This window comes from Chanos chanos, chromosome 1 (assembly GCF_902362185.1).
Source record: "Chanos chanos chromosome 1, fChaCha1.1, whole genome shotgun sequence".
NCBI lineage: Eukaryota > Metazoa > Chordata > Actinopteri > Gonorynchiformes > Chanidae > Chanos > Chanos chanos.
Window position 1 is genome coordinate 58870430 of NC_044495.1, and position 72089 is coordinate 58942518.

General features: G+C 43.8%; 1 protein-coding gene across 1 annotated transcript; it reads left to right on the forward strand.

Moving 5' to 3' along the window:
* Positions 1 to 2249: 2249 nt before the first annotated feature.
* On the forward strand, positions 2250 to 51813 carry antxr2a (ANTXR cell adhesion molecule 2a). The gene is made up of 17 exons (XM_030779878.1): positions 2250 to 2283; positions 5203 to 5274; positions 7581 to 7652; positions 8199 to 8280; positions 9124 to 9228; positions 9372 to 9440; positions 10208 to 10288; positions 12957 to 13017; positions 13110 to 13205; positions 15103 to 15172; positions 19626 to 19704; positions 20188 to 20283; positions 24300 to 24350; positions 24720 to 24809; positions 26553 to 26720; positions 27269 to 27349; positions 51746 to 51813. The coding sequence occupies exons 3-17, from the start codon at positions 7588 to 7590 to the stop codon at positions 51782 to 51784; spliced, it is 1233 nt and encodes a 410-aa protein (XP_030635738.1). The 5' UTR covers positions 2250 to 2283; positions 5203 to 5274; positions 7581 to 7587; the 3' UTR covers positions 51785 to 51813.
* The last annotated feature ends 20276 nt before the right edge of the window (positions 51814 to 72089 follow it).

Below are 72089 nucleotides of genomic sequence, written 5' to 3' on the forward strand. Positions count from 1 at the left end.
GTCATAATAGCGCCAGTGTCTGTGTCCCTGCTCAGGGTGTTTCCCTGCCTTTCGCCCTATGAGCTCCAGCACCCCCAGAACCCTGATTAGTGTCTTCGATAATGAGTGAGTGATGCAGGCGTAAGGACACAGAAGAGCAGAACGGCTGTGGTCCGGGCATAGGTGCCAGCCGTGTGGCATTATGACAGATTATAACATCCTTACGACGGCGTAATGAATGAGGACCCGCTAGTAATTTTGGGTAATATGAAAACTGAAGACACTGCCCCCCCCCTCCAAAGCAAACATTCTGAAGCAGTTGAGAGGTTAAATGAATTAAATCTCAGTCATTTCTGGGGGGGGAGGGGGTCGTTTCAGCCAGCAGTGGATTAAACCGTGGCTCTGACTCCAGCCAAGGCTGTGAGGTAAGTGAAGCCGCGGCTGAGAGTGAGCCCTATGGCCTGTAAGAGGGGAAGGTTATTCGTTAGCCACCATAACATCTGGACGCCTCGTACCTGCCCTAGAGGAATGCACTCAGCCCCTTACACAAACAGGTCAATTAAATACAAACCAATTTCTCTGCCCGCAATGCGTCCTGTCAGCCCTCCATCTCCACCTGTTCGCACACCATCTTTCTTCATCCACGTCCCTGAGGAGGTCAATGCTCTCACATCCTCTACTCTCCTTTCAGACCGTCTCAGCGGCTTTTGTCTGGATGCATTATGTGACCAGTACGTTATGGGTCCAGCAGGCTTGGATTGGAACACGATGTAAGAATCACAGATGAGACGCAACATAAAATGCACAGACGTGATGGAATGAAATGGAGGGGTGTTTCAGAAATGGGATGACGTCTAAACAGGACATCTGTCATGACGCTACAGTCGCACACGGTGACCAACAGGTGACTCGACATATCGTGATGTAGGAATTGCGGATGTGTGATGTGTGGAAATTCAGGAATTCCCCCCAACTAAACACTTCATATTGCAACACTCTGATGTCTGATGTCTGCTTTGCTGTTTGCCTCGAGATGAATCAGTTGATCCTGCAGAGGCTTGGTCTTATTTACAACAGTCAATGTCCCTCTGTGAATAGATGAATTGCTATTGTTTACACAGTTTACCCATTGTTTACACTACAATACAGCTGATAAGTTAGATCACGTGGAGGTGTTTGGTCAGTGATTACCCCATGGTTCATAAAAAGTCTCTCTCTCTCTCTCTCTCTCTCTCTCTCTCTCTCTGTTTATTTATTTATTTACAAAGTGCTGTACTTTGAGATTTTGGTACTTTATTCTTTGTAAACAAGGCCGCAAATTATTCCTGTTTGAGATTACTGGATGGAGAAAAACTGTGGCCTCGGGACATAGTAAGTGTCTAGTTTCAACATCTTTGGTTTCAACATGTGATTATGTACCTGGGTGATGTAACACGTGGCTTTACGGATTTGAGTCATATGTAAAACTGAAGTCACTGGGTGTAGTTGCGGTATTTTTATGGTGTGTCGGTTAACGTGTCTTGTTTTCTAAATGAGCATAATTTCTGTGTTTGAAATATGCTCAGATTTCAAACGAAATTGTGTGACAAGGCAAACGTTTATGTATGATTATCATAGTATAACTAACAAGGAAAACAACTTTTATCTCAAATTCTGCGGAACAGTTGTTTTAGGAGCACAAATAACGGTTTTAAAAACAGCTGTTGGGTGTGTGCTTTTCACCACATCGCGACCCCAGTATCTCTCAACATCTGTATGCGCATGCTCAGTGGAAACGGGGTTAAATTTCGTGAGTGAAACCATTTGGGAAAATAACGACTAGTTTTCTCACCGCCTTCTTGTGTTTTCCCCTGGAACAAAACTACATGCTACAGTCAAGAGGACTTGGGACACAGGATAGGTGATCGCATTTAATGGATGACGTAGGCTTCCTTTGATTTCCTCTGGGTGGCAGGAAGAGGCATAATAATTTCAGTCATAGTCTCTATAAATTTGACATGTTGCGCGAGACCGGGAGATGTAGAAGTGCCCTCAGTTTAACAATAACACTCTGCAAACTCCTTTGACGTTGAAATCTTAGTTGAACTCTGTTACAACTTTTTTTTTTTTTTATGTATGCGATATTTTTCTTTGCGCTGCAACAGTTGTTTTCCGTCCTACCATGACAAAGAAAAGTTTTAACCTAGAAAAGCTTTGTTGGAGATGCGCAGCCACTGCGATTGTTTTCCTTAGTTTGATCGGATCTATTAAGGCAGAAACCCCCTCGTGTCATGGAGCTTACGATCTCTACTTTGTTTTAGATAGGTGAGTATTCTTTGGACTTTTATAAACTTTGCATGCAGTCTCTCTATACAACAAAAAATACGGTTATAATGTGATCGTGCTGTGCTACTCTAAGCACCCAGGTGTCTTGCTTGAAAAAGACAAGACTTCTGCGTTTTCAGCAAAACGTGTTATATCTCCGTGGTTCGTAACAATGGATAGTTGAGTTCAAGTTCAGAAAGTTCAGACTGCCTCTGGTAGCAGCCGCACGCTATCCGTACATCACGGCCAGTGACCGGCCTTGCTGGTCACACTCAAATTTTAGAAGAGTAGTTTGATAATAAGATGAAGGGTCCTACATGTTAAACCACTGCTTCGATAGGCCGTTTGTTCTTGATCTTTCATAGGCCTTCTGTTCAAAGACATGACAGCTCAGTTCATCGTCATGCTTGAGAGGAAACTAAGTTCACAATCTTTTTTTTTTTTTTTTTGCACAGCTAAGCAGTTGTGTTGTTGAGTGCATCCTGTACGGATATACTGATTTAAGGGAGTACTCCCACACTTTCTTAATCGGTAATAATTGCAATGACGTTGTACTCGGAACACTGACCTAAATATCCGAACAGCTGTGCATTAATTCCGTAGTGTTTACAAACGGGATGTGGTAAGCAGTCATAAGTTGTACTAGCGGGAATTATTAATGAGCACCGCACGGTTTTTTTTTTTTGTTTTTTTATTCGTGCTGCTTAAGGTCACACCTGTAACTTGTGAGTTTGAGTTTTGACCTCAGTGTTACACATCTTCTTGCACAGTGGGTACCAGCCACGCGGGCACTGTTGCCAAATCATGCAGTTTGTAGTAATAAGTTCTGCAAATTTATTTCTGATTTGCCTGCACCAGAAACATTGTCTTTGGTTAAGGAACTGAATCTAATATATCCCAGGCAGTAACAGAGTTTTTTTTTTTTGTTTTTTTTTGTTGCTGTTGATGTTGCTAAGTGAGTGTAATGACCCATTTGGAGAATTTCTGGGCCTGACTGAAGCCCATCTTCCCAAACAGACTTTTTTTTGGAAATGACCGGATGATCTGATAGCTGAGATATCGTCCTCGTTGTGTAGATGAGCTGAGGGCCTCTTTTTGAAAGCCAAACTTCCTCTGTTGAGCACAAAACCTCAGCGTTTCTGTGCCAGCCCGAAAACAAATGCATCCCTGAACAAGGAAAGAAACTGTTTCCCCATCTCAGACTTTCAGAAGAGGAAAGAGATTCATCATCGGTGTCCTAAGGGCAGCTGTGGACACACATATCTCCAGTAAACTGTGCCAGAAACATCCCTTCATGTCCTTATTTGGTCAGGCTTTTTTTTTTTTTTTTTTTTTTTTTTTGAGTGAAATCAGTGTAAGAAATGCAGTCACAAACAGGACCAGTTTTAAAATGGTGTCAGTGTAACATGCATTTCCACACATGATAGAACACACATAGCCAAAGCCAGATGTTAGCTGACCGGAATGTTTTTTTTTTTTTCTTTCTTCTTCTTGTTCTTTCTTCTTCTTCTTCTTCTTCTTCTTTTTTTTGTTTGTTTTTGTTGTTGTGATCTGCACCGGGCACAACTTGTGTTCTTGCTCTGCCTGTTTACGAATCTGTTTTGTAAGATTTGGAAACACAGGACTTGGTTAAAAACAGACAGGAGTGTGGAACCCTGAGGAAAGATGGAAGAAAAGTCTATTTTTAAGCCACCCGTTCCATAGCTGTTGCTCTTGGTCTAATGACCTCGGCCTCTGATCACACTCATTGACCTTGGCACGCGACGAGGGGAGAATGAAATACATAAAAGATGATTTTTCCTACTCTTGTGTTTTATGTTTTCAGCACACACTGGACTGTAATTATTCGGCCAGTTCAATTACCTTCTGACGTTGTATCAAGGGCACGTTTAGATTTTTTCTTTTTTTTTTCCTTTTTTTTTTTTCTTTTTTTTTTCGTAACGCAATAAAGAGTCATTGACCTACAGAGGTTGATGTATGTTATGGGTCCAGGTGCTCTTTTTTTCACTATCGGCTTTCAGAGAATCTTCTGGAAGTTTATGCAGATGTTTCTAATTTGTTGACATTTCCCAGCCTGACTTGTGCTGTGTGTGTGTGTGTGTGTGTGTGTGTGTGTTGAGGGGGGGGGTGGGGGGGGTTATTTGGTAATAACACTCAAATCATCCTAGCCTACTTCTGAAATTCATACGTAACTGACTCACAGGAATCTATGAGAAATAACTGTTTTGGACTATATGTTTTGAGGTTGTTTTAAATTGTGTCGTATTTCTTTTTATTCAGGTCTTGATACAATGATGAGCTAGTGTCATGGTGACTGCTAGAGCTGTCACTCAAAATTGTGAACTGTCACATGAAAAAATGACATTTACCAACTCCATCATCATTTCTTTTTCTAAAGCAAGTGGCCAATGTGACAGGTAGCTTAAATCTAAGCAATGTAAACGTATTTTGTTTCCTTTTCATATAATATCACTCTCCAGTCACACCACGCCTATTCTGTAGCTCACAGATAAACCTTTTCTGGTCGGTTACTCAATATAGAAGACATAACGCTTTGGTGCTATGTGTCTGAGGTTGTTTTAAGTTCATCTTTGAGGGGGTTGTTTTTTAGGTTCTGATAATGACAAAAGGCAGATAAGTGACGGATTTGTTTACTTTGCAGGCATGTTCTGACTCAGCTTGTGTTTTCATGTCTTGCCTTCTCGACAAAGCCCGCGTCTGGGTTCAGCATTAGCTGACTCAACAAAGCATGCTGGGATAACTCTCTAATCGACGGCGTAACTTCTAAGGCGACCGCGTCAAGATCGCCGCATTGCTAGCGCAGCTTTTAACTTGGGCCCCGCGTCCGAGTAATCGCGTCAAGCTGTATGCAGCTCCGGTCCTGCACTGATTGTTGCGTGTTTATGTTTTTCGTTCCAGGTCCGGAAGTGTCGCGAGCGACTGGGGACAGATATTTGACTTTGTGAAGAACCTCACAGAACGTTTTGTAAGGTAACACCAACCTCCCCTCTTCCTCCTCCTCCTCCTCCAAAAAAAAAACAACAAAAGAACCCCGACAAAATATGTAGAACTGCCGCTGATACCCTCATGTCTTTCTGTGACAATGCAAAAAAAGACAGGTTGATGTTTTGATGTATATGTGTTTATCTTTGCAAGTATTGCAACCGCGTCAATCGTTTTGCTTTGCACGGAGTCGCTTTCCGTTGTTTTGGGACAGGCCACTAAGCGGCTTCCTGTGCATCTGCATTAACCCAGAGGCCACATGAAACCAAACGCCCCGATATTTCATCCGAAGTCCGCCGACCCGTTCACCCCGGAAACTGTCCTGGGGAGATGAAAAAAAGAGAGAGAGGGAGAGAGAGAGAGAGAGAGAAAGAGAGAGAGAGAGAGAGAGAGAAAATGTGCCTGATGAATTTGAACTTATGTAACGTTGACTCAATGTATGTGCCAGTCCAGACGGCTGTGTCCCAGCCAGAAGAAAGCAGTCTGTTAGAGAAAATAGCAAAGCGACCAGGTGGGAGTGGGTGGCTTGAAGGCTTGGTCTTCTGTGCTGTGAGAGTAGCCATTTGCACTGGAGGCTTCCAGCACCACACACACACACACACACACACACACACAAACACACACACGCGCGCGCACACACACACACACACACACACACGCGCACATATCACTCAGATAGCAGAGTGTGTGTGTGTGTGTGTGTGTGTGTGTGTGCTTTAAGACTCAGAGACAGGGAGGAAAAATCTCAGTCTGCCACACAATTCCCGTTTACACAGTGCTCTTCTGTTGCGCCATGTGGAATGTTCTGGCCCTCGTCCTGCTCTCTCCCTCTCTCCCTCCATCTCTCTATCTCTCTCAGTCATTATCTCTCACTCTCTCGCTCTTTATCTCTCTCTCTCTCTCTCCCTCCCATTTCATGGCTCTTTGTTGAATCGTGGAAGGACCAGCTGTAGAGAAGTTAATTAAATCATTGTATGGAGAGAACAAATAAGGAGATTCTAGGTTCTTGCCTATGCTGAGATGGGGAATCAAACTATGGACAGCTGTGAACGATCCACTTTTCCCGCTCAAGTTCAGACGGATTTGGATGCGAGTTCACGCTTTGGTGCAACGCGCCAGAGCGATTGGTTGAAACCGTCGGATCAAAAGTCAAGCCGACTTTGTATTTAACGTGTGGCATAAAGCAATGCGATGTAAATGCCTTTTTAAAAAAAAAAAAAAAAAAAAAATTTTCCATAAACTGCCTGCTCCCCTCGTGTGAAACGAGTGTCGTTTGTCCTCCGAGTGGGAGAAAAAACAGCCCTTTCCCTTATGCTGTGTGTCCTGAGACCTCCCATCTCTAAACGGCCTCGGATCCAGAAATTCCCATACATTCACCATATTTGTCTTCCCGAGTCCCATGCCAGCTCTCTGGACTTGACAGAAGGTTGCAAAAAAAATGACCAACTGGTTACATGACACGGGCTTGTCCTGAGGAGTAACCTTTTAAGTCTGCCTCTCTCCAGTTCCGTTCAAAATAGCACATCGAGAGTCGACTAATCCAGGACGCTCAAGGTGTCAGGCCAGGGTTTTGGGGTTCTCTTTTTAATTTTTTCTCTTTCTTTCTTTCTTTCTTTCTTTCTTTCTTTCTTTCTTAAGATTTTTCTGAGCAATTGCAGTGTCTCAACAAGATCTTGCAGAGGTTTGGAAGCATCACAACTTAAGATAGTGTCTTTTTTTTTCTTTTTAGCTGTAGGAAAAAGGTTTAAGTCATGTTCAGCGTTTACTTAGATCCTTTTAAGGGGACAGGTAATGAAACATGACGAGAGAGAGGAAGTGTCTTTGTACACGGGCGAATCACACATTTGACAACCTGTTTCCTGTATGGATGTGACTTCATCGTTTCCTCTGTCATGTTCTGTTGGAAGTCTTTACAGGAGGCAGACTATAATTAGCTGGTTAGAAACGCTGGTTAGATATTAGTCCAAAAAGAAAAAAAAAAAAAAAGAAGTTGTTGGCTTTGAATCTGTCGTCGGGAAATCAGACGGTGACAGTTCTCTGCGTCATCGCGAATGTTCAGTCTACTCGTGTTCAGCCAAAGGCCGCGCGCTGTCTTATATCACCTGATGTTCGGTCAGGCGAGGGTGTCTCAGTCTGAACGCCAAAGCGAAATCGTGCAGTCGTGAAGCGTTCGTTAAAGAGAGAAAATGTGCCTGGACTTATGCTGCAATGCCTGATTAGTATAAATTTTCATGTAGTAATTATGTTATTAAAACACTATTGTCTTTTTTTTTGTTGTCCCCTGCCAATTTTAGCCCGAGCATGAGAGTGTCCTTCATAGTATTTTCATCCAGTGCTGAAATCATGTTGCCCCTGACTGGAAACAGGTACAGGTTTACACCCACTTGCCTTCAATTTATTACTCTGTTAAACTTTTCTGATAACCTGCTTCAACCAACAGTGTTTGTACATACGTTAGGTTTGTTTTCTATTCTATGCATGAACTTCAATGATAGCACGTTTTAATGATTGGTTGTGGGATGTACTGTAACAGTACAGTATATGCTTAAAGAGGAGTTTGTTGCACACTTTACGGGTAGTTGTTAGGTTAATACTTCTGAGGGGCTGAAAACTCGGGCATTTTTCAAAAGGCTTTTCCCTGGCCCGTGTGAGTGTAGTTAGGTACAGCTGTCCTGAGACCAACTGTTACAGGTTTCCATGAACTTTCCTCCAAAAATGCAGCTCGCTTCTGACTTTTCTGGTGTTCATTTCTCTGTCCCACAAACTTTCTCTGCTCTCCTCTCTCTCTCTCTCTCTCTCTCTCTGTCTCTCCTTCTCTCTCTCTCTCTCTCTCTCTCTCTCTCTCTCTCTCTCCTTCTCTCTATGTCTCTCTCTCTCTCTCTGCCTGTCTGTCTGTCTGTCTGTGTGTTTAGAGCAGAGATTGACGAGGGCCTTAAGAAACTGAGCGAGGTGAGGCCAGCGGGAGAAACATACATGCACGAGGGCTTTAAAAAGGTAAGTTTGGTGGACCCCCCCCCCGAGTGTCAGAGCCTGGAACAGGCCTCAGCCTGTTTACATACCAGAGAAAAAAAAACGGTTCTGAGAAAACCAGAGTACAAGATTTCGTAACGCTGGAATCGATTTAGGAGCTGTTAAGATGATTGTTTTATAACAGAATAACTAATGTTTTTGTCTCTTAACGGTGCAACTGAGGTCAGAACAAGAGTTACAACTGTACGGGAAATGGAGAAAGCTATTTTGGTTTTCCCCCATGCGCTGAAACAGTTCCTTTCTGAATCCAAGTCGAACCCAGTGTTTAAAGAGGACAAGACCACAGAAGGGATTTGACCTCCTTAAAGACACCTTGCTCATCAGCTGCCAGACGTAGTCCAATAAAATGATGCAATAATGGAATCTTAACATCAAAGGGATGTGGTTTAAAATGGAGGAAGTTTTTTTTTAAATATATGTATACGGAGGTCAGAGTCTACAGTGCACACATTCATAGTGCCACACCTAACTATACAACTTCCTTGTGGTTTCTGTACCCAGACAGAGGCTGATAGCTTTAGCTCCTCCACCTTGTGTCTCTGTTAGCGTTTTGCTGGGTAGGTTCCCCCGCTGCGGTTTGGCAGAGCCCTCGGTCTAGATAAGCAGTAATTAAACGGCTATCTCGTTTGTAAGAATGTTTCAGACTGACCTACATTCCACTTCCTGGCTTTGAAGGGTTTTCCTGGACAACTGAACAGAGTTTCCTCTTATGGCATAATGAGTTTGTCCTAAACTAATACCCTCTTTCTTTCTTTCTTTCTTTCTTTCTTTCTTTCTTTCTTTTGCTTTCCTTGACTTTGTTCTCAGGCCTCAGAGCAAATGAAAGCCCAAGCTAAAAAGTCGTCGTGCATAATCATCACCCTGACCGACGGAGAACTCACTCCCTACACCCTCGAACTCACGAAGAACGAGGTGCGAGCAGACCCGGCCCTGCACGTTTTTTGCACGGCACACGACACGACAATATCACTTTGAGGAAATTCTAAAGACCTTTACCATGGAACCAAAAAAAAAAAATGACCATGTCTCATATTCGGTTTTGTTTTTCAACCAAGGCCGACACCGCCAGGCAACACGGTGCGAGAGTCTACTGCGTTGGAGTGAAGGATTTTAACGAGCAGCAGGTAAAAAAAAAAAAAACGCTTTTCCTTTCAGCCCTTTTCGATTCCCATTCCAAACGCCATCTCATGAACCATCTGACCGCTGAGTGACTTCACAAACGCTGTATACTGTTGACACGCGCTGTAATGAGGTTTAGATTATTTCGGCGACGGTAATGCGATGTTTGCGTAGCTAACAATGCCAGTTGGCAGATTTCTCCTCGCAGCGCGAAACATGGTCGGAGCTGTGCGTGTGTGTGTGTGTGTGTGTGTGTCGAAGCTAAGGCTTTGCAAATACACTGACGGATCCGTCCCTTTGTCGAATGTTTCGGTCCGAGCGTTGAGCTGTTTTAGTCACTCATCGCCGTAACTGGATTCCTCTCAGCTCTAAACTCAGTTACTGTAATGAAGTGATTAGCAGAGGGTCAGTCGGGGAGAATCAGGTGACCCCGTGGCAAGACAACGCAGTTTTATGTGAGAACTGGCCACAAAAGTCCTTTTCTGCAGAGAAAAAATTCCACTCAGCCTGCTGTTTGCCTCGGTCCGGCGGGGGCAGAGCCAGATTAGGGTGTAATTACTGAGTCCTGGTCTGACTTCCTGTGTTTGATATGATGACTGTGAGATATATTGGAGAAAAAAAAAAACTGGAATCAGCAGGATTTTTGAAGGTCCTTGCCCCTGTTTTATCTCTCTTTTCCTGTCTCTCTCACTCACGCTCTTTCCCTCTCTCTCTCTCTCCCTCTCTGCATGCGTGTGTGTGTGTGTGTGTGTGTGTGTATTCCTGGCAACAGTTGGTTGAGGTGGCTGACAACAAAGATCAGGTGTTCCCAGTCAAAGGAGGTTTCCAGGCTCTCAAAGGCATTGTGAATTCAGTAAGTTTCTCTCTCTCTCTCTCTCTCTCTCTCTCTCTCATGCACGCGTACACACACACACACACAAACACACACACTCACATGCACATAGACAAACACACACACACACTGCTCATTTTCAGCTTATTCTTTTGGCCTTGTGGATAACCAGGATAAGTTCAGTCAGTTCCTCAAAATGCAATTGCCCTCAACTTCTGCCAACTACCAACCATGTCAGACATGACTAAACTACACCCCTAGCAGCTTATGTACCGTGTTTTTGTGCCAGTTTACTGTTTATTCGACGATGAAGCTTAAATGACCTACTGAAGGTTTGACAGGGCTGTTTTTGTGTTTTGTTTTTTTTTTTTTTTTTGTTTTGGTTTGTTTTTTTTCCTTCTTTGGCCAGTTTCGTATGTAACAGCTTCATCCAACGAATAATTAGATTATGAGGGGCCGAGTCCTGACATGTTGTTTACACGCCGTTGCCAAAGCAGCCGCTTCCCACACAAGCGTCCCGCCAATTTGTTTGTGATACTTTCCATTTGCTTCTCTACGCTGAAACCTACCTCTGCTACAGCCCTCGCAAGATTCTCGCAAACTCCTCAAGAATAAACGTCACAGTATCTAGCAAGTTTGAGTGTGCTACATTTTGTGCGGAGTTTGGTTGTCCGTATCAATGGGCCGGGATGAAATTTATCTGTTTGACTGCTTTTCCGCAGCAATTGCACAATACACTAGACAATACTTTTTTATTGACTTAGCCGAATTATGCCAAATGTCCTCTCCTTTCTCCTAAACCCACCCAAAAGCGTAATATCTCACCAGAGTATTGTTGAATAAACATATTTGGCCCTGGCTTTCTCTGCAGGCTTAGCAACATTCAGGCATTCTCCAGTCATTACTAATTCTGGAGACCGGACCAGTTGGCCTCGTGTCCTACTGGGCTCTGATTTCCAGGATTTGACATCATCTGTCATGCAGAGACTGAAAAGTTAAAAAAAAAAAAAAAAAGAGAAAGAAACATAGAATGAATTTCACCCATTTCTCTCATTTTTTGTTTTAATTTGGGGGGGGGGGGGTAGTGCACAGACACGTGCTCGGATATTGATTTGGGACAGACACAGAGTGCTTGCATATTGTTCAATACAAGGTTTGATTCTCTTCAAGCCGGAGAGCGTTCAGCTGAAAACCATCAAGAGATCCAAAGACTCCTGCTCTGGTCCTTCTTTCAGCCTGCGCCTGATTAGATCACACAAACAAAGAGAACTCGCATGTTTGGGCTTATTGAGCCCATGAGAACGGTTTGGTGGGGTGGGGGGGGGGGGGGGGGCGGGGGGTGGGAATGATGGGAAGACGTCAGTACCTGTGGACATCCAGATGTCATAATTCACATCCAGAACGCTGTTTTCCGTGCCTCCTTCCAGACCACAGCTACTTAACCCTGTAAGTGTCCCCCTGCCGCAACCCCCCCCCCCCCAGTAAGACGGTTTCTAACTATTTTGTTTATAGCATTGCTGCCGTTGCATTTCCTCTTGCTTTGTGCCTTGTGCTTTGTTCTGGTTGGATGCTCCGTGTGGCAGTGGTTTGCTTAGGAAAGTCCCCCGGATCCCTTCACACAGATGTCCAATTTTTTTATTTATTTATTTATTTATTTTTTTTGCAAACTCAACTTTTAATTGTTCGCAGACCAGATAAAAAACATTCTTTTGCCTTTTCGTGGCAATCGTCTTCTCTTGTCCCGCAGATTGCGAAAGCCTGTTAGAATGATGTCCTCGCTGCAAACAGATGTCGTTTTCGTGCCAGTCCCTCGGCCCGGGCGCTTCCGCCGTCGCGGTGACCGCCCCCCCCCCCCCGCCGACGCGCTCGGGACGTTAAAGCGCCTATCGTTGTCGCGATCATCAGCTGTCTGTTATTTTCCACGATTTATCTGAAGCTCCGTTTTTTGGGGTTTTTTTTTTTTTTTTTGGCCCGCCGCGTGTGTTGGGGACGCAGCCAAATCAAAGTGAGCAAAACGAAGCAAGCTCACCCCGCTGAACTAAGTCAGTTAAGAACAACGTCGTTAACTTCGGGCAAACACCCCACCCCCACCTCCCACCCCCTCCTTTGCCCAACTCCTCCACCCCCATCCCCCTATCCATCCCCCAAAAAAACTCTACTGGCCACAGTCTCCCTCTCTCTCTTGTCACTGACGTGCCTTGTTTATCCAACATCATATTTAATCAACCTGTTTTATGGTCCTGTGTGCAGCCTTCACATTGAGGGCTCTGACCAGCGATGTGCCGGGGTTCATATATTGTTGTTAATATTGTCTCTTTGCTGGTTGTGTACACGGATTTGCATAGTTTGTCCTTTGTTGATTTATGGGATGATAAGAAAGATGACTGTAAGTTCACACAGACCTCTTTATATGGTAATACCTGGCTCAAGTCTGTAATGGAACTGAAGAATGTAATGGTCTCGCATAATTTTCCCATAAAGCCTGACATAGTTCTCTTCTCCCCGGTTACTGCCTGTGTGTGTGCGTGTGTGTGTGTGTGACAGCTTTCTCACTGAGCAGAGGCAGGAGAAAATACTAAACACCCTTCAGGTGTGACGTGCCTAAAAAAAAAAGAGACGCGGAAATGGATTTGATGTATTTATTTGCGGCGATTGCCGGATAACGTTTCGAATAAATTCCTCTCCGCAGATCCTGAAGAAATCGTGCACGGAGATTTTAACGGTGGAGCCCTCGAGTGTCTGTGCCAACGGTGAGTGTTTTTGAAACCATCCCTCCCAATGCAAGTGTGTGTGTGTGTGTGTGCGCTTCTGATCATGACTTCATCTGGTTCTTATATGCCAGACACATTTGACGTCGTTTTGAGAGGCAATGGGTTGATGCTGGGGAGTACCAAAGACCAAGTCCTCTGCAGTTTTATCGTCGACGGTAACACATACAGTAAGTCCACACTCACACTCATCTCTCTAACAGACATAACACATACAGTAAGTCCATACTCACTCATCTCTCTAACAGACATAACACGTACAGTAAGTCCATACTCACTCATCTCTCTAACAGACGTAACACATACAGTAAGTCCATACTCACTCATCTCTCTAACAGACATAACACATACAGTAAGTCCACACTCACACTCATCTCTCTAACAGACATAACACATACAGTAAGTCCATACTCACTCATCTCTCTAACAGACATAACACATACAGTAAGTCCATACTCATCTCCCTAACAGACATAACACATACAGTAAGTCCATTCACACTCATCTCTCTAACAGACATAACACATACAGTAAGTCCACACTCACACTCATCTCTCTAACAGACATAACACATACAGTAAGTCCATACTCATCTCTCTAACAGACATAACACATACAGTAAGTCCATACTCACTCATCTCTCTAACAGACATAACACATACAGTAAGTCCATACTCATCTCCCTAACAGACATAACACATACAGTAAGTCCATTCACACTCATCTCCCTAACAGACATAACACATACAGTAAGTCCATTCACACTCATCTCTCTAACAGACATAACACATACAGTAAGTGTATTCTCACTTACAGACAGAACAGTGCTCACTGCTCTGAGATCAGCTGCTCTACGGCACATGTGTACAGTACGCAACACAATGTCCAAATGCTATAGGAGAATTAATTCGATAGATAGATAGATAGATAGATAGATAGATAGATAGATAGATAGATAGATAGATGGATGGAAACATACATACATACTTGCCCACACATGCAAACACTCACACAAATTTTTGTACAGGATGTGAGTTAAAGTTGTGTGAGTTTATGTATTTTTCAATGTAATTTTGTATAATTTTCACACAGCTTTAGACAACTAAATGCGATGTATCCATCTGATTCAAAGAGAGAGAGAAAGAAAGAGAGAGATAATATGTTGTATGCAGCCCAGTGCCCCCCCCCCCCCCCCCAAAACCCCTCCCGGCCAGATTTCAAGGGGCCAGTCTATTTCGAGATCTGGAACGTAACCAAGCGCGTTGGGACAAGAAAAGACGCATTGTGACATGCGAGATCTTCTGCCCCATTATTCGTCCTAAGCAGTTTAAAAATAGTCCATTTCTATCGTTCTGACAAGCCAACAGCCACGTGTCCATAATGACTTTTATCGCTTCTCTCTCTGTTGCCAAAATCTGCCTCCTTACAGTCGGCGGCTCAGCGTGTGACCACCAGACTAAGCTGAAGGCTATATCCTTGTGACTGTATGACTAGCCATATATTTAACGGAGAAAAGACCTGCATATGGGACGCATATGCCTCCTCCTTGGTTTGAAACTGTAGAGAGCAAAGCAGACAGGAGGCAGACAAGAAAGGAAGAGTTTATTTCTGGACACTTCTGTGAGCGACATCAAGAGAACGAATCCTATGTACATTAGCGTAAACGAGAGGCCTCTTTGTAAGCATCTTTTAAACACAGCGGCCCCCATCTTCTGCTTAAGATTAAGAGAAGAAGAGCAGAGAGGGGAGACACTGTAAGTTTCTTTTGGAACTTGCTTTTCCCTTTTTTTTTTGTTACGGCCCACTAGCCAATAAATAGTCAAGTAGCTTGAACTGAATATATTTCAAATCTAGCTCAACATTCCATTTTTGCGTTCCATTCCGAAGATTCCGTTCCACTATGACATCGCTGCGTCCGGTGGCCTTTTTATTCTGCGCGCGAACGTCGGCAGGGATCCTGGTGTTCTTTTCTGTGATAAATGTCAGCAAATTATTACATCTGGTGATAAAGTCGATTCTGTGGCTTACTGGGAGAGCACAGCTCAAAGAGGTCTTTTTATTTTCCAGATCAGAAACCAACCACAGTGATGGACAGTTACGTGCTGTGTCCAGCACCCGTACCATTGGACGCAGGACAGTAAGTATTCTGCTGGTGCTACTGCCGGTGGTTTTGGGAAATGCCATTGGGTCGGAGCGGAGTATCCATGGGTCTAAACTGTGGCCTTACACTAACGTCTCCATCGTGGTTAAATGTGGTTTAGTTTAGAAGGAAGTGCCTCTTGGAGCGCGTGTTGAGAGGAGCATCCTAAAATAGCTTACCGTAAGAGGAATTGGCTAACTGTTGCATCAAATTTCTTTAGAAGTGTTATTTTGGGCTTTTTTTTTTTTGTGGCTAGCTCTCAGCGATTTCTTCAGCTACCAGACTTCAGCTATAGATAAAAGTTAGGTTCTCGTCTATGTTCCGGTTTCAGAAATCCTGTGCAACCTTATTGCTCTAGAAAGAACAGCACTCCCTCTCGCCTTTAGTTCCCCTAACTATACAGGGTTCCATTTGTGTGTGTGTGTGTATTTTTACTGTTTTGCCGTGGCTTCATCATATGCACACAATACACATAGTGCACCGCACGCCTTAGTCTAATAGCACTGTTTGTTTAAATCCTTTTTATGTTATTGTTTTTTTTTTTTTTTTAAACCATCCCCTGATTTGCATGTGTTCTGGAGAAAAGGTGGGGTGGGGGGGAGGCGTTGTTGGGGAGCGGAAAGAGCTGATAACAGAATGGAGGGGTGATCCGCTCGACGCGGCTGCCATTTGAAAGGCTTGCTTAATTAACTCTTGGCTGGTGATTCTGACCCATTAAGTAGTTAGCAGCTATGAGCGCAAAGTAAACACATCTGGTCGGGGGGTTTTTAAAAGGATGCGCGACAGATGCAGTGATTCCCTTTTTCCACACTCCCCATTTAAATAATTCAGCACGTGCCGACAAACCCCCGTACCGCACACACACACGCACTCACACACGCACTCACACACACACTCACACACACGCCACCTGCATCGCGTCTGAACGCTCTGCCTCTCTTTCTCTCTCTCTTTCTCTCTCTCTCTCTCTGCCTCTCTATCCATCTGCCTGTTGTTTGTGAAAACAACCGCCATGTTCAATCATTGTGCTGGTCAGAGAATGCTTATCTTTACCTGACAGAAAAAAAACCCCAAAACCCGACAACCTAACCCTCAGTGCTGGCCACATCCTCCTTTCATTCGCCTAAACGCGTACGGCTCGAAGTGAGCAAAGCCTGCGTCGGCCGCTTTAATCCGCCTGCGCTGGAGTGCTCAGCTGGGACGGACCTCTGGGGAGGGTGGGACTGGGTCGCGCGGTCGGCGTGTCCAGGATTCGGAAAGGCTCTTTTTCGTGGAGCGTCTTACAGAGGCCTCATCTGTGGAGGCAGCTGTCGTGGAGGTCAAGGGTTTCAGACATCTGTCACCCCACTCCCACCGACCCGCCCCCCATTAGCGATGCCCCCCCCCCCCCCCCCCCCCCCCCGTCCAGCCTCCTCGTCGTGTGCCGAGAGGGGTGGGGTTAACTAGCCCGGGTCTGGCTGTCTCATGTCCTCACTTCTGTTTTCACGGCATTGGTGGAGGGAGAAAAAATAACAGAAGGGGGGGGGCTAGCCGACACCTGGCCGCGGTAGCAGGTAGCGGAGCGCGGCTCATTCGCGGTCGATCTCAATCCACGACCAATCTGGCTCCATCTGGCTCCAGGTGTGGGAGGAAAAATAAATAAATAAGTAAACAAACAGACAAAAAAAAAAAAAAAACCTGATGATGAGTCTTTGGCTCCGTCAACGTGGCGTTAGCTGTCCTGATCTCATGGTGCGATAGAGGCTTTGTCGGTGTTCTTTCTCCCCTCTACCAAAACCAGGCCGAAACTCAGTGCTTTGTTTGGATGATTCTGAATTATATTCATTCACTCATAAAAAGTGAGGTACCGTCAAAACGGAATTCACTGTCAAAACAGATTTCAAAGTGGGTCACAGAAAATCATTTGAATTCCTGGATCTTAGCTTTAGCCCGTTTTAAGTCTCAACTTTACTCTTTTTTTTTTTTTTTTTTTAACCCCATTGTCCTCAGTCTCAGTGGCGCTTTCTTCCGGAATGTTCCCTGAAGTCTGTCATATGTGAGCATGGCTCAGTGTCATGTGATGTTTGTCTGTCAGGGCCATCTGATGCATATGTGCAGGTGTGAATAATTGAACGCGTTCGTTTTCACATGTTTAAAGAAATTTCTGAAATCCATTAACGACACCAGCACCACCCAGCCCAGCTGCCCGATGTCGGTAGGACTTCGCGTCAAGACCGGCTTTCCGACAGAGAACACAAATGAAACGCGCTTCCTTCAAAATCTCCCGTGAGGTTTTGAGTGGTCTCCTGCTCCATGTTTGGGAAGCTTGAGTGGTTCTCTGTCCTCAAGTCCTGGTTTTCTTTCACTAACCCCCCCCCCCCCCCCCCCCCCCCCCCCCCCAACAGGACAGAAATAGTGATTTTCTTTTACTTCTCATTTTTCTCAAAAAACAAGACAGAAGTAGTGATTTAAACTGGAAACTGGTCAACAGAACAATCATACGTTGTCCAGCTGTTTAGGAGGTTACTCACATCGGCGGATTTACGGAGAAGTACACAAACCGTATGTGCTTTTCCATAGTTAGTTCAGTTCAACTGAGTGTGTTATGAATTTGAACCTCTCTGATACGAGAACAGATATATGATCTAATGTATCAGGAAGCGTCAGGATGATTTCTACACTGATCTCAAATAACTGGAATTGTTTTGTTGTTTCTTTGGAACGTTGGATCTTTCTCCCAGGCTTTAGCCTCTCAATAGATTTATTCACCTGGCTTATATCAGAACTGTTTTAGCTGGAGAGAGTTGGAGCAGGGTTTTGTTTTTTTTTTGGGCGAGACCACAAACGCTCCACTTTTGAAGTTTGCCTTTGACCCAGTATAAGGGCTCTGTTTGTCTGCCAGCGCGTTGTCTGCCAAAGCTCGGGAAAAAATAAACAGATCCACACTTACAGATTGTAAGAGTTTGTTTGGCAAGGGCAATCTCTGTGTGTTTTGACAGATGTGACAGTCATAGATCTGTATTTGAAACAAGATAATGCCGCAGATTATATTTTGAGTGAAAACAGTGACTTCGGTGTCAGAGTTTTTCGGTGAGTTCACTTTTCGTCCTGCTCCGTTCTGGAAAAGGTTTCGACGCTCAGCTCGTTAAACAAAGACCAGTCAAAAATTCCACCAACTTTTTTTTTTTACAGATTAATGAATCAAATCGTTGTATCGTTGTCCTTTTTTTTATTGTTGAGTGATTTGACTTAGCTTGGCCTGCACCGATTCTTTGTTCGGTGTTTCTGGTCTTATCCAGAGAGACGGAATCATTTGGCAGAAAATTTCCGAGCCTCGAGCTTTCCTCTCGCGCATTGTCCGCGTTTTCGGGCATGATTAGAAACCTGCCCGGCGTTTACACGTATCGCGGATGTCAGCTAAATTAGCCTCTCCTCTCATCCATTCAACGGACGCACCTCATTAACATGCAAGATCTTTTAACAGGCCCCTGTAACCACTACACTGCACCACAGAATGAGCGCGGCCCTACTTGGCCGCCGAATGACAGTTTAACGCAGCTCAAAATCCAAAATGTTCATCAGTCAGCTGCAATTAAAATACACATTCAAGGATTTTAGTCCGTTTTCGCTCAACACGTTTTCTGGGAAACGTCTCATGAATATGATCTGTATTCTGTGTTCACCGTGTATACTTGCAGGTCGATGTAAGGCGTAGATTATTCGAAACATCATTTTTTGTTGTTTTTTTTTGTTTTTGTTTTTTTTGTGTAATACTCACTTGAGAATGCTGTAGCTCTGGGCAGAGTTCATCGCTACAGCGAAAACCAACAGCGCGGTATTCCCGCGTTTCAGCAGCGTTCCCCTCACGGCACTGCTTCGTGTGCAAACAATAGGCATCTCCTAACACCCCCCCCCCCATATTTCTTCATTTTGAAGGGGATCTCAGGCGTTCAGTCAGTCCATTTCCTGCGTGGCCTTTCTCATTAGAGCCATGGTAATTGTACCCTTTGTAACAGACATATGGAAATTACAATGCCTTTCATCATTAGGGCTTTAATTGCAACTCCTCTTGGCTCCTTCCTCCAGTAAATAACTGATAGTGTTCTGTCTTTTTTTTTTTTCTCTCCCTTCTGATTTATAGCGAGACGCAGAGTACCGGTGACATTTTTAATCCAACAGGCTGCATTGATTTCTCATCTGCTTCGTCCTGTCCCGTCTCTTATTTTTAATCTCCATCTTTAGTGACGGAACATTCAGTTGCATTTATCGTTTTACTTAACAATATTTATTGTATAAATATTTGCTTATTCCATACAGCTAATTCTGTTTGAAAATCTTGACTTGATCATGCACTTAACACGAACATTAATACCGATCATTCGTATGTATGTCTGGTTTTTAAACATTTAACACACGTTTAATCAGCTCTGTGGTGATTGTAACAATGGTTGCTCTGTGCTCCTTGCTTTAGGTCAATGGAAGTTCTGATCAGCTTGAACAATGGCAGGTCTTTCATCAGCAGTGCCTTTACCATCTACGGCTCCACCTGTGTAAGTACTGGAGTTAGTAACTGGTTCAGCCTGACCATCATGACTTTGGTCTCTTTACTGGTTTAATACTGTGACACAAATGTAATGTAGCTGATAATATCAGAGATTATGTTAATGGTGCCATAATATCATGCCTGTATAGACACAGGTAGGACATTATGTCTTAGAACCACGTAAGACCTTTCTTTTCCAATCCCAACAGCTAGCATTGGAAAGAAAACACATTTAAGTTCTATTTTTTTTTAAGAAGAATTACAAGTTCAAACTGCGTTTGAATGACATTTTCCAGTGCAGCCTGGGTGTGCTTTGAAACATGCACTGGAATACATCAGAAAAGAGTAGAACATCAGAATACACACACACACAGAATATAACAGACTATGACACCTTTCTGAAAACATGTCTCCACATAGCAATTACATGTTCAAACAGTGCTAACTCTCTCTCTCTCTGTGTGTGTGTGTGCCTCTCCCTCTCTTTAAGTCTGACGGTATGGCAGTGGCCATTACGTTTCTGGTGCTGTTTATTCTGGTGGCATTGGCTCTGATGTGGTGGTTTTGGCCTCTCTGCTGTACTGTGGTAAGTGCAGAAAAAATCCACCCCCACCCCCCACCCCTCCACCTTTTTTTTCCTCTAAGTTGTCCTCAATAAATGTTTATTTTTCCAGAAAAAAAAAAAAAAAGTAGTACCTTGAAATTATTGTGCAGTCAAAAAAAAAAAGTTGTGTATAGACATTTGTGCCGTGTATGTCGAAGCAGCCGTAATTTGTAAAATGTTGTTTAGAAGTGCAGCGTTTCAATGTATGTGTTCCCTGATGCGACATTATAATGTCAAGGAAGGTTTTTATTAATTGGGTTCTAAAATATGGTGGTCTTTTTTTTTTTTTTTTTAAACCGTTCCTCTCCCTCCGTCGCATCCTGTCTTTTCTCTGCGAAATCTTTATCTCACATCTCACAGCCCATTCTCATTACCCATCCACCCCCTGTTGTCTTTTTCATTGTAAATTCTCTTTTGAGGCTCCTTTTAAGCTGAAGCATCAGTGGTAAATGGCCCCTTGATCCTGGCACCTTTCCAAGCGGAGGATGTGTCAATTTAAGACCAAGCTCCTAAATGTAAAATGTAATTGAATATAATGACTTGTCTTCCTCCTCGGTGCAGGAGTGTGGAGCAGGTATAAGTCATCTGCCCCGAGGGTGTGTGGTCGCGTTTATAGTGGGGCTTTCGCACAGATCAGAAACTAGAGTGTGGAGAGGGATGTGGTCACAGATAGATTTGCGCAGCTGACTTTTCTAACCCACGTTGAGGTTGGCATGAAGTGCTTATTGAAATTTCTCTGTCACTGCTTGCTTAGAGAGAGAGAGAAGGGGGAGGGGAGAGACAGAGCGAGAGAGAAAGACATAGAGGGGGGGGGGGGGGGGGGTTGCAGTTTCCTTTTCTCTTTTCCTGCTGTTTTTCTTGCTTAAACATCTTTCTCTTTCTTTCTGTTGTAGCTTTTCGCCCTGTGAACAGGACTCAAAAATATTACATAAATAACGCCTCATTCGGTTCATGTTGTACTTTGCTCCACTGCTAGACATTCTACTTAAATTAGGGACCAATGAATTCTACCTCGCATGAAGTCAGTGAACTGAGAGCAAAACAGTGTATATAGCTCACGCTTTCTCAGAAAAGTGAGAAAACTGTATTAGTTTGAGCAAGTTACCATATACAGATGGTGTGCCCTGAATGAATGGCCTGTGCTTCTGGATGCTGGCAAAATGGAGGCTCTACCGTCGGCATTGACTCCAGAGCCTGTTTCATGCCACGTCTCTCTCTTTCCGAGAACCAGGTGGAGGGCCATCCAGAAAGAGATGGAAGCATATTTTGGAAAACCAACAAAGGCATTAAAATGTAACCCCCCTGCAGCAAGCTGGGCCTGTGCCCTGTTTGTCCTGGTGGATGAGCTGAGGCTTCTCTCCATCGGGGACAAGCCCAGGAGAGAGGGGCCATGTGTGGATTGTTAATATTTAAACTAAGCGCTGCCAGTTTTCAGTTATCAGAAACGCTGACGCGTGCGCGCACTCGCACACAAACACACACACACACAAGCATGTGCACACATACATCCAAGCACTCCATCCCTTGTCTCATACACAAAGCTTTGCTATGCTGAAGGTCATTCAAATATGGTGTTTGCTGTTAGATAGATACTAGTGCTTGCTGGGGTGCAGTGTTTTCATAAATTTGTTAGCTTGTTTGTTTTTAACTCAAGCCAGCAGAAACAGTCTGCCATAGAGATTTTCTGAGAATGCCCAAAAACCAAAAATACTGTTTTGGTCCACGGACAAATACAGTATTTTGATGAAAGTGGAGGATCTGAAAGTTGCATAAACTGGCCACCTACACAGAATTCCCAGTGTGAACATTAGAACCCCCCCGCCAAATTCGCAGTGTTTTACAGTGGCATGTTGTCTTTTAGACGATAATCACCGTTATGTATAGTTTGTTTTCCCGTAAAGTGACCTTTTAGATAATTAAGTTGACGTTTTTCGCATAGTATGTTAATTTCGAGGTAATGGCAATGCGTCAATTTAATTTGCGAACATGCTACGTGCTAGCTAACCACCATGGCGCTAATCTTCACACGGACATCCCCCGTTTGGGGACTGAAACGAACGGATTATGAACTTCAATAGGACAGTTACACCTAAGTAATATGGGCGATGTAGCTCTAGCTGTATCCGATTGGTTCTTTTTCCAAGGTCTGCATTACTGGCTCTGGGTCATATGTCAGATGGCTAAGTATTCCGTAGCTTTGGGTTTAATTACCGTAAGCACTTTAGCATCCCCGAATTGAGTTCGGGGCGATCGTTCACGGGCCACATCTGTCTGTCAGGTTGTCTCAGCACCTCACAGACCAGCACGTCATTTGGATAATACCGTATTTATCCGACAATATGTCTGGTAAATCTAAATCTGCTGCTTAATTACTCCATAAAGAAGCTAATCCTTTAGCGTAAAGGTCTGCCTAAAATTACGTTAATCATCGCACGCGCAGCCCTACCGACAGACATTACAGGATTTGCACACAGTCAGTTATGAGTCAAAGAGTCAATTAATTAACCATAATTGATGATTTTCCATTATTGTAATGACAACAGTGTGGTAATGGTATCAGTGTGCTTTAATGTGAGTGAAACAGCTGTTCGACTGATGATATGCGATAATTACGGAGGCATTTTTTTTTCCGAAATCTAATTTGGTAAATGCATATCCTGTAATGGTCGCATATCTCTTCCATGAATAATAGGACAAGGTCTGCCTCTTCGTTTTCTGAGCTCTTCTTCAACGAGGAAATGAACGATAGTCAGAAATGTGAAGAACGTGTCCTGGGCATCGGTGTAGAATTGAGAGTAGATAAAAAGGCGTTTATGTGGTTCTTTTTTGAAAGCGTTGTAAAATAGTTGACGCTAAACTGACCGCCGTAATAACTTTTCTTTGGTAACCCAGCGGTGTAGGGGTGAGAAAGGAAATAGCTTGATTATGAAATTTGTGGTGACTCTGATCAGTATCTCTCCATGAGTACAACACACTTCACAGAGATGAAGACGTCTTGTCTTTGTGTGAAGTCGTTCTTGTAGAAATGCGCTCACTTTCAGTTGTAACAGATGCACAGATATGTGTAGTTCTCCTCACACTCTGTCACTTACCTATCAGCCCATACAGCAGATTGTGTGTGTGTGTGCGCGCACATATATGTGTTTGTTGATCTGCCTGTATTAGTGTTTCTTGTGCTCTCTCTCTCTCTCTCTCCCTCCCTCTCTCTCTCTCTCTCTTTCTTTGTGTGTGCACATGCACATACATGTGTTTGTTGATCTGTCTATATTTGTGTGTCTTTCTCTCTCTCTCTCTCTCTCTCTCTCTCTCTCTCTCTCTCTCTCTCTTTCTCTCTCTCTGTGTGTGTGTGTGTGAGTCTTTGTGTCCTGCTCTCCTGCACAGGGGACAAGTCTCCTTTCCCAGACGAGGTCTGGAGCCCAGTCTGAGCATCTTTTCCGCATATCATTGAAGCTAATTAACTCCTTAGGACTTTATGATTAGGGATTGCTTGGGCGCGCTGAACCTCATCCAATTAATTAAGAGATAAACGGACTGCCATGCTCGCCCCAAAGACTCCCCTGTCAACAAGTCGATTTTCCCATTTTCTTCATTTCGCACCAGGGGCCAACAGTGTTGCTTTACAAGCACTGGTCTGTAATCGGCCAGAGAGAGGAACACGCAGGGCTCAAATGTTAGTCTGGCGTTGGGAGTACACATGAGAAACAAGAGACCAGGGCTTCATTGATTTCCTAAATATCTTGTGCAGTGTCCATACACTACAGTTGTCCTACACTGTGGAAAGAAAAAAAAAAGGCCCACGTGATATTCCAACTTAAAAAAAAAAAAATCTTCTAAAACGACATTGGATGAGAGATTATTTTCCACTGATGCAATTGGCTAGAAGTAGCTCAAACCATATAAAAAGCTTGCTGTGCCATCATCACAGTGGCTGGGCGTTTTTTTTTTTTTGTTGGTTTTTTTTTTAATTAAATGGTAACTTTTTGTCTCCCCCCCGGCAGGTCATTAAGGATCCTCCCCGACCTCAGAGACCCCCCCCTCCTCCGGCACCTGTAAGTTCATTTAAACTGAATTTAACCAGGCGTATTTACCATAGGCGTGTGTTTTGGTATCGTCTGCATGTCAGATTTGAGAATAGGTAATTTTGTAAACAATAATTTTGTGTACTGTTCATGTTTGTATGTATATTCTCTTGCAACGCAAAGCCATATCTTTAACCTTTTGGTGTTTGAGTGTTTTACTTTCACAAGTTATAAAAGACTTGCCCTCTCCTTTAATGTAAACATCTGTCCGTGGAAAAATGGGCGTGTTTTTCAAAAGCCAACGTAACTTTCTCAGAAATCATCAGACATATTTCATCTCTGTAAGTGCCCACTGCACTGCTGGACTGGCCTATATGTTGCACTTTTTAATTCACGCAGGAACCTGACCCTCTGCCCAAGAAGAAGTGGCCAACGGTGGATGCGTCCTACTACGGAGGAAGAGGAGCAGGCGGCATCAAACGCATGGAGGTGAAGATCAGAACCTTTTCGTTTTTGAGTGACGGCTGCGTTTCACCGATGACAGACAAGGGTTTTGATGCCGTCACGAATGTCTCTGTCTGTCTTGAGGTTGCTCATCTCCGAGCTTTCAAAAGGTTTCACATCTTGTTGCCGTGACATGATTGTGATGTCATAAATGCATGCGTGGCATGGTTTATAAAGTACCGATACCCTCACCCCCACCCCCAGCACATCACATCTCACAACCTCGTCTTGGTCAAACAGCTAATTCATAGTTACTTCATCTTGGTTGAACGGTTAGTTAGTTCTTCATTGAATTTAGTGAGTTTTTAGTCTTGTTTTGTTTTTTGTTTTTTTTTTTCCACAGTGTCCCTGAATCTTTTGAGGCTCAGAAATGTTTGTCTCGTGTTGTCCAGAGAAGTAAGAGAGACATGGGCTTTGTAAAACGGTCTGGAAAATTAATTCAGTGCTGTTATTCGATCTTTGTAGAAGCAGGACCTATCGTGGTTTGATACGTGCTGAGAGCTGTGGTGTGGTGTTAGTCCTGGTATCCTTGGAAGTTTTGCATAGAGCTGGTGGATAAGTCTTTTCGGATCGCGTCCGAAAGTCGCTTGACTGCTTTGACGTGACAGTTTCGGCTGCCGTGTCACCCGGGTTGAGTTAAGTCACGTTGACGTGGACGGGCCGAACCTTCCTGCCATTCCGGCGCGTCCATCTCGGGACCTTCCAACCTGTCATCGTTCTTTGTTCCCCTTCAACTCTGCCTGGTTACCGTGGCAGCCCAGGCCCTAGGAGGGTGCGCCCTTTAAAGAGTGGAGGGGTTATCACACGCTCCCCCCCCCCCCCCCCGGAAAAAAAATTCCCTAGACAAGGTCCCGTCGCTGTGATACCGCGTGAAAACCTCAGGGGGGAACCGCACCTCCGACTTTTTCCCACGAGTCCGTGAGCGAGAGAGCGAGACTGAGGTGCACTGAACCTCAGAACTTCTTTTTTCTTTACCTCGACAAGTCTTTATTTCCAACGACAGCCCATCTCCATTACTGAAGCTTTAACTGTGGACCTGGGGAGAGATGTTCCTCAGATCAACCTGTCCCTTTGTTTCCACTTAAAACACAACCCTGACAAGCGTGTATGGAACCTGTGGTGCGGGAAATGTTTTATTCATAGGGAATTATCTGGCCCTGGGAATACCCAGGAATGATGCAGAGAAGCTGTTCTATATTGTTGTGGCTTAACCTACAGCTCGGAGAGTCTGTTGTTAATTACTCAACCCTCTTTATTTATGTGCTGGAGGACTAAACATGGGAACAGATGCCATGAATTTCATTAAAATAGTTGAGAGGAAAGAACATTGGGTTCATAAGGTGCATTTGAGCTAAAGAGTCCTCGGGGTGACCATGTATTGCATTTATGCAAATATTTCGTCAGTTGGTGTGACGTACAGTAAGAATTCAAAGAACTGGAAGACCATGGCTGAAGATAACCGTGGACTTCGGACACGCAAAAGCCGCCGGCCTCTAAACGTAAAGCTTTTAACGCTCTGAAAACCAGCTGCCAATCAACTGACGATTAGAGTGAGACAAAATCCTTGAATGTTGTTGATTTTGCATGGCTGCATTTTTTTTTTCTTTCGGTTTTCAGTCAGCCTTAGTCTTTGTGGTTAACCACGTGGGTTGAGATGTTGAGATACATGGGAATGAGATGGTCCATTAGATTATGGGTTTCACGAATTGCTTCCGGTCTGGCCTGCAGGTGCGCTGGGGCGAGAAAGGTTCCACAGAGGAAGGGGCAAGGTTGGAGAAGGCCAAAAATGCTGTGGTAACAATACAGGAGGAGGTGGAGGAGCCGATGATTAAAAAACCACCCACCAGAACAGGGTCCAACCGTAACCAGGAGACCAAATGGTACACTCCCATTAAGGTGAGCCCCAAGGTTCGAATGTACCTTGCGACAAAATGACGTCAAGTCTATCGCTACATGTTACACCATGTTACATGTAACTGCGCAGATGTAACTAGACATGTCACCTTCACTCCGCATGTCTTATGATGCATTAATATGTATGTTTAACAGCGCATGTAACATGTCACTACACATGTAACAACCGGTAACAGCATATGTAATGTCAACCGCCTATGCGAGAACTTGTGTCAGATGTAACATTTTGTGACACATATAACATTATAAATCACATAACATATAGAAGTAAATGTGTATATATATCATGTTACTATGTTACAGTTGCTTGTACCTTGCAGTGACCCTATCGGCTGTGGTGTTTATTCCATCTTTAAATTGCTGATGCAACTTAAATTACTTTAACCAACTCTTCTCATTGCTGGTGTGACGCAGGATGTGTTCGGAGTTCTTAAGGGGAATTAAAACTTTGCGGTTTTGCATTTCTCGTTGAGGAAATTGGATAGAATTCAGCTGAGGTCTTGCTCTAACCTTCCCCTTTTTCTGCTCAGGGACGTTTGGATGCTCTGTGGGCTCTTCTGCGGAGACAGTACGACCGAGTTTCGCTAATGCGGCCTACCTCCGCGGATAAAGTAAGCCAACGAGGTGTACCACACACACACACACACACACACACACACACACACACACACACACACCACATACAGAAGGTAAGACACATTGTGTTTGGTTATAGAAAATAAGTGCCACACAGCGTCCCGTATTGGGTAAATGGTTGTTGGTTTGATTTTTGGGTGAGCAAAATCATGCACAGAAACAGTGTTTGAAACCAAGCACAGGAAGTGGGTTCTCTACAGAGATGTTTGCTTCAGTTGCTGCAGCACAACTGAATCAAACAGACAGCAGCTGCAAAGACTCAGCAGGAAATGACAGCCGTGACTATATATGGCATACATGACTGGGCTAAAGCTCTGGTCCGACACCCGGGAATGGATAAACAACTGTTTAAATTTGACGTGGAAGTACACAGCAGGTAAATCCGAAAACGTGTCGCGGAGAGTACGTGTGAGTGCGGAGTGAGTTGGGGAGTTTTCTTCATTAAGATGTTACCCCGATAACTCTGAGAGTGAGCGCATTATCACTGAATCGTAGGCTGAATGGTCTGGATATGTATGAGCGAAAGGGCCATTTTAGTCGTGTTCATATCTTTTCATTTCCGATCCCCTAACACCACTCTGGGAACAGTTAAGAACTGTGACGTAAGCTCTTGTGATTCATATTAGTGTCATCTTTTCTGTGAACAGTGTTTCACAATTCATCCTGAAGAGACTTTGCAAGATCCTTTTGTTTGTTTTGCTAGTTACAAATTACGCCGGAAGGCCACGTCTGTGGGGCGTCCTCTGTTTTTGGTTTCCTCTTGTTGTGTTTTTTGGCCAAAAAACAACAACAGAAAAAAAGCTCCGGCGTGTGACCCGACGTGTAGAGAGCGTTTGGGGGAGTTCATGACCTTCTAGGCGTTTGTTGACGCGCGTTCAGGTGTTCAGTTGCGATCGCCTTACGAGCTCATAACGCCGCGCCTCTTAAAAGGGACCCGCGCGGAGACGATCAAAAAGACGTTTGAACTGGAACTTTTCGTCTCGCCGAGAATACTCCAGCTTCGCTTTGCTCCTCTCGTCGGCTCCCCTGCCCGACCGAAAAACGAGGAGTTTTTTTTTTTTTTTTTTTTTCCGAAAAGTGGACCAACTCCAAGAGGAACGTGTGAAGTCCCGGCAGTTAGCGTGGGGCTTCTGGTGCGCCTCTCTCAGACCGTAGTTTTCACTTTCAAGTCCTTGATCAAGTGCTCTCGGAGCAGGCAGGAGCAATCAAAGCCCGGGGAAGCCCCAGTGGTCCCGGTCCCGGTCGTGAAAGGCTGGGTGGGCCTGGCTGCGTTTCGCTCCGCTGGAGAAAGGGCCGCTTTGATGGCGGACAGGAAACCTCGGGGGTCATAAATATTTAAAGGGGGGGGGGGGGGTTGGGGGGGGGGCTCAGATCCGGGCGCGCTTTGCGACGATTCATACAGGTGTAAGGAAGCAGGTTGTCACAGACATCTGTTCTGTGGAGAGACCCCCGAGTCTCCTCGTCCCCCACCCCCCCCATCCCGCCCCAAAAAAAGAAACACACTTTCCATCAAACCCCCCCTCCCCATCCACCCCACCTCTCCCAGCCTGCAGCCAGACTGCTGGATTGTCAGCAGATGTAGTTTTTTATCCGAGCAGCTCTCTGCTCTCACATTCACCGCCTGAGGGGTTCCGACACCAAAGGTAGAATGGGGGTGGACACAGCTGCAGTGGCGAACTAGCCTCGGGCACAAATAAAGAGATCTAATGCGGTTTGACTGTGTTGTCGGGGCGACCGGGGAGCCAGAGAGGCACTTCAGAGCCAACTTAGCGCCGCAACATCTGCCGTCAAGTTTCCGGAACCCGGCAGGGGACAGCAGGTAGGGAGGACAGAGGGGCGGGAGGGAAGAGGGGGGGTAGGGGGGTCGGCCCGGTTACGACGAGGGAGCTCTTTTAAACGGCAGCTTTCCTGTGGCACACCGACTCTCTCGGCAGGGCTCTGTATTATTTGACAAAGCAGCAGCCTGCAAAAAAAAAAAAAAAAAGAAAAGAAAAGAAAACACACACACACACACTAACAAGCAATTTTAGAATGATACATTAACATACATTAACCCCTTGGAGCTGTGAGCACAAAAGGAAAGTCAGGACACGGGGGTGGGGGGGTTGGGGTTGGGGGAGCTTTTTCAGTCCTTTCTAGAGTGGATTTGAGGTTGGATCTGTTTTTTTGCTTATGCTATGGGGACCTGTGTGGGTTGTGTTGGGTAACGATCGTAACCGATTGAACAGAGACGGGAATTTAAGGGATTTTTAAGGCCCAATTTACTTTCGAAAAGTTCAAGCAAAGCAAACGGAGGCGGGGGGGGTGGGGGGGGGGGGGGGGTGGGGGTGGAGGGATTTCTTGTCATTGTGGAAATGACTCTTTTTTTTTCTTTCTTGCTTTCTTTTCCTCTTCTTCTGTTCCTCCGTCCTGATGGCGAACTCCTACACATTATGATACAGAGTCGATGTGATTATGGCGGCCGCTCTTTTAAAGACAGGGAAGACTGAATCACCGACACAGAACAGACTTGCAGAGCTGTGAATCCGCAGACGAGGGGGGGGGGGGGGGGGGGGGGGGGGGGGGGGGGGGGGGGGGGGGGGGAGAGGGGGGGGAGGAAGTGGAGGCAAATGGGCGGCCTGCCTGCACACCCTCCCTGCCAAACCCCCTCCCCCAGTCCTCTCTGCAACACGCACAACGTCACTTTACCGTACCCAGTGCGTACGTTACACCCTATTAAAGTCACCCTTTGCTTAACACACATCTGATTATCACACGTAGATGACTGACTGACTGGCTCAGGGCTGCATGGGAAGGAGGAACAGGGTACTTTTTTAAGTGCTGGACAGTCCACTTCACAGACGAAGCGGACTCGCCAGGCTCCTCGGGCGTAGCGGAGGGCCCGGTCGCAGCCCCTGCTCGTCGCCGTCGTCTAACGGTCTGTGTTTTGGTTGCCGTACATCGTGTAAAACAGTACTGATCTGATGTTGGGGATTACCCTTTTTACGTTATTCCCGAACGCGAAGCCTGGTTCCCCCTTTGTGATGCAAATGTCTAGCATTCATAAACACATCCTATAGGACCACGTGCTGTGCAGTCGGACTCGGAATTGACAGAAAGTAATTATTATTCACAGATGAAGGTAAACGATATTAATTTCAAACGTTTGAACCAGATTTTTAACTCAACAGCCCGTTGTTCGATAGTGTGCATACCTGAGCAGGGGCTCCGGATCGGTTGCGAGTCCGACGTGTTGACCTGGTTTGTGCCGTTTTGAATAGGCTGCAGCTAAAGTTTTTTAGCCGGAGCATTTAAACACTTTGTTGTGTTAGACGCGACGCTGAAAATGTAGATTAAAAGGGCTTGTTCGGGATAGTAGAAAATCTGGCAAACGGTGTGAAGTTGAAACGCGGTGGAAAGATCAGAGAGCATGAGATTTCTAATTAACAGGGTAATTGGAATTAAACCAGAGCGTCACGAATAATGAGGCGTTCCAAACAGAAGAAAGCCCCCGTTCGTAATAAATAAATAAATAAACAAACAAACAAATAAATAAATAAATAAAAGGTGCCTCTAACAAAAACACAAACTGAGCTACAGACATTTAACACATTTCTGTGTGTGTGTGTGTGTGTGTGTGAATTGCCTGTGAGTTGCTCATTCCGCCACTCTAATTAATCAACGGACAGAGAGCTGACATTGTGGGGACGTTGTGTGTATTTGAACACAGTGTCCCAACAATAGGTGTGCTGTGACAGACCGGTGCTTGTCTCGCATGCTCATTGGTCCTCATTAGTTCTATCTATGCACCGCTCTGCTCCCTCTAACGAGGAGTAAGTGGAAAGCTGACAGGTCCACTGAGTGGGGGTTGGGGTGGGGGGGAGGCAGGGCGGTGGGGTGGTGGGGGGGGGTGTTGTGGAGAAGTGACAGCTTTTTAACTCTGCCCTGTTTGTGAGCCCTTTTTAAAACGGCCTCTACGTTTTCACTGAACCAGATACCAGATTAGGGTTTTTTTTTTCTCTCTCTCTCTCTCTCTCTCTTTCTTTCTGTCTTAATGCGGACCTGCTGAAAGTAGGGCAGATGTTGGTGTGACTGGTTGTAAATTCGATAACGTCTGCCGCGTTAATCTGGCCGGCGCTCCGTACGCGACCAGACCCCACCGGGGGTAACAGGATTAGATTGTACCGGTGGGGGAACCCCGCGAATGCACGCTGGTTTAGAGAGTGGTGTCTGACATGAGGGAAAGGAGAGAGAGGGAGAGGGACAGAGGGAAGTGGGGTGGGGGGGGGGGGGTAGGTGGGGGGGGTCAGTGAAATTGAGCCAGTGAGATTTGCAGGGGTCCAACTGAGAGTCTTTAATCCGCAAACCCATCCATAAGAACGTTCACTGCAAATTAGACAGGACTTCGGCCCTTGTCTTTTGTACATTAACCCCCCTATTAATTTAAGTGAGGGACTCGTTTTACAGACTGTAGCAGCAGAGGGAAAATATAAGCTTACGAGATGTCCCCGTGTGCTTTAGAAAATGAGATCTTATAAACGGGGGCATATTGACAAGAGATGAGACGAATTGTATGAGTAACATGAGAAAAAAAAAAAAATCTTTTTATTTATTTATTTATTTGTTTGTTTGTTTTTTTAGATTCAGACATTAGCTTTTTATGAACTCAATTCGCTTTTATAATCTGCTTTTGAAGACTTTGTATCTCAAAGTATGTTTTTCTGACCGAGAGGGGGGGAGGTTTTAGATGTTTGACCAAAATGCAATCCATTAAAAAAAAAAAAAAAAAAACATCTTTTTTTGCATGTGTATATCAGTATGTTGTTGGAGGTCAGTTTTTTTTGTTGTTGTTTTTTTTTAATCCATTGCGTTGTGACAACTCTTGATGGGGGTGGAATTTAAAAGGCTGAAATCCCTTTGCTTCTGTACACTGCAACCAGAACTGTTTGGTTCTCTGGACGTGGCTGGTACCTGCCCCTGTTTGTGGCATCTCCTCGCGGCCTCATTTGGCTTCCGCGGCTCAGTCAGTCTGGCTAGCTTGTCTCTGCCTCCACTCAGACGCCCCCCCCCCCCCCCCCTCCTTTTCTGTTTTTCCTTTTTTTTTTTTTAAATCAGACCGGCGACCACCGCGGACGCTTCACCGTGCCGACTGATTCTTCATCGCCTATTAAAATCAAAACCCCCTCGTTCGCAGAACGAAAGCTGGAATCTCGACTTTAATTAAATTGCATTATTGTTAATGTCAGCATTTCCAAGGGCCCGCTTTGTCTCTTAGGTTTCTCAGCCCGTTATGACAGACCTACACAGGAATCACAGAGAAAATTAGTCATGTATTGTAATAACCTGCTTACTTCATCGCTACAATTTGAATATTTAAAGTGATGTGACCGACAGTCTCTGTTGCGTTAGGAATATGCTTTTGTAAATATATTTAGATTAAGGTTTAGATCGCCTCGTGTCTGTTTTAATTTTCTTTTAAATTGTAAATTAGAAATTATTTTTTAGTATAATTGAATGTACATTTTAATTTAGGTTTTGAAAAAAAAAAAACTGATTCCTTAACCGTCTGATGCACTAGCAGAAATGTTCGGTAAATTATTCTGCAATAAGAAATATTTTAAACTGTTAGAAAGCGAAAAGGAGATCAGATGATAGGAAGCTATTCTGTCCAATCATCTGACATTTGTATATTCATTTGTATATTTGAAAACAAACAGTTCTATACAGAAACACCAGCTTTTTTTTTTTTTTTTTTGTAATCTGTGCAGGGGAAATGAAACAAAAAACAAAACAAAGCGAAAAAAAAAACAAAAACAAAAACAAAAAACAAAACAAAAAAAGCAGGTCTTTATGAATGTGATTGTATGAATATGAGTTACATTTCCCAGCTGTGAAGCCGTGTAACTGAACTGGTAACACAAGCATGTGGCAGCAGCTCTGTCTCTCTCTCTCTCTCTCTCTCTCTCTCTCTCTCTCTCTCTCTCTCTGAGGAGGAGTAAGTGACTACTATTAACCTAAAATAACGGGGCTCATTTCTCTTTTAGTTAATAGTTGCTATGGTTTTAACTCCTTCATCACCACATGGGGGACGTAATCAACCGAATTATGCTAATTAGCTTTATTATGCAAATTAAGAAGACCCCTTCATTTTGAACTGCTACTAAAAGCAGTTTTAGCCTTATTTAACAGTAATTAATTGTGCTTGTAAAAGCCTGACTGTGCCCGAATTGAGTACTCAGTGTGTGTGTGTGTGTGTGTGTGTGGGGAGGGGGGTGGTTGGTTGGGGGGGTGGGGGTGGGGCTTGGTTTTTTTAATGGCATCCACTGTGGTGTTTGGCAGGGTGTCGCTAAAAAGACGCCCTTAAATCTCCCTGAAGAACTTAGAGTATCAGAGATCCGACTGTTCCCTCTGCCCGGGCAGAAAATGGATTGGTTACAGCTCGCAGGCAGCCCCGCGTCTCATCCCGACAGATGTATTTTTTAAGACGTTCAGGTTGGCATCCCCGTATCTGCGCTTGTTTCGGCAGCTTAAACATTTTATCACTCATGCTTGAGTTTGCCATAAATAAATAACTGCATATAGTTCATAATTGATTTGAGAGAAGAGGTAGCAGATGTGACGGTCATTGTACGTGGGATAAAAATGAGGAAGAAGTCAAGTCGTTGTATTTGTTAATTTATTTATTTAAGCGGGACCGGAGTGACGGACCCCCGGGAAAAGACGCTGATATTGTCCTTTGTCCCTCTAGAAACTTCTATTCCGTTTGTCTTACGTCTAAGGGCACAGCAGACTAAAGAGATGACCCATCTCTATCAATTAGTCATTTTTCATTATAACGGATGACTCTGGCGTTTATGGTAATAGTTTATAATCTAACTTAATAACCTGTAATGATGATATGTGAATCTTAATGAATTAAAGGTCATTTCACCCCTCACGTTTTATTAATGAGTTCCGATCACGCTTTGACAGAACAACAAATGGCATTTGTGATGACAGAGAGAAATACTCAGTTAAAGAGAGAGAGCGAGAGAGAGAGAGAGATCTTTGTTTGTTTAATTTTGCTCGTCCTCGCGGTTCTTCTGGCCGCGTGTCTGTGGGTCTCAGTGCAAGCGTGTGTAAAGTAAGGCTGAATCTCTCTGCTATGTGTGCACAGATGCAGAGGCGCTCTGCTAGTCTTTGTAGTTCTGAGCGATCAGATGGCCAAAGGCGACGCGGACTGGCGCGCTAGTGCCACTGTTCACTTTCTCACTTCCCAAATGCCAAACTCTTTTCACTTCTGCACCACTCCTGTCTGTGTGTCGCTCTCTCTCTTTCCCTCTCTCTCTGTGTCTCTCTCTCTCTTTCCCTCTCTCTCTGTGTCTCTCTCTCTTTCACTCTCTCTCTCTCTCTCTCTTTCCCTCTCTCTCTCTCTCTCTCTCTCTCTGTCTCTCTCTCTCTTTCCCTCTCTCTCTCTCTCTCTCTCTGTCTCTCTCTCTCTCTCTCTGTGTCTCTCTCTCTTTTTCTGTCTCTTTCTATCTCTTCAGGCCTGTGCTGTGTTGACTGTATCTTTTCTTTCTTTCACAGTTTTGCCCTTTTACTTTCCCAGTTGAGTCGCGTAGCTCCCGCTAACGTCCAGGACGCTGACGCTGCTGCCGCTCCTCGAACTGTTCACACGCATTGCTCGGCGAACACGCCAAAGTTGTGAACTCCGAAAGCTCCGAACACGTGATCCGTCCGCACAGAAATATAAGGGACTCCTGGTTTAAAAAAAAAAGAAAAAGAAAGACAAAAAGGCTGGGCTCCCTGTCTGTCTTTCTCTCTGTCTCTGTCTCTCTCTCTCTGTCTGTCTGTCTGATCGGATTGAGCCGAGTAGAGTCGTGGAGGAGTGACAGTGGGCCTAATTAAGACGCAGAACTGTGGCCAGCAGGTTACTGAAGGTTACTCTGTCTATACTGAGGAAAGTGAGAAAGGATGAGACTACTGATGGCATATGACGTCTTCAAATGGCCTGATGCAAACCACCGCTAATGAAGCCGGGGAGTGAGGGGACAATGTGTGTGTGTGTGTGCGCGTGTGTGTGAACCATATACAGGCCACAGGGACACTGGCTTTACTGGTCTTGTTAGCTGACATCAGCAGCGAGAGAATTTCTGACTGGTGCGTCAGGCTGTGGCTGCCGGCAGATCTATAGGGTTAGAGCGGCTCTCCCTGCTAATCGTACGTTCATCTCTTAATCGTAAGTTAACCCGTCTCTTACATAGGACAGATTCTGCTTGGTCTCTGCAAAATACCTATTTTGCATCTTTGAAATTCCTCTGCATTTTCTGTTTAACTGAATGATTTTTAGAAGTTGTCATGCAGTTTGGAGCTGATCAAACTCCTTTATTTTAGCAAGACTCTCCCATGGAATGTGTGGGTGTGTGTCCTGTGAGTTGTAAATTTTGATAGCTTACACCAGCACAGAGATGAGGTCATCATGGGCGTTTGTGTTACAAAACTGTGTCACGTGACCATGAAACAGCCTTCATGGGAATTTAAGAAAACTCTTGCAAAATCCCTATATGCAAAGCAGCAATATAATTAACAAGTATTTCACACGAACAAAGCAGAGCATTACCTTGTGTATAAATATGTGTATGTGTATGTGTGTGTGTGTGTGTGTGTGTGTATGTGTGTATATATATATGTCTATGTATGTGTGTGTGTGTGTGTGTGTGTGTGTGTGTGTATATATATATATATATATATATATATATACACACACACACACTAAATACACACACACACATATATATAATCGTCTTTATCGGAGGTTGTTGTCAGCTTACATTATGTTTTAGCAGAACAATGTGCATGTCTGAAATGAGCTCAGAGATTTGTATTTGTATGCATGCGCTTGCAACTTTGCATATAACTTGCCAGTGGGAATGGATTGATATACTGCACTGTTTGCCTTTACTGCTGCATGTATCCATGTTAAGTCTGTCTCTGCAGACATAGGCCTAACCTTAAGGCCAAGCCTGCACAACTGCAATGTGAACATATGCAAAAAAATTATCCTGGCATCTTCCAATTTTAGATTTTTGTAGTCTGTGTGCGGCTTTCAGAGGTATTTAAATCGTTTACGTGTGATACCTCAGCCTTACGCTTTCCGCGCCCCCCCCCCCCCTCCCCTCCCCGCTGGCTCAGTCAAAGGGGGAAAAAACAGAGGGAGAGGAGAATCCGTGTTCTGGTCACTTACCGTCCTCTCGGTAAATATCTGTTGTTTTCGCTAATTTTCGCTAATTGTTGTTTTCGCTGAAGAAGAAGAAAAAGACAAAAATGCAATTTTTTGTTGTTCTTTTTTTTTTTTATAAATGCTGAGATGTGGCTGCATGCGTTCCTTCTGCACTGGAAGCTTTTTTTGAATTCTTTAAAAGAGGAGGTAAAGAAAACACCACGTAGCCTCAGTCCTGTACTTCTGGTGATTCACGACCCGTTGTCCTCGGCTGGTGGATTAACGACCCAACTGAGATCTGCAGTACGTTACTCAAGCGACGGCCCTTCCAAATTCTGCTCCTGTGTCTTCTGCTCTAGCTCCGCTTCTTTCGAGCGTTTACCTTACGGTTGGCGACTAGACGGTTGCTTATGACTCCAGAGTCACCTGCTAACAGGGTCTGCGAGTCCTGGTTTGACTGGAGCGCTCTGACTCGCACAGACGGCAGGGTTCTCTGTCTCTTATGTGTTTAATGCCACGGTTTCTCCGAGCGCTTTGTGTGGAGGAGCTGACACATGTGCTAAAAGGAAAAAAAAAGTCGTCTTTCGGGTGTTGTGGAGCACAGTCGATTTTGTCTCTGTACACGGATACGACAGGCTGTGCGTTCGAAAAAGGACATGCACGTGAAACGAAACTGAGCTGTGGATGGTTTTGTTTCACGGCCATCGTGGCAAAACTCATTTCCTTATAACTCACAGGCAGAAGCAGACAGAGAGACAGAGACAAAGAGTCAGACAGACAGAGAGAGAGCGAGAGAGTAAGGGAGGTAAAAATAACATTTTTGAAACATTTTAGGTGTTGCTCTATCTGTGTGTTAATCATATCTCCAGAGGAGACCGCCGAAATAAAGCCATTACACCGAGTCAGACAGAGCGGGTGCTGGCAGCTCCACTGCTCTGGATGTTTCTGCTACGTCAGGGGTTAACGACGGTTCCTCTCTGAAGGGTTAACGAGGATGCGTTTGTCAGATGAGCGTTCCCGTGCCGCGGTCGCCGGGGAAACGGGCTGGCGGCAGCGTGGGTCAGCCCACCTGGGAGAGAGACAGCTGGCTCGCCGGCATCCAGAGCATGTCAACATGAATGAGCCACTCCTGACACCCCAAACCAAGCAGCCCAGATCAGCCTGCGTGGGCCCAGTCACATTAGAATAATTACTCCCTGTCAGAGGGCTTTTTAATAGGCTCACACACACACACACACACATGGCAGACTCGTGCCCAGGAACACATACACACACTCACACACACTCACAGGCAGGCTTGTGCTCATAAACACACACACAAACATGCGTGCACACACACGCGCGCACACACGGGCACACACACACACACACACACATACGGCAGACTCGTGCCCAGGAACACACACACACACACTCACGCGCACACGGTAGATTCGTGCCCATGAACACACACACACACACACACACAGAGGCAGGCCCATTCTCATGAACACACACACACACACACAAAAACCTCCTTTTTTTTCATTTGCCTTCAGCAGAAATGCTGAATTATTTTATTTTCCAGTCACATATGAAGAAAGAGCCAAAGAGAGAACCTGGGTGAGCTCTGTCTTTGTTTGGTTTGAGGGAAACACAGAGAGAGAGAGAGAGAGAGAGAGAGAGAGAAAGAGAGAGAGAGAGAAAGAGAGAGAGCGAGAGAGGGAAAGAGAGAGAGAGAAAGAGGGAAAGAGAGAGAGAGGGAAAGAGAGAGAGAAGGAGAGGGAAACAAAGAGAGAGAGAAAGAGAGAGAGAGAGAGAGAGAGAGAGAGAAAAAGACAGATTTGCAGTCACAATATGGCTAGTCTTAGCAGTCAGCCCATTATCACGACATCTGCATAACTGAAAACACACTTGTGTGAAGCACCATGATAACAATACGTTCCAACTCTTTTCCTCTTCTCTTCTCCTCTTCTCTTCTCCTCTTCTCCTCTCCTCTTCTCCTCTCCTCTTCTCTTCTCCTCTTCTCTTCTCCTCTTCTCTTCTCCTCTTCTCCTCTCCTCTTCTCTTCTCCTCTTCTCCTCTTCTCTTCTCTTCTCCTCTTCTCCTCTCCTCTCCTCTTCTCTTCTCCTCTTCTCTTCTCCTCCTCTCTTCTCCTCTTCTGAGGCCTCTGAGAACGAAAGTCTCTCGACGTGAAGATACCACTCTCCTCCAGCTGCCAGAAACCTCCCCCCCCCCCCCCGCTTCTTTTTTTTTCCAGACAGGGATAGAGACATGTCACGGCCTTACTTTGAAATGGAACATCTTAGTTATTTAAAAAAACAAAACAAAAAAAAAAACAGGAAAAAAAATGTGTCAGTATGGAAAAAAAAAAAAAAAAAAGTTTTCTTTTGTGCAATACACATCGAAGTTTTTTGTTTCAGCCAAAGTTTTTTTTTTTTTTTTTTTTTTTTTACTTGGAGTCGAGGTGGCGAGATGATTTGTTTGTATCTCGGCTCTGGAGTGCCTTCATCTTGTCTGTCATTCCTGTATGCTTACAGGGGAAATAAATATCCCGGCGGTCGCGATAGGACAAGTCAGCGTATGCTCCTCTGAGAGCTCTCTTTTGAACTGACGCACGAGGCCATCTCTCTCAGTCAAGACGCTGGTGTTGTCGTTTACACAGATCACAAGAGTAAATATTTATCGCAGGACTTGCGCAAGCTGCGCTGCAGTTTGTGAACCAGACCGGAGATGACCTGACCGAGGGGTTTGGGGAACTGTACTCAGGAAACGCTGTTCAGTTCAGTGGCTTAACACATACACGGTGATACACTGAAGCGTTGTACAATTAGTCATAAGGATGAATCGTGTTTTTTTTTTTTTTTTTTTTTTTTTTTTTTTCCAATTATTTAAACTTTACCGTAAGGCAGCATGAAAACTAGCTAGCATAAATGAAGACACTAATTAGCATGAACGAAAACGCCAGGAGCATAAATTGCACCTGTAGTTTGCACAAACTGGGGTGATACTTAGCATGACTTGTGCTAATAGTTAGCACAATGAAATATGCCAGTAGTTAGCATGGGTTAGCATGAAGCGTAGTTAATGTGATGCAAGGAGTGGGTAGGAGTAAACATAACCTGCTCTTAACTGTTCTTCATGTTTTTCTCGTGCCTCAGTGGATGTAAGCTACTGTGCTGTAATGCTATTATACTATACTATGACTGTAATACTGCTGTCGTAACAGCAGGGGAGCTGAACTAGTAACTGCTAATGTAGTTTAATAACTAAGTGCTAATGTAACCTTGTTGTAAAGCAATACGCTCTCATCTCCTCCTGTATTTAGAAGTGCCCATGTAGCACATTCCCAGTAGCTGATTGAGTGAAGACCTACACGTGTGTGTGTGTGCGCATGCGCGTGTGTGTGTGCGCGCGCGTGTGTGTGTGTGTCTGTGTGCGTGCATGCGTGTGTGTGTTTGTGTGTGCATGCGTGTGTGTGCATGCGTGTGTGTGTTTGTGCGTGCTTGTGTGTCTGTGTGTGTGTGTGTGCATGTGCATGCATGTGTGTGTTTGTGCGTGCATGCGTGTGTGTGTTTGTGCATGCATGTGTGTGTGCCCGTGCATGCATGTGTGTGTTTGTGCGTGCTTGTGTGTGTTTGTGCGCGCGCGCGAGCGTGTGTGTGTATGTGTCTGTGTGAACGCGCATGTGTGTGAAGGTAAGAGAAGGATGAGTGCAGATGGTCTTAGAGACGAAGGTTTGTACATCACTGGAGGTGGAGGTGAGACATCTACACGGCTGGTGTCTCAACCTTCCGTCAGACGACCCCGCAGGAGGTCACGGCGCACGCTGAGGTAAAGGTCACTGGATGTCTCATCCAGACGGGGAGAACACGGCTGGGCAGCTCTGGGTGTGAAAGACTTTATATGTGGGGGAAAACCTCAGACCGTGTGAATGCGAGTGATCCCAGAGAAATATTTTAGGGATAAAGAGAGGTTTGTTTAGGGGGAGCAGGGAGGTAAGCCTCTGGAGAGAGGCTCGTTCAGTGGATTCCACAGGGTCTGGATCAGGAGTTAGGAGTCACATGTGTGCTGTGCATACGGCCGAAGGCATTAGTACTCAGGCATTTTCTGTATGTATTTCATTTACCTCAGCATCTGCTTTATGATTTTACTCTCTCTTGATCTCTCTCTCTCCCTCTCTCTCTCTCTCACTCTTTTTTAGTTTTGTAGTTTTTTGGGGGTGTTTTGTTTTGTTTTGTTTTGTAATTTGTATCATGCTCTGAACATCTTCCAAAAGGCTCTTTTTTTCTTTTTAACGTGTGGGCGTGTGTCTGTGTACATGCGTACCTGCAGGCGTGTATGTGTGTGTGTGTGTGTGTGTTTGTTTGTGCATGCATGTGTGTGCGCATGTGTGTTTATGCCTAAGTGTGCATGTGTGTGTGTGTGTGTGTGTGTGTGTGTGTGAGTTTGTGTGCATGTACTGTCCCCCTGACCAGTCTGCGTCTGGCAGGCTCAGGTCACATTAACCTAGTTCTCACAGTTGTAGCGTCGGAAGAAAACACACACACACACACACATACACACACACACACACACACACTCTGTCTACATAATCTAGTGTGACCTGGAGCTGCTCCACACGGCTCCAGCTCTGTTATTTACGGTACATATTACCATGAGACCTGATAAGCATATTTTCCTCAGCAGACAAAACAAGATTCTTTATCACAGGATTTTTTTTCACCCAATACAGCAAGATGCTCCACATGTCTATATTTATACCCCCATACCTCGTACGGTTACATAAATAAAACTTCTGCTCTGCTTTCTTCACAGTTTTCTACTGAATTATGGATTTTACTTGGAGGTAAAAATAAATAAGTAAATAAATAAAATAAAATAAAATAAAATAAAAAAGTCCAGGGTTCATAAATTGAGAGTCAGAGCCATCTTTTTTCTTTTTCTTTTTTTTTCGTTCGTTCAGGGTTTTTTTTTTTTTTTTAACTTTTTGGCTTCTCTACATTGTGTACGTGGGGTTTTTTTTTTTGCGTACAGATTAAGTGTGTGTTTAATTATTTCTTCTACTGCTCTTGTAAACATTTGAATATTTTTACTTGTGTTGACACATCATAATGACAGTCACAAATGCATGTTAATCCAGCGGTAGGATCCGTTGGTGTGTCCATCAGTCCTCCTCAAACCGTTAGATGAAAAAATTAGTGACGAATCAGTGTCATTGCTTGTTTTGTGACGATATGATTTCTCCTAATTTGCGTATTTGTAAATACACAATCAAGGAAATTGTACGGCAAACATCTACAGATGAGGTCATCTTCAATTAACTACTCTAATAATTCCATGATTGGGAAAAACACTCAGCATTAATGATAATAATTATCATTTTCTCTCAGCATTCTCAAGACCAGTATAATATAAACAAACACAGACAACGCAGACATCCAAGTCCTTGTTCAGATGATCAAATCAGCATCTTTCTACAAAAGACAAAAGGACCAGTGAAACTGGCGATGAGATCCATTTCGGATCTGAAGGTGCTTTGAATAGGCTTAATATTCAGTTACTCTGGGCTTCCTCTACAGAGGCGACCTTTGACCCCGTATGGGACGGATGCCAAAGCCATTTCTCTCTGTATTAGGATCTCCATAGAGTCTACTGTATTCTACCCCATGGGAGACTGGGTGCTCTGGTGTGTGTGTGTGTGTGTGTGTGTGTGGCTGTGTAGAAGTGGATGTGAGTCACACACACACACACTCACACACACATGGCAAGCCCTGTTCTGACAGCTCAGACTAATTACCGTTCGGCCCTGTCGCTTGCTAGCATTTCCCCTTACGCACAGATCGCATGTGACCCCTGTCCCAGCTCACACTGGTGGGGAGAGAAAAGCAACCATGCAGTCAATGGAGAGAGAAACACACACACACACGTTCATTCTCTCTCTCTCTCTCTCTCTCTCTCTCTCTTTTTCTCTTCCTCTTTCTTGCTCACTCTCTCTCTCTGTCTCTCTCTCTTCTTCCTGCCAGTCTCTCTTTGCTGTCTCTCGTTTACCTCTCACTTCTTTTTTACCTATTTGAAAAATGTATCGTTCAGTTTATAGAGCAGCTTTTGAGAGACTCATTTATTTGTTGGGGCTGTCCATTTCCACGTTGTTAATGCAGGTGACATTCCTTTAAAATATACAGAGACATGCCACGGTGTGTATTACTGTTGTGCCAGTTCATCTGTTTTACTCATCCAATCACAGTTAGCAGAATTTAAAAAAACAAAAAGAACACTTTTTGTAACTATTAGGTCTAGAAGCCTTAAGGTGAATCAGGAATTTGAAATATGAGGAGATATTGAAATCGGAGGTGAAAGTGTCTAGCACTACGCACATAAACAAATAAACAAATAAACCCGTGTCACACTGACTGCATGTGCAGGTCTCCGTGCAGTGATGAGCCAGGAGGACGTTTGACAGCCTTTTTGTGCTTGTGGTATGAACACAGAGTGGCCTTGCTTTGTGTGCATTCATGATTTTGGTGCATCTCAGTGTTCGGCATGGCTCTGGGCTCTGGCTGGAAATGCATCTGAAAGCAGGCGAGTGTGTGTGTGTGTGTGTGTGTGTGCGCGTGCGTGCATGTTTCTCTGTATCTCTGTATGTGCTTGTGTGTGTGTGTGTGTGTGTGAGTTTGGGTGTGTGCACGTGTGTCTCTGAATCAGTGTATTTGTGTGCGTTTGTGTGTGTGTGTGTGTGCGCATGTGCGCACATGTGTCTCTCTGTATCTGTATCTGTGTGTATGTGTGAGTGTGTATCTGTGTCTGTGTGTGTGTGTGTGAGTGTGTATCTGTGTGTGTGTGTGTGTGAGTGTGTATCTCTGTGTGTGAGTGTGTATCTGTGTGTGTGTGTGTGTGTGTGTGTGTCGGAGGGTGGGTTGAGGAGACAGCCCACAGATGAAGAGTACAGATGAGGCAGTTGGCTGTGTCGGGGCTGCTCATTTACAGTGTGGCAGAGCTCGGTCACGGAGGGGAGAGTGGGGAAAGAGACAGGTCGTAGTGAAGTGGGAACACATGAGCGTGTTGATCAGCGTGTGCAGTTCACTCCACTGTTCAGTCACAGCGTGTAAAACCGCTCTCTCTTACCTCTCCCTGTAATCCCAACCCACACGCAGTGCTCCGCCGCTGACCGGAAACCAGCAACGAGCAAACAAAATCATTCTGGTCACCCCAACAAGAACCAGTCGACTTCTTTTTTTGTATTTCGTATGTTGAAGCACATATTTCCTTAGTCTTTTATGCATCAGAGATATTTCAGCGGAAGGTGTTTTTTTTTTTTTCAATGCAACATGGTTCTTTTTCAGTGTTCATAGTGTGGGCACTGTAGTTCTTGGTTTCTGGTTTAAAACAAAAATCCCGCTTGACCGTATCCGGGAGTCTGGTAGCACTAGCCCTACCACCTGTGTCAGTCCTGTATGTCAGTAATACCATGCATGGGTGAGGAGGTGGAGATCTACAGTAATAACATTCGGTCTGTTGTAATCTGTTATTGTCGGCTAAAATAACTGCATCTTATGAAAAACGACTGAATGTCGTGGTGATATTAGCCCTTTTTCTGGTCAGTCTGTTTATTTCCCCTGTAGGTGTCTTATAGAAAGTAGGATGCTTGTTGAGTTGCTTTCATAAAGTGAATATTCTGTTGGCAGTGCTGAGATAAGCCTTGATTTAAAGTGGTTTATTCCTTAAATATGAACACAAAGTCATAACGGTACTTCTAAAACGCACACACACACACACACACACACACACACACACACACACACAAAAGCGCCAATGTACTGTGGTAAGCTAGGGTGAATCCCCTCTAGTGTTAGGCTGGAATACTCCAGGGTGAGAATTCAACCAAGACCAATCAGTCCTCCATCTGATCCCATTGGCTCCTCTCCAACCATGGCTCCTCCCCCCCTCAACCCCCCCGCCTGCCCACGCCCCCCTCCCTCCCTTTATGATTATTTTATCATTTTAAATTCTTTATGATTGAGGCGCTGCGGTGCTAACCTTGCTAGAGCTGCTTCAGGCTGGCCGTACCACACAGATATTTTGGAGCAGGGCTCCTCTACAGAGCGGTCCTGGTCCTCTGTTGGATTCCACACATCCATTAGTACCATCTGTGCCTGTCTGCGCCTTCTGTGAAACCGACGAGGCCAAAACGACTGGCATTTCTCTGTAACGGCCTGGCGACAGTGCTCAGAGCTTTTAGCTGGCAATGATGCACACTTACTTTGACAAAATAAGAGAGAGAGAGAGAGAGAGAGAGAGAGGGGGGGGGGGGATCAGGAGCAGGAAGCAAGCAGGAAACATCTGCACGCAGTGCTAATGCTCACTTCAGATGAGGGTACTGTGGCCCTGACTGGAGAGCAGGCTGCGACGTTTAACGTTATGTGAAAGAAACAAATCTGAGTACGTCGAGTTTGTGTGTGTGTGTGTGTGTGTGTGTGTGTGTGTGCGCGCGTCTCTGCGCGCACATGCGTACGTTTAATTGAATTTCTCTCTGTTCTCCGTATTCATTTGAATACTAATGCTTTGGAACGCTTGACTCGTCGAACATCGAGCTGCATTTTTACAAGATGTTATTCACAACTCTCTCTCTCTCTCTCTCTCTCTCTCTCTCTCTTTTTTCCCTTTTGGTTTTCTGAGCTACTTCTTCTCATTAAACATTGACATTATGTTGTGTTATTAGCATAACGTTAGTGTTAATGTTAACGTTAGTTGTTATGTAGTGAGAAACAGGACTGGTATTTCAAGCGGCGACATAACATTTGGTTGAGATGACGAATCTTTGCCACTGGGGAAGGTTTGTTCCCCGTAGCTTCTTTAAGTAGTCTCTTAAAGATGGTATCAGTCACATCACACCTGCCAATACATTTCCCATCATAAACTCACGGCCAATCCTTTAAGCGCCCGCGTGACAGAGCACTTGACTCGGGTCCTAATTCAGTCAAACTGTTTTAAAAGTTCTATGATGGTGGCACAGCGGGTTAAAGGCTCTCGGGGAGGTTAGCGGAGCATTCTACGGCTCGAATGCTATCTTTTCCTGGGCGCCTGCTCGTTGGTGGACCGCTAGGTGCTTACGCACTCGTAGCTGTCGTCCTTTACGCGCGGTCACAGTACGTGGAACCCATGATTTCTGGCGTGTCTCTCCTTGACAGTTCTAGCTGGTGCGTAAGACGTAGACGCTAGGTAAAGAACATACATGGTAGAGGATCGTGTGTTTTTTAAAAACGGTTCTACACGTCTCCCAGGGCACAACTTTGTTAAACAAACAAAGAAATAGTTTTTGCCTTGTTTCACGAGCAGAATCACATGTAGAGTGACAGTTTCTGGCTGAAGCGTAGGATTGAATGGTAGATACCAGGGCACGTTGGTTGACTCTGGACTGGTATTGTGACATTTTTTGTTGTCAGTGGATCAGTATTCAGTGACATTTGCCGCGTTAAATATGCGACGCATGTCCAAGTTTTAATTATAAGATCCAGGCCGCTAATTGACGACGGACGACTCGCGAGGAGAAAAAGAGACATTTTTGTGCGGCCCGGAGTTTGTCGGTGTTTTCCCTCAAGTCTGGCTTTCCCAGTCATCCGGAAGACGTGAGGCCCGCGATAAAGAATCTGTGTACACACAACGCCATCTCCGGCAAGGATAACATTCTTTATTGCCCGCTGCAGATTAAAAAAAAACCCCGCTCCGTCTCCCTCGGCGTCTCGGGTCAGCCCGGGCATCATCGGTGCCCGATTGCAGATCATATGCCACTTTATTTGCTCAGAGGACTCGATTTGTGCCAGAGATACTTGCTGAAAGCCCCCTTCACCGTAGTAAATATTGAGTCAGCAGAAGACGGATTTTTATGTCCTCGTAAATCTCGATGGCGGCGATGCTCTCCTGAAAGACTTTCTCATTGAGAAATGAGAAAGTTAAATTACGGGAACTGCCGGCGTGTCTAAATCAACGCTCCACCTTTTTTTTTTTTTTTTGTCAAAGGGAATTCTGGGTAGACGAGGAGGGTTCTCAGAGACTTGCGAAAGGATAAAAAAAACCCTCTCCTGGAGGGTTCAAGCTGCCAAAAGTGACCAGCTCTGATTCACACACTGAAGCTTAGGAAAAAAAACCCAAAAACTATTGTTCCAGTAGAGTTCTTCCATTCTTATGGTCCTATAAAACTGTCCGTTCGGTTAGGTAAGGAGATGTTTCCCATACCTTTAGCGCTGTGGTTTTTTTTTTGTTTTTTGTTTTTTGTTTTTTACGATCAGTCGAGTCGTCCAAGTTGTCAGCAGGCGAGATGTTTTTGGCCGGCGCGTCTCGGTTCTGACGCTTCGTTAGGCCAGATGGCAATGCATTGTGGGCCGTATGCAGACCAGGGGCTGGGAGATTGGTGTGGGGGGGCGGTGGGATGGGGGGGTTGGAGGGATGTCCGGAGCGGGTGTGAAGGATTGCTCATATTCCGGCTGTATGCTGGCCGGCGTGCAGCTGCGACGCCTGCTCCATTTTGAATGTTTAATGCGTTCAATATGTGGAAGAAGAAACAAAAAAAAACCTGGAGGTTTTTACTCCACTGCACTGCATTATGACACACTGAGCTCACACAAGTCAAAGCTTAATCTGAAATAAGAGTACAACAAATCTTTGCCTCCTTCTAGTGTTTATAAGGCCTTCTTTCTATCATTGCCATAGAGGCATTGGACTGTACAGCCTGAATTGTTTATTTTGGTCCGTGTTTACATGTCGGTTCATACCTCGGGGAGGGGTTAACATAAACCAAAACTCGGGCATTTGAACTTTTTTGGATTCTAAACAACGGGGTCAAATCGAGTTGGGTTTTGATTTGAAAGAAGCCGCAAACGTGGGCTGTGTTTGTATGAAATTCTTTTCTACGGTGGAACCCCCCCCCCCCCCCCCCCCCCCCAAAAAAATGAAATGCCAAACAACATAGCCACACTGGGGATTTGAACTCTCAAAGGTTTAAATTCCGAGTATTCAGGTCACTCAATAAACATTCTCGTGGTCGGTTTAACCAACAGCATAAGTTCTGCTGAGTCGAAAGCATCCCCTGTAGTTGTCCGGTCGCGTACGGCATTTAGCACAGTCTGTAATCTCCCTCTTTAATTTGTGTCTTTAAATGTAATTTCCTATGTTGAAATGCTGGATAACAGCACGTTATGGTTTGATGGGGACCACGAAACAACGCCGGCCAACGTCCAGGTTTCGTTTTTTTTGTTTTGTTTTTTTGTTTTTTTTGTTTTCTCTCCTGGTTCCTGGATCTCACCCGTTTGTTAGAATTAAAAGTGCAAGACGGCTCCTTGGGGAGTGGCACCGTTTGGGAAAATCAAGCTGTTCCGTGGACGAGGAGCAGGGCCATGAGGTGCGGGGATCACACGCGGATCCTTCTCTTTGGACGGGAGCCCGAAATCAGGGCGCCAGACAGGTTCTCTGAGAATGCCTTGGACACGAGATCTCCCCGGCGCTGCGGTCACCGCCGGAGAGCCGAGGGTAGAACCCGAAACCGTAACGACCGGTTCCAGCGTGCTGTTCTCGTGCACGAGCGGCCTCCTCAGGTGTGACGTGTGTGCAAGGGTTACAGAGGCCAAGCCCTGTACGATCTGAGATTCATGTTTATTTACATCTTTTTTTATTTAATGTGCGTGTTTACACCAGCCCTCTGGCTTTTTGATTAGTGAATAAATATACCCTGGCTTTATTTATTTATTTATTTATTACCTTTCTGTTTTCTTTTTTGAACCCAATTTTTTTTTTTTTTGTCAGACTGGTTCATGGCTTTTGTAACAGGGACATGCAGAGCAGGGACAAACATTCTTATGGAGCTCACATTTTGTGTTTTGTTTACTTGGGTTAGATGCAGTATGATTTGGACACACAGTTAAAGGAAGAAGGTTTATGAAAGCACAGACAAACGAGGGTTTGACATTATTGTGAATTATGAGGACTGAAGTTTTCAGTGACCTAAAATGGGGCGTGTGCATTTAAAAATGCAGTTATCAAGCCGGTTGCACAGACCATCACACACATTGTTCACTGACATCTAAAACATGCTACGTTGGCTTGTTACAGTAATTGTTGTCCGTGATAACAAACAAACAAACAAAAAAAAACGGTTTAGAGAGGAGAGGTACAAGAACATGATTTGAGAGCCTCCATTAGAAAGAAGGACAACACCCCCCCCCCCCCCCCCCCTTTTCTTGTCTCCATCCATTTTCCTCCATCCCCTGATCTTCCTCTCCAGTCTCCAGTCTGATGGAGTTACCTGTGCATTTCTCTCTAACGTGTCATGTTTGAAACTAACGGCCCAGAACAGCGGCAGACATTCTAACCCCACACCTGTTCTGCCGTGACGCGATACCGACCTCCAGTTCTAACATTCAAATCAGAGATCTAGAGCACTGCCCTGTTATTCGCACACTCTAAACTGACACGTAGATTATTGTGCTTCTATTCCGGTGCCGGCACAGGTGGGCAGTGCCCTGTCTCGGTGCAGCATGGCAGTGCCCACCAAAACGCCCTGCCAAGTCGGAGCGCCGGGGCCCAGAGAGAAGGCTGCGGAACGGGTTAGACCGTATTGTGCTGCACCTGGTCAGCTCTCTGTTCCGAATCTCCCGCTCCCCGCGGGGGGGCGGGGGGGACAGCTTTTCTGACTCGCTACCTCAAAGCCCACCAAATCCAGTGAACTCAGCCGCTCTGCTGGCCGCGGCCAAAACAGCATCTGATCGGCCTTATTTGTTGACAGAGCGAGATCTAGCACAGAGGGTCCACGTCACACGGCTTACAGTGGAAGGGACGCTGCAAAGCTTTCTGGGTATTGCTCAGTTTGGTCCAGGGTTTTTTTTTTGTTTGTTTTTTTTTTGTCTTCTCTTTTCTTTTCTGTGCCAGACACGTTTTGCTGCTACTGGAAAGTGGGACAAATCTTTCTAGTATCACTGGACTGGTTTTCATTTGGAAAAAAAAAAAAAAAAAAAGGAAAGAAAAAGCTAACCGTTGTCACTGAAAGAGTTTCACAAACAGAAAGTGTGCAGTATGTAGGAAGTATAATCTGAAAGATAATAGAATGCAAAAAAAAAAATGCTAATTCAGTTACTATAGTACTGAATAGTGCATAGTTTAGTAGTACTAGTGGTTTCAACATTAAAAAAACAACATTTTCTGCTATTAAGGACATTATAAACTCTCATCTAAACAGGCACTACCAATATTTCCTATTTGGATGTAGCAGAGTTCCAATATAGTTATGTTTTTAAAAAATTTTTAAGTAAACATTTATTTATTGATTGATCATGTTTCCCCATGATCACTGTTGTCAGAAAAGAACCCAGATGTGTGAGCGTTTTAAAACAAAATGTCGTTGTGAAGAACCCATATTACTCACAGCCTGAACACAAACGGCGCGGGCTAAGGCCAACACACTGTACAAAACTGAATAATCAGAGGAGCTGAAACATTAGATATTGTTGTCATGGAAATAGAATCACCGCAGCATTCTGAAACAACGCTGTGGAACTATGCTGACATGCACATTCCAATCAGAAAAGACTAGAACCCTCTCGCTTCGCCTTATAAAACTTAAAACTTAACTGCCTAATGATCATAACCTATATTTAGAATTTTTAAATTGTCCATCAAATACCCACATACCTGCCAGACATTTTGGACTAAAAGTCCAGAGTGACATGGTAACTGGTTTGCATTGATTCATTTTCTGTTACTGTCAGACAAGGGAAGTGCAACATCATCAGTCAGGCTCTGTACATATTTTACTTTTTGAGTATTCTCAAGAAATGTTTTTATTATATATCATAGTTCATGGAACATAAAGTCTCTTGTGTTTACTTTTTACGTAAGTTATGTAACTGTAACACTAAATATGCTATCCAGGTTAGTTCATCACTGAACAACATGAAACTAATGTAAATACATTCATCGTCGGTTATGAAGTAGTTTGAGTGTAATGCAATGTTGTATATAAATATATTAGTCGATGACAGTGAGACCTGTATTTGGGCTTGTATTGATGATCAGTAATTATGATGATCAGTGGTAGGTCAATGCTAAGGGTTGAGAGGAAATTACAAACCTGTCCTATGCTTATTTGCTGTCTGGTTTGTTTGCTCTGAACTGATAAGATTAATGTTGTTTGAACTTTTGTTGTAATATGAGATGGAAGCATGCAGAGAACTGAGTAGGGGAGAGAGAGAGAGAGAGAGAGAAGTTAGGTTTGGCTCCTCACAAGAAGAGTGTTGCTGATTGAAACAATGTGTGTATGTGTATGTGTGTGTGTGTGTGTATTGGCCAGGGAGAAAGAGCTGTGTGACTGTCTGTGTGTGTGTTGGCCATGCCGAGTGAGCTGTGTGTGTGTGTGTGTGTGTGTGCGCGCAGTGTTAATAAGCTGTGCGAGAGCTCCCTCTTGGTGTCAGTATTCCCAGTGCTCCCAGCAGACTCAGAGCCGGAGTGCAGTGATTAGAGAGCTGCTTACAGGGGCCACACAGTGTCTGTCTCTGGGTTATGTACAGAGCAGATTCAGTCAGAGCTGGCTTTGACCAAATGTCTAACAAAGCAACAAACTGGGTTAGCAGAAAAACAACAGATCTCTGAGCCAGACTCAGAGTAACAGGTATCACAGAATATTCAGAATATCCTCCATTGTTAGTTTTAAAATTATAATAAAAATAAAATAAAATGGTTGTAAAATTATAATAATTATTAAAGAAAAGCCTCTGTGTACACATATTTAGCTGTGAGAACTACAGACCTAGGAGATACTGTGTAATTTTGAAATCAATGTTGCAATTAAGATCATGTCTGTAATTGTACATATAATGTGTTAAAACAAGCATTTTCAATTCACAGTATTTTTGTTGTACTTTATTATAGAACTGAGAAATAATAATTTATCATTTAAGTATGTTTGCTCTGAACTATTAATGCAAACTCATAACTATTAATGCAAGCTCATAAAATACAACTACACATAATGATGTAAAATACAAATTAAAATAGTTTCATTTTTATAAATAATGTTAGGAGAAGCTTGCTTCTTCTAAAATCAAGCATTAATTCATGACATGTCAAATATTATTTATCCTATAAATGTGTGTTTTGTTTGATGTTAATATTGTGCTAATTAATAATTTTCCATATTTTTCCATATTCCCCCTTTTTTTTCTCTCTCTAGGGTCGCTGCATCAATTTCAACCGGGTTCCGAATCAATAGATGATAAAGTCTTCCAGCTTTTGAAAAATGAAATCTGTCTGTTTTCAAAGAAGAGGAAAGAAGAAAAACAGATTTTTTTTTTTTTAAGATCTCATGATATCCAGAGAGAAGGTTAATGGAGCGTGTATCAGTTTGGTGCAGAAAAGGGACCCTTTCGTACACGCAAATATCATCTTTTTTATTTTTTTTCAATCCGTTTCATGCCCCAAAGATCATTATTTTCTAGCACTCCGTATCTCTCCAACAGGGACTTGACTACGCTGTATTTTTCTGGGCAGTATTTTACTTTCAGTGAAGAGAAACATATGATAAGAAGTGGCTGATTCTTGTGCCGGATTCGGGGAGCTTTTTTGTGCACGGCGAAAGCTCGACAGATTCCGCTCACATTCTGCCCTCCATAGAAAAATCTCATTTCATGGCCACAGACGGAAGCTATTTAAAAAAAAAAAAAAAGAGAAAGAAAGAAAAAGTGGAACGAGAGAGAGAGAGAAAGAGAGAGAGAGAGAGAGAGAGGCTGTTTGCCGTTGGCGTGGAAGTGGAGATTATCCCAGTGGGGTCTGGGCCAGTGCAGAAGTCCATCGCCTCTTGGCAATGTCTCATCACAAAAAACCCTTTCCAAGTCTGCTATCCTGGAATGCCTTCCGGCTCCTTCTCCGACCACAGATCTTGTCATTTTAACACTGAGAAGCGCGTACGCATGACAAATTGTAGACAGGACGCCCTTAAGGTACTGGAAGCAGTAAGACTTTGCCCTTTAGTTTTGCGAAGACACCTTTCTATCATTTGCGCTCGGGACAGGAAAAATTAATAGAGCGTTATTGCTCCGCGAGACAGCCCCGCGTCCATCCCGCTCCGGATAGCTAGCTGAGAGGGACAACCGATTCAAGACCTTGACACGACGGTTGGTGTGTGTGTGTGTGTTTTTTTTTCCCTTCACATGTCCCGTTGTGCCTTGTGTTTTACCAACGCGTAGAACATGGCGACGCGTGAGCATCTCTTTCACGTAAGGCTTTTAAGATCCGGTCTTAACGGTCCTGACAGCGCACGGCCGCGCACGACGTCCAAATCTCACGGGGGTCTCTCCGCGTCTCACCCCGCCGGTTCTCTGGGCGGGAGAATATCAAAGTTTAATTAAAATAATTAAAGAGGGCAGTAAGCAGCCGCCTGTGAGGATTTCACTCATCCCCCCGTTTGTTTCCTCTTCTTTTTCTTTTTTCTTTTTTTTTGCTTTCTGACATTGAATGGCTCATTACTACATCAGCATCATTTCACGTTAAAGGGGTCTTAGAGGAAAGTCCCTGTCCAAAAACAAAAAACAAAAAAACCAAACCAAAGCACAAAAGCAAAGCCAAAAGGGATGACGGACGGATGAATATTGTTCATTTCCAGAAATTATCTTCATTTTACCCCCCCTCCTTCCCCCCTACACACATACACACATACACACACACACACACATACAAACACACAAAGCGAGCAATGTATACTTATTGTAGATTTGTGAAGCGCACGCTTGTCTTGACGGAGATTTGGGATGATGTTAGTATGAGTGAATAACAGGGAGGAGGAGTGTGTGTGTGTGTGTGTGTGTTTGGGTAGGGGGGGGGTTGGAGAGGGGCGGCAGCTGAAGAAAAAGGCTCGAACGATTCAGTCACTTTCGATACGCTACTTCAGATAGAAAATGGATATTCGAGTGGAAATCTGACAAAGCGCGTCGGCTTTGACGGGAAGCGGTATAGACAGTGACCAGTGGCGGGGTCAGTGGGATGTCTCGGTGCAAGCAGGGAAGCTTATCATATGACACTAAAAATAAGTTCAACAACCATCAAGTTTTGAGGGGAGCGGGCGGAGGCGAGGAGGCGCACGTTTGGTGGGCATGCAAGTGCTGCTGCCACACGGCACGATGGAGCCCTCCCCACCCCCCCGTCCCCCCCCCCCAGTCTCCTCATTATCCCACCCTCTCTCTTTTTTTTATCTCCTTTATCTTCAGAACAACGGTCGGAGGGGACGCGGATCATTCCGGTGGCTAAAAAAAAAAAAAAAAATTGAAAAAATTAAAAAAGGGGAAAAAAAAAAGAAAAAAAAATTCTCCAAGCGCGGAGTGATCAGTGTTACCAAAATAAAAAAAAATTCCAAAAATATTTTTAACCTCTTGTATAATCTTCGGTGTGTTGTTTTATCAGGTTATTGCAACTTTTGGATAAGTAAGAATATGGAAACCGGTTTAGTGTGTTTCTGCTAGTTTGTTTGTTTTTATGTAATGTCAGAAGTCAAAGAACTGTTATTAAGCTTCACTGATGACATATTGACATAGCAGTCATAACACGGCTTTCTGTTTTATCAAACACATCACACGAAATTTACCAGTGCCTCATCAACACCAGCATCTCCAAAATTACTGCAAAATGTTCCATTTCAACTGTTTTATTTTTGTATTTTTATTATTATTATTATTATTGTTTGGACCTTTAAAGTTGTATTCTTTATTGAAATGCATTTTTCTATTTTTTTTCTGTTCTCTACTTTTAATATTGTATTTGGTATTTTAACTATAATTATCCAAAAAACAACAAAAAAAAAGAGGAGAGAGAGAGAGACGGGTTTTGGATGGATGTTTTGTTCATATGTTTGGCACATGAATGTGTTTGGAAAAACCAGTGTGGTTTTAACTGGACAAAATCGCCCACCAGTCCTTTGTTTTGCACCAGTCACGTGATCGATTATTTTTTAATTTAAAATTATTTAATATGATATGCCTTGTAAAGAGCGTAGTTAAAGCCATAGTTTTATTATTTCTGTGAAAGTGAATGATGCATTTGTTAAACATGATGCAGATGGCTGATAAAACATAAAGATTATTAAACAGTAACCATTATGAAAACTCACACATGAAAAATTATGTCACAGACTTCTCCAGTTTTGTGCTAACAGGGAATTTTGCCTTCTGAAACATTACATTTTTTGTGGGGACAATTGAAAGAAAGAATTCACTTTTTTTTTTTAAGAAGGTAACTAAATGTGATGTAAAACTGTTCTGTAAAAATATGCACAATTTTATGTGTAAAAAAAAAAAAAGGAAGAAAAAAAAACAATGTTTGACCTTATATTTCAAGTGGAAATCCCTCATACTTTGAAGTTAGTGTGTTAAGTTAAATTCACATTCAGTTTGTTTGGCACCTGTGAACACATGATTGAACTCTGATCACTGAACACACAGTGTACTCTATGTGAGCCTAACTTCTTATATTCGATCTTGTTGCACTTGTACATTGTTTAAACATTGACTTTATTTTTACTTTTTTAACAAGACACATTAACATTAACATTTTCATTTTCCAATCTGAAAATTATTCCGGGAGCCGGCATTCCGGCATTCCCTAAGTGGCCACCCCGTGGCCCTGTGTTGTCCTCAGGAACAGAGTAGGTGCCGTAGGCTGTGTTTAATTGGCCCTCGCGTAGATTTATACATCCAGACAGTTGATGTAACTATATGTTATGTGTACACCAGTGAGCAGTCAGTCGACAGCCTGTCCGTGCACAACCCAGACACGGGAAGGTTTTCTGCAAAAGAGCTGCACGGAGCCCTCCCGTTTAAGAGAGCACGCCCTTATTCAAACCTCATTTCAGTGCCAAAATCTGACCGCAGACCTCATGTGTTCACTTAAATATATCCATGCCAAAAAGATGAGCTCACAAGCTATCTATTTTATCTATTTTTTTTTTTTTGGAGGGGGGGGGGGGGGGGGGGGTTGTCTCTGGAGAGAAAGAGAAGGTTGTCTATGTGACCTCTCTCTCAGAGAGAGAGTGTGAATCTGTAGGGTGTTACTTTGACTTAGCAGCTGGATCATAGTAAAGTAAGAATGATCAGATCCCTTATTTGTTCATCTGTTGTCACAGATTGGATAAATGTATTCATCGCACCAAAAGCGTGTCACAATGCCAGACTCTCTGTACAGTACTTCAACACGCTCCTTCTCAGATTTCAGCGCTGTTCACTTGAGCTTCACTGTAGCTTCATTCTCCTGTCAACAGTTTGGTTGTTATTGTTCTTTTTTTTTTTTTTTTTGTAATGAAATAAATGCACAGTTTGTGTGAGACAAGGCTCCGGTCTGGTCATTTTCCCGCGCGTTCAGATGCTAGCGCCGAACGTTAACCGAACCGCCGCCGGTAAATTCTTGTAAGAAGATTATTTTCGCTCAGATTACGTCCGTGGAGCCGTTAGTGAGATACTGTTAAAAGCATATTTGCATATGCTTTTAAATCGAAGTTTAATAAACTGCTTTAACAAAATCTCTGCTTATCTGTCTATTTACCCGTTTCTAAAAAAACGGGCGTTTCTGTCAGACAGGCTGTTTTTTTATTGACGTCCTTGCACCACAGTGCTCAGAGTGCACAAGCCTCGCTCGGTAAATTTATTTGTCGGTCCGAGAGCTGATTAACACAGATAGATGACTGACTGGCTGACGTCTGAAAGATGAGCACTAAAATGATCTCTAGCCACTTTTTTTTCTTCTTTTAAAATTCAAAAGATTATTTTAAAGAAACAGATAAGTAATAGACACATTTTAAAAAAAACAGGCGTCAGGGGCACGCGGAGCCCGGATGCTAAAGGTTGGCTGTAGAGTGATTCATTTACCGCGTGCAGCCCAAACTGACGGCGCGCCTTTAAAAGCCCTTTGATCACGGAGGTGTCGTGTGTCATGGAGTTTTACAGCGAGGAAATGCACTCAGTGTCTTTGCCACTGATGGGCCTTTGGCAGCGCTCATTTTAAAATTAGCACTGACATGCAACGTCTCTCTCATACACACACACACACACACACGCACAGTGATTTATTCTCTATCACTCTGGCCTGTGCCCACTCTGGCCTCTTGGCAGCCACCGGGTACAATGGCACAATCGTCACACTGAACTTACACCTGTCGCTGCAAACAACACCCTCCCTCACACACACACACGCATACACACTCCCAGTAAAGAGCCTAGTTAACACACCCTCACCATTCTCAACGAACCTCCAAGGCCTCCGCTCTTGCCTTGCTCTCCGGCTGAACCCTGCGCCCCCGCTATGCGTGACCAAACCCCTCCTTCAAGCCTCGGCCCCTAAACTAACCATCAGCGTCTCTCAAAAATAAATATGAAGCAGGTTACCGTGCAACTGGACCAAGCAGGAAAAAAGGACTTCTCTTAAAAGTCAAGACGTTGACCTTTTGCCCTTTGCTAAGTCAGAGACAGAGGTTTATATGCACAGACTGGTAAAGTGATTGAGGTGAAAAAATGGCTTTGGGGTCACAGGCCATGAATGATGGATTACAGTGTTCTTACTTCCATTCAAATATTTCTCATTCGGTTTGATGAGGTGTGTCGACAGATGTGTTTTCATTTTTGCAAAATTGTGAAGCTAGCTTGCGTTTGCGTTTGTCATAAAGATGTTGTCATGGAAACGACTCAAATTCTTCTCCCTACTATTTTCAGTGTGTAGTAAAAAAAAAAAAAGATTCCTTATTGTCGAAACTTGAGAGTAACAATTTGTTTTTTATATTTTCTTAAATGACTGAAGTGCGATAGTCCCACTTTAAGTTTTTGTTTCTCTAAACATTTCTGTCCCCATGGCAACAAATGGAATTTTTTTGAAATGTATGATTATAGATGTGTGTTTCCCAGTGACATTACAGAAGAAGACTAACCATTTGTATTTATGTTGAATAGACACTGTGCTGTGGGGTTGGGTCATATGTAACTCCATTTTTCCTGAACCTGAACCTTAACAATATCACCACTGAAAACTAAAATATCAAACGTCTACGTGTACATATTGTATCCCTTAACAAAGCATCTCTCTATCTTTTTCTTTATATCGATATACCTTAAAGGCACACTGTCTCTATGCCACAACAGTCTTGCTGCGGTGCTTTCGGTGGAATGTGCACATTATTCTAAATACAATAACGAGTCAGCATAAACCCCATTTAAAATGGCCATAAAAACTAAAACCCCGACTTCCTAGAGATTTCACTCTAATGGTAGGAATGGAAAAGACGGCACTGGGCAGCTGTTCTCCCTCGCTAAGCCTGTCTGCCCTCCCAGGTTATCCCAATTTGCACAGTTCTCATGGAAATTTGAATAACTGCAGGATCAATGCTGTGCTTCCCACTGTAAAGGGGCCCAGCCCTGGTACATGCTTACCGGGGAAGTGGAGTCTAACGCCAGCTTGTTAGACCCGATTCTTCATTTTATGTTCAGTATTTCAAAGTGAATAAAACCTGATCCCCCTCATATTGTGAAGCTTCTCTGTTACTCTGCTAAGCGTTTGGGAAATGCAGGTGCAGGATTAGGGAGTTAAGAATGCGATTTCATGTGTGTGCGTATGTGTGTGTGTGTGTGTGTTTCTGTGGGGGGTTTTTTCACCACAGTTTGTAAAATGAATTTAACCCTTTTTTTTTATTTCTGTTAAGCATCTACGACAGAAAGAGCGATCAGCTGGAGCATTCTGATATTTGAAATACATTATTTCTTAATTTCACTTTTATTTGCGTTAGTTTTCGAAAATTTTGATTGATGTTTTTTTTTTATTGCAAATAAAAATGAAGATCAAGTCTTTTTGTGATAAGGATGAATTCACTGAAGAGATCGTTTGTGTCCATCTTATGCACGAGCCAAAAGCAGTACCAGTCATAATCAGCACAGTGGTGTCAAACAGTGTGAATGACTTTTTTTTTCATAGCAGACTTGTTGAATAAATAACCTGCATGTGATGCACCTCTTAGGAGAACATGTGTGCATGCGCACACACACGCACGTACACACTCATACTCACATACACACACTTCCACAAACACAAATAAACACACACACACACACACACAGAAAAACAATTTCTCCAATATGCGCAGGAAAACCACTGCGAGGCTTGTGTTGACTTGGACGCCTGCATACTCACCTCAGTGCTGGGGGCGCTAGGAGCCGTCTGCTAATGATAAAACTCACCATACGAGTGTCAGTTCACTCTGAGCACTCTACATGAGTGCAAAAATATTGTGGAGGCAGCTTTTAACCGCACAACCTGGCGCCGCGACCGGCTGACAGCCCTTTCAACCAATCCGGGGGAAAGAGCTGTGTTTTGGGAGGCGGGGCTTGCAGTGGCACAGAGAATGACCTTGCCAGTGGTGAGCGGAGTTAACTTAATGAGCATGTGGTGGAACAGTGACCGGGGGTGTTTGTTCTCTTGTCGCACTCAGAAGTCCTGTGCTGTGGGAATCCTCAAACAGATTTATAATTCAAAAGCAGATGTTATGTAAATTAGGCTAATATAGCATACTACACGCATGCACACGCATGCAACGTGACAGAGCATGTCGTTAAAAGAGAAAGATGTTATATAGGCAGTGATAAGAAGAGAAACAACAAAAAGGAATATTCTTGTCGGGAAGTATATCTGTAATCTTTCTGAGCCGGTTTATGTTTTTTTTTTTTTCACTCCATCAGTCACGAGGAGTGATCTTTATTTTACAGTGCAGTTCCTCCCAAACATCAAACAGAAATTATTACCATAGTGCTCACCACAGTAACCAGTCGGTAAAAGCAAAACATTATGATCTCTCACATCCTATGACTTTGAAGCATATCTGTTTTTGCTGTGATCAGTTATAAGTCTGTGTAACTGAAACCTAACATTACTCCCTCATACCCACGTAAAGCTCAGTGCTAAGGCTGCCCTTCATCAGACTGGTCCAGTTCAGTCTGGATCAGGAGAGGAGACAGCACCGCGATAAAACCAGGCCTCCAGCCAGGGAGCAGGACTCAAAGACTTCAGCTTCTCTCTCTCTCTCTTTCTCTCTCTCTCTCTCTCTCTTTCTGTCTCTCAGCTGCTCCAACCTCTCACAGTAAACACCGTCCTCCCACTCCCGTCCAGCTCTGGCGTCATTTAACATTACGATATTTTCTCCGTGTTTGCCTGCGGATGACGGGTACTCATTGCTATGCAAGTACCAGATGAATCATAAACCTATACCATATGCCATTGCAATTTGCTGATGGGCCCAAGCTGTTTTGCTGGGTATAAAATCCATGGATTATGAGTGCTTGATCCACAGTGAATGGAGAGACACAAGGTAAAGGGTGCATGAAGGCCTTCCCTCATCCCGTAATTTGGGTCAACAAGCAGTGACGAGCTGACGCTTTCGACAAACGAGCGCTAACACCCCCCCTCACCCCCCCACCCCAAGGGTTAATCCCGAAAGCAATAAAATGGTCTCTCAACCTGCACGTGGGGCATCAACACAAACAAACAAACAAACAAAAGCAATGCGACATGTCTGTCACCTTCATCCAATGTCATAGCTATACCCTGGACAAACAACCAAAATAAAAGGATGAGAATGGATTAGGACTTTACTCAGAAATAGGCAATTAAAAAATGAAGCGTCTGTTTCTGGGATGCGACAGTGACTGGAACATGGCACATTTAGCGTAAGAGGTGATTTAGAGTATGTGCTGTGCTATACGTAGTGGTGTGGCCGTGTTTTTGACAGAGGTCTTAGAACAGTCAGAGTCAGGGAGATTTTAAACCGGCCTGATCAGAATGAAGGTGTGTCCAAAGTCAAAACAACAACAACAACAACAACGACAACGACAACGATGATAAACAACCGAGTAAAGAGGCTTTACCTTAATAATGTCTCAGGTTCTGATTAATTTTGGCCAATATTTTTGCACCCATAAGAATTAATATCAGAGAAAGATTGGATGGAGGAAAAGAGATTAAGCCTCCGTGACAAGAATGTTTTGCAAAGGTTGTCGGTATTTTTGGTATAAAACAATACATTGTGTTTTTGAAAACCATATTATAGAAGTTGACCTTGATAGGTATAAAAACTATTATTATTATTATTTTGTCCACACTGAGATTATTTGGGCTAATATCTCATCACAAATGTACGTGGATTTAGAATGTTATTTACATTTGAAAAATGTGTCCTAGTTAGAATGTAATAAGGGCTTATTCTAAGACATTATGCAAAAAAAAGGAAATGTTATTTTATTATTATTATTATTATTATTATTATTATTATTATCATTATTATTAATTGCTTACAATTATTATGTCACTGTTATCCATGTTCAAAATGGTGTTGTTTTTCTTTTTTGTTAGTTTGTTTTGCAATTATGATGTCAATGTTATTCACATTCTGTCTATCTATCTATCTATCTATCTGTCTGTCTGTCTGTCTGTTTGTTTACACGAATCTCACAGATTCACTTTTTTTTTCAATCAAACTTGGAATTTACATGACAACTTTGATAGCTACTGCCAGACACAGAGTGTTATTTTAAAATATACTTTTATATTTCAATTTAGAGTAGTCAAAGAATTCGATTAAATATCAGTAAAACTACATGAGAGCAATGTATTATTACAGCCTCGTTAGCCCAAACCAGCCAAACCTGGATATAGGCGCATAGTTGTAGAATGAATCAAAAATACGTCAGCAATAACCAAAACAATGATTGTGGCTCTCCTATCATCTGATTTCAAGTTTCTGAGATAAAAATCGAATAAAATATGGCAAAGGGGAGATTTTTGGGGAGAAGGTTTGGTTAACGTGCCAACATGACAGCATTGTGATGACACCATCATGCTAGCATCATTTAGCAAGTAATGTCAGTATGCTAAATACATTACCGTTATATTGCAGTTTGCAGCCAGTTTGACCGCATTAGTGCCTGGGGCTGGTCAGTACAAAGCTGACATGGATGTGTTGCACTGTGTACTGCGTTCCTCTCCTTGTTTCGGTATGTATAGAATAAGACTGTAGACTGTTAACTGCAACTGTAGCTTGTAAACTGCAACAATTAACGTTTTTCTACGCTGGACTTCTAGCGTTTGTTTGTGTGGGTTGGTCATACGCTGAGATGTCTCCATGGCAACCTGTTGGCTGTCCCATCCTCTAGTCTGACTATGACGCTAATAATTGGAAGTTTTTTACACGTTTTTTGCATTGTTATTACCGAGTGAGCACAAATATTACATCTGGAGTTAATAATTAAATTAATACATTAATAATATCGCTCTTACATACGAATGGGAAATACAGCGCACCAATTTGCATCTCAGTAGATACACAAGTAATTGTATTCTGTATAAAGACAGTCACAAAAAGCATGTAATATAAAGCTCACCTTATTGTCTTCCTTTGAAAGAACTTTTACTTATTTTAAAAGTTCGGATTCTCTGTCCTATCCCACTAGCTCACGTAACGTCAGTCTTAGTTACGATAAAGTAAAATATCTTAGATATCCTTTGTATCCTCAGTACGCCCTTCGATGTACGTGTTAAAATGAGAGAACATTATTCAATAGACCACAGTAAAAAGGGAAACCTTTTTTTAAGTGTCCTCAGACCTCTGTTATGTAAAGTCACGTTAGCCTCTCTGTTTCATTTATTTATTATTTTATTTTAATAACTTGCCGTTGGGATGAGAATGGCCCTCCCAGCTGAAATTGCGAAGGGTCTTAAGCAGCCCTTACCTCTTACTTTTTACGATCGGAGAGTCCGTTAATGGTCTAACCGCTGTAAGTCAATCATTTTCATTGAAGAGAATGCTGGCGATCAGTCTGAGGTATCGCCTCATCAATCAACATTACGTCGTCGCATAGACTGCAGACTGCGGAGAGGTGAATGGTGAAGCTATGAATTTTCTTTTTATGAACCACAGTTCAACCAGAGAACTGATCAGTAAACTGCAAGCTAGTCAGTGAAATACGCCCGCCGGCGAGACACCCTCTTACAGTGTCTTGGCACTTGTAGCTAACGTGAATGTTGAAGAGATGTATGGGGTTGGGAGAGCCCTGTTGTAAAACCTTTCAGGTCTGTAGTGTTCAAACGCTCTCTGTTGCTCTGTTTGGTATCGTGTGTGTTTCTCTGTGACCAGATGGAATAATCTGTTTTGGTTTGGTTCAGAGATCTAATGATGCCTCTTGTTTCAGGCTTACGAATTTCCCCACTGTGGATAGATTTCATTAAGTTTAGCTGTAAACACAAATGAGTTATAACATGTGATACAACAGAATTGCACCAGAAAAAAACCCCCCAAAAAACTGTTTGTTGTGTTGTGTGTGAACTTAAGGTATTGAAGATGACCTATCCGCTCTACAGATGGTATTTTTTACACTACACAAAGTCCAGTCAGAATCTGTGCCACTCTCAGAAATCAATCATTTTGGCTTCGAAGAAACAAAAAATGCGGCACCAGAATTAAGTAGTTCTCAAAAACGTGCCTCTGTCGTATTAGAAAACGTCTCTGGTTCCTATTGAGCCTGCTGTAACGCTGTTCAGTTTGAGCAGAGCCTGGTCTTTACAAAGCATCTGTCCGTTCCTGCAGGGTGAGAGAAGTCGAAACTGTTTTCATCCATCGCGGTGTTGTTTACCGTGTGGAGGGTGAGTTGAGATGGGGGATGAGGGTGAGAGTGGAGGCGGGGGGGAGGGAGGTGGGGGCGTGTAGTGTCTGCCCCCCTCCTTGGGGCACACCAGGTGAGAAAGAGAAAGAGAGAGAGAGAGAGAGAGGGAGAAAGAGAGACTCGCAGATGTTGAGTTGTTCAGAGACAGGCAGTGGGCCCTGCAGGCGGATCTCATTATTTGAAGGTCACCCTTTTCATCCTTTTTCATCCGAGAGAACATGGTGACACGTTAAAGGCTGTCCCAGCACATCTACTGGACACCATCTGACGCTCAGAGGAATAAACAAGAGGGAAAGTGTTACAGAGTGTGTAAGGGAAAAAAAAAAGAGAAAAGAAAAGAAAAAAGAAAAGGAAAGAAAAAACAAAGCTAGGTGGAGTGGAACATTGCATGATCTGTATTGACACATTTCGGACTTCCAGGACTAACAACAGTTTGTCTACACGGAAAGTTTGATGTTGTTTCATTTATTATGTTTCCTTGCGTTACTTTGTGCTTAAAGTCCAATACAAAATGACAGATTTCAGAATACGATTTAATCCATAATTAAGGGGATGTTTTCGGAGTCATGGTTGAGATGGAGCAAGAGCTTCCACGGAGGGAAAACACTGAAATTGCTGTGAAGGAAATACCAAGTTAAAAAAAGGAACATTAACGCTGAGGTTTAGTTTTTTGGGGTTTTTTTTAAAAGAAAAGAAAAAGAAAGGAAAAACAGATGAGTGTGCTGATGTCAGTTTCCTCCGTCGATTCCTCCTCAGAATCCAGACATGTAACCCAGTTCACTTGTAACTGATGCGCTTCCAAATCCATTAAATCCCAGACCAAAAAAAAACCTGGGGTTATAATTAACTGTCTCCTTTACATCCCATGTTTGAAACTGGAACCTCTGTGAGAATTCTGTTTGGATCGCTACAGTGAAACCCACTGTCCCTAGTTCACACTACTGCCCCCCACAAAACCACAGGTCAACTTTGTTATTGCAAGGAACTTGTTATAATGGAACCCAAGTACAGAAGGTGCAATTGACTTTCACATGACTTTACATGTTTCTCTGGCTCCTGTTTTCTCATTCATTCCTGGTTATTTAAAAACTTTTTTTAGCGAAATGTTTGTTTCTTTAGCTAAAAATAACCAAAAAAAAAAGAATGAGACTTGTCAGACATAATGCGGGAACCTAATTCGGTCACGGACAAGACGGAGAAAAGAGGGAAAGATCCCCCCCTCCCCATCGAACGTGCTGACTCAAGCATTCTGATAAGTCAGGGTCATTAAAAGACAGTGAGCGAATGGACGTTTGCCAGTGATGGGAATTTTCTCATTAATTATCACAGCCTTTTAACTCGGATTCACGAGGAGTTTTCCCCGGAATGAAGAGTCTGGAGCAACCAGACCTTTCCGGAACCTCGGTCGCACGCTCTCGGACAAGCTGCCTTCCTTGAGCTTTTCCTCATTTATCATATTAAAACAAAATAGCGACAGCCTATCAGTGTATCCGCTCGTCAGTTCTGTCTTCCATAGAGATGTCAAGAAAATATTTTTATTGAATGATGGGTTGGCGATTCCTTTGCCATTTGATGACTCTATGATGACTTTGCCATTTGCCTTTTGGCGGAGCTAGTTTACAGCAATATCTATGTCAAAATATCTTATTTCGGGATTTTGATCAGCATACGCTGAATTCTTTTTCTTTTTTTTTTTTTTAGAGTGAAAAACCAGGGATGGGATATTTGATGTTGAAATTTACTGTTGTTGGTTGGATGCGTACCGTGTGTTCATATTTCACTAAAAAAAAAAAAAAGTCTCTATTGTTCGAGAAACTTTCTCGTTGTTCAGGCGCACAGTTCGTTTTGGTCTTCGGAGACCATCATTGGCAGGGCCTGTCTCTTCGAAAACTGGTTTTATAATTCATAATTTATAGTCTTTCATTCAATTGTGAAGGGTTTTTTTTTCTATACATGTATATTTTATTCCTGTGTTTCTCTGGTCACAAACGCTATCCTTGGTACAAGGTCACGACTCCACTGCCGCTCTTCTGACGTCTCAACTAACAGCTGCTTAGAATCTAGAATGAAAGTACTTAGGCCTCACATATGCTCCTCAAAGAAGACTTCGCCTGACTTATTCATACTTGTGAATAATGTAGAGTCACTTTTCTGTGTGTTAGGGGCCAAATGAGCTTGTGAAACTCTGTGTTTATCTCTCCTGACGTTCAGATGTACGTACGGACATGGAAGGATAAGGACGGACCGCGGACTTGACGTACGTCTCGCCTCGAGAAAAAGCGTCGGCCGGGGGCCAAACGCACATCGAGAAATCCAAATGACGTTTGTGATCAGTTTCCCGCCTTCTGGAAATCAGTAGTCTGTATTTAAAGAGCGTTTATGGACTCTAAATTGGTTTAAGTTTAAAAAAAAAACGTGCCAAAAACATAAATGTGTGGCCGAGAAGAAACAAGCCCAGAGTGAAGTTCGAGCTTCCTCTCCTTCAGCCGAAGGGGGGAACAGAACACGTTTTTAAACTGAGGAGTGAGGTGTTTAAAAAGTCCGCGGGGTGGGTGATGACAGAGGACCGAAATGGCCATTTCATTTGCCTGCATGACTGTAGAAATTAATGATTAACGCGGAGCAATGCCCTTCATATCTCTTCTCCTCCCTTACCGAGATATATCGATCCACTGACATTTATTTAAGTCTGAGATAATGTATTAATTTCAAGATAATTATTCAATATACTTTTGTCACTGTTGATATACTTTGGTGTCAGCGTGGGGGTGGGGGTGTTGGAGGGGAGGTGTTCCTTCTGAGAAAGGATAAATGAGTGTTTGACATTGCCGGACAGGAATCTGGCAGAGAGAGGAATTTTTCTCCTTGAAAATATCCATATGGGGGACGTAACAGAGAGAGAGAGAGAGAGAGAGAGAGAGAGATTCCGACACAAGACAAATTGTTCTCTGAACGTAGCGGCCGTCTGGCTTTCTCAGCCGGAAAATGAGGGAAGAATGAGGGAAGAATGAGGGAGGAAGAAAAGGCCCAGCTTATGTGTGGTGATTGTGATGATGGTGCTAAGCTCACCAAGTTCTTGGTTTTGACTGTGAAAAAAAAAAAAAAAAAGAACGCTCGCAGACATCACTAGTCGAGCCAGATTGAGTCGATGGAGAGAGAAACCGTTTGCTTTTGACTGGACTCTTAGAACATATCCATATATCGTGTCTCCCACCGAGCGTTCTCTGTGAGACAGAAGACGCCGCGTTTGACCCGACGAGCATTCTACCGCGTGTGTGAAGTTACATCACGTTACATCATTCATAGTGTTCAAAAAATAAGTCTACATAGTACTGTTGACAGTACTGAAGTATTGGTATCCTCTTCAGGTGGTTGTTTGTCCATTTTTTGTTTGTTGTCTAGAAGACACAATGCTAATATAGAGACCTTCATTCAGTCAGTTGGATTGACTGGGTGTCTTGAAAACCAACGCCCATTAGTTCCTTCCAAAAAGAAAAGAAAAAAAAAAGGATTTCCAAACATATTCTAAAGCATCTTTAATTCTGATTGCACCACAGACACATGTCATCTGTAACGTGAGCAAAGTCTTCCAGTGTGTCATTTTTATTTTTTTTTTTTATTCCGAAAAAAAATCTTTTTTTTTTTTATTGCTTGTAGGCTATCGTTTCCGTTCGATGCGAAACATCCGAAAACGCCGACATAAGCGGGTAAAACGTTTTGGAACGTCGCTCCTGACGTGGCTGCGATCCGTCTCGGCCCGTTGTTCGGCGTAAGGCTCGGGTTTCTCCGACGGCCCCAGCGTTAACACGCTGCTGACCACAGCACAGTGTGTGTTGTGCGGTGGGGGTGTGTGTCCGTGCCATCTTGCAGATGTCTTTGTGGGTGTGTTTCCGTGGCGACTCTACAGGCACAGAGAGTGCCAGTGTCCTCTCCTGATGGATAGCATCAGACATTCGGTCCGTCTGTGAGGGTTCCAGCATCTGTTTTTCTCTTATGCAGCTGAACCAACATGGACCCAGCACATTCAATTACACTCACTCCGTTTCTGTGTGTGTGTGTGTGTGTGTGTGTGTATGCGTGCAAACGCCACACAAACCCTGTGTGATTCCAGACTCTGTGTGTGCCAAGTAACATCACTAGCGAAACAGGCCTTTAACGATCAATCACATTTATGATATGATTTTCATAATCTAATGATACAGAGACCTTTTTTTAGACACTAAGTGTAAGAGATCTCGAGTGCTGTGGTCAGTGTTTATTTGACGCGCTAACAGTAACACATAAGAAATGGTTAAAATATTTCAAACAAATGCGGTAATGGGATGAGATGCCGTTACGCCAGTACGATTACCAGTTAAAGAAGAATGCAGCTGCGCCTTTGTCTCAACAGCGCTCCGTGTTCAGCCCTGAGTTTAACGCGGCTCTGTGTTGGGTTAAGCTGGAGCCAAAGGGCATGTTTTACATCCTGCTAACACTCACTCACAACGAGGGAGAAAGAGCCTCCGTCAGCAATCTGGACATACCCAGACCTTTCACTGTTCCCCGCACTCCGCAAGACTGAGTGACAACATTCACACCCCCAGTGAGGAACAGAGCAGACCCTGAGAGAGAGAGAGAGAAAAAGAGAGAGAGAGAGAGATGGACAGACAGAAGGACAGAAATATTGAAAGACAGAGAGGGACTTGGAGAGAGAGATAGAGAGAGAGATGGACAAACAGAGATGGAAACAGAGACATGGAGTGACAGAGAGAAAGAGAGAGGGAAAAAGAGAGACAGACAGACATAGACAGAGGTATGGAGAGTGAGTGGAGTGTGTGTGTGTGTGTGTTTGGGGGGGGGGGGGGCAGTGTCCTGTTCTTCAGTGTCAGGGAGGTTGGCCATGACACTCAGCTCATGTGACAGGGCCAGTGGTGAGTGCTGGAGCTGCTACAATATTCACTCTCACTCAGAGCAGCTGGAGCTGAGAACATGAAACATTGAACAAAACAGCTGCCATGGATCCACTACCGTCGTGCCATCTCTCTCTCTCTCTCTCCCTCCCTCCCTCCCTCTCTCTCTCTCTCTCTCACACACACACACACACACACACACACACACATTGACCTTTTTCTTTCACTCTCACAACTACCCACACTCACTCTGTGTGAAAACCCCAGTGTTGAAAAGACAAGTGTAATATCTTCTCTTTCTCTGTATGGCTAAGCCAAATGCATTTCTTTAGCCTGTAGGGGAGCATGATGTTCTAACAGGCTATAGAACAGGGTGAGGGGAACGCTATAAAAACATACAGAATATAGAAAAGCGGACAATGTAGACACACAGTTTACCAAATCTCTGGGAGAGAGTGGAATTTATTCAGCCAAGATGGGAGGTGTGCAATGACTTCACTGCAGCAGACTGGTCTCGTCTGAGTTTTTGATGCTTGGCTATAGCCATGCTGACCACAGAACCTGTGAGACATGCCTCAAATGTATAACCCTGTGAATTAACTGGACAGTTTACAATAATTCACAATTACAATTCAATTAATACATTATACTATACAATAATTACACAAGAACTAGTTCCAACAATTACTCAAAATCAGTAGAGAAAATAGCATGAGAATAGCAAAAATATTATCCCAGGTATAATAATAATAATAATAATAATAATAATAATAATAATAATAATCATAAAGGTTTGAATATGGCTCTTCCATGTGTTGTGAATTCTACCTGTATTTCAAAAGTCTTTCTTCAGGAGGGTGGGTCCCGCCTGTCCTGCTCGACCAATCAGCATTCATCCTGTCCTTCCTGAGAGGCTGTGAAAGCTGAGGACCATTCTGGCTGATCTTACATGTAAGAGTGAGGAAGACAAGCTGTACTTTAAGAGACCTCAGGGCACGAGGCTCGCCTTCTGGGACACAAGCTCATTTATTTAAGATTGGAGGAGGAATGTGTGTGTGAGAGAGAGCTCATCTCTGATTCTTAGTGACAGGTTGAGAGTAAAGGCCTAGCGGTGTCTGAGAGAACTCCCCGAAAGCGGCTCTCTCTGGAGAGAGCAGACACCATGAACCTTCTCCATGTACCGATATCAGACACCACCACCCCCCCCCCACCCCCCACCCGTCCTCTTCACGATGTAAAGTGTCAGTGACGGATTCAGAGACGAACGAGGCTGAATTATTGATCGGGGGGGATGTGAGGCGGTTGAGTTGTAATTATGGGGAACACGTTAATTTTACAAGAACAATTAGTAACGAGAGTAATTACAATAATCACCATTTTATAAAACCACCTTCCCCCCTACATGCAACCACACATACCCGACCCCTAACGTGCCCCCCACAACCCCACCCCCCCAGTCCAGACACAACCACCAGCCTCCTCGACACGCATATAGACCATGTGAACTGGTCTAACCAGGTATGTTAGAAATTAGAATGGGAGGTCAATCTAACGACTGCATTCCTCCACTAGCTGGAAATGAGAAGAAACCATCTTTGTTTCTTCGTCAAACAATGGGGCTAAATTTATGGTGCTTTGTTCCGACAACAGACTCTATAGTGATACACCATGGAAATTTGTATGTAAGTAAGTATTTGTTGTTATACTGTGACGAGTTATATGTTGACTGCGCTGTCAAACAAATTCATCATATCTATTATTATTTATTAATGATGAACCAATATTTACTGGTAATCAGATATGTTGTGAGGAGTCTTCATTCAACAAGTATGAGACTTGAAAAGAAATAAAGAGAAAGAAAGAGAGAGAGAGAGCGAGAGAGAGAGATTTTTTTTCTGTTTTCGTGTGTATGCTCAGAGTATTCTCCCGCGTCGTGTGTTTGAGTTTTGAAGTCAAAGGTCATTCACATACTTCCTTGAGCCTCTCGTCGGTTCCCGGTCATGACGCGTATCTTTCGGGAACGATCCCGAATTCCGGCGTAAGTGAAGAAAATCAAGACCTCTCTGAGCGTCAGATAAAAGACTGGAAGACGATCAAAGACGGTAATTTGCATCTATCAGCTACAATTTGAACCCGTTCCATCACATCTGCCGTTTGCCCAGTCACCAGCCCCTCTCCCCACTAAGAGATTCCAGAAATGAACCATTAGCTCACACGTTCACCTTGGCCTGCAGGAATGACTGGATATTTAACTGATCCAGAAGTCTCTCTCTGAGGACTCGGAATCAGAGCTGTCAGGGCCTAAATTGTGTTAATTTGTAAACAGCGACGGGAGTTTACCGCGGAGGACGTTCGTTCGGTGGAGGTTTGGGAAGGGGGCGCGGAGAACTAGAGCCTGGGCTCACGTGTTACGGGTATGTCGAAGTTCAAATGAAAACGTTTTTTGATTTTCAAACGTCGTTGGTTAAGGACGATAAGGAGTTATATTAGAGTGTGGACGATAAAAGATTTTTTTTTCTACTGTTTGGCATTTTTAACAGTAAGATTTCTGTTTGAACTGAGGTATAAAAACACTGATTCTCACGTCCATTAGCGTGAAGGTTTACGGATCGATTCTCTCAGATTCTTCCTCGTTCTCTGTTCTCTCTCTCTGTCCATGCGTCTGTCTCTCATCTCTCTGTTTTCACCTTCCACCTCCTCTCTCATCCCCATGCATACTCCCTCCCTCCCTCCCTCTCTCTCTCTCTCTATCTTCCTCTTTCTGCCGTGTTAGCACATTAATTGCCTCATTACTCCAGCTGATATTGAGATGAAAAAATTGATTGAGGAGGGCCGCTGACACACACGCTCCCTTGATGCTCTCGGGGGCCGTGTTGTTTGTCCCTTATGTTTACACGACTTATTAAGACCTTTAATGGCTGATACCCCTAGTGCTTTAAACAGGAACGCAAATGCCGGTTCGCTTTGACACAATCTCAGTGTGAACCGTATTCGTTTTAATTCAGTTTGAAGTTAGCGACATAGCGGCTCACAAAGACACCAGCACTCACGCAGTTCCGCCTAATAACCTGCCACCTGCAGTCTAGATTAAGCGAAATACCACATATTCGTCCATTCACAATCTTGTTTCACTGTTTGTGTTCTGCTTAGACACGTGAATATATTGTTTCCCCTGAAAAATCATTTACTAACACTAGCTCCACACATGACAATGTAATGTAATGTTTGGCATCACTAAGAGTGTGTTTTCTGTACTGAAATGTGCGGACTGTCTAGACGACACAGTGAGGCGAGTTTTCCCCGGGTTCAGAGAGAAACATTCACGCAGACTGTTAGTTGTATGTTGGGAGTTCACCTGACAAAAAATGGTGACACAGCTCATCACTCCACTTCAGCAAGGCTCTACTGTAAGGCCTTCTCTCCTCTCTTCTCCTCTCCTCTCCTCTCCTCTCCTCCTCACAGATCTTATTTGAGTGAATTAGAGAGGAGTCCATCATTTGTCGGGGCTGCGTGATGTTGTGGTCTTCTCCGCTCAGGCTTCTTGCTCAAGGCTAACCATGGGCTGAGGGGGATCACGCCGCGTGTGAGGGAATCAAAGTGACGCAGGTTGAGGTTCTAGTACTTTCTCTGACAAACGGACTCCGGTCCCCTCAGGCTTATCATTCCTCTGCTCTCTCTTTCTCTCTCTCTCTCTCTCTCTCTCTCTCTCTCTCTCTTTCTCTATCTCCCTGTGAGGGCCTGTTATGGCCGATCTGAAGACCTTGGTTCGGCTCAGGATTAAATCAGAATTCTGTTTGTCTACACATGGCTGTTGTGTAAAACATAAAAGTCATGTAAAAGAAGCAAATTTGGCCAGAGTTGTATAGATCTGTTCAGCCTACATGGACCACATGGGACAGCCCTAAGCGGTGTATCAAACACACTTGGGTTAAATAAACAGCTGAACACACTTTCTACA

What these genes read in the sequence shown, in the direction of transcription:
- antxr2a (XM_030779878.1), top strand. Translation starts at nt 7,588, where the DNA reads ATGAGAGTGTCCTTCATAGTATTTTCATCCAGTGCTGAAATCATGTTG. An exon ending in TTGCCCCTGACTGGAAACAG is followed by an intron (nt 7,653 to 8,198) that starts GTACAGGTTTAC and finishes CTGTGTGTTTAG; the next exon opens with AGCAGAGATTGACGAGGGCC. An exon ending in AGGATTTTAACGAGCAGCAG is followed by an intron (nt 9,441 to 10,207) that starts GTAAAAAAAAAA and finishes TCCTGGCAACAG; the next exon opens with TTGGTTGAGGTGGCTGACAA.